At 42.3% G+C, this 57,940-nt stretch overlaps 3 protein-coding genes across 5 annotated transcripts; 2 read left to right on the top strand and 1 right to left on the bottom strand.

The window, feature by feature from the left end:
• The first annotated feature begins 5,084 nt into the window (after positions 1–5,084).
• igf2bp3 (insulin-like growth factor 2 mRNA binding protein 3) lies at positions 5,085–26,215 on the top strand. 2 transcript variants are annotated; one of them, XM_040122773.1, is made up of 15 exons: positions 5,085–5,888; positions 6,868–6,928; positions 12,800–12,848; positions 17,748–17,799; positions 18,089–18,152; positions 18,964–19,242; positions 19,361–19,495; positions 19,931–20,053; positions 20,211–20,346; positions 21,473–21,604; positions 22,962–23,081; positions 24,652–24,726; positions 24,961–25,092; positions 25,218–25,331; positions 25,757–26,215. In XM_040122773.1, exons 1-15 carry the CDS (start codon positions 5,714–5,716, stop codon positions 25,856–25,858), a joined length of 1,749 nt encoding a protein of 582 aa, XP_039978707.1. In that variant the 5' UTR covers positions 5,085–5,713; the 3' UTR covers positions 25,859–26,215. The 2 variants fall into 2 exon arrangements, with proteins under 2 accessions (XP_039978707.1, XP_039978706.1); XM_040122772.1 differs by having other exon boundaries at positions 5,086–5,888; positions 22,959–23,081.
• Positions 26,216–30,705: 4,490 nt separating this feature from the next.
• On the bottom strand, positions 30,706–38,495 carry gpnmb (glycoprotein (transmembrane) nmb). Of its 2 annotated transcripts, none has more exons than XM_040122024.1 (11): positions 38,411–38,495; positions 36,660–36,815; positions 36,415–36,576; positions 35,403–35,576; positions 35,143–35,304; positions 34,699–35,022; positions 33,088–33,297; positions 32,382–32,487; positions 31,509–31,729; positions 31,265–31,355; positions 30,706–30,990 (listed from the first exon to the last, which is right to left on the bottom strand). In XM_040122024.1, exons 1-11 carry the CDS (start codon positions 38,478–38,480, stop codon positions 30,837–30,839), a joined length of 1,830 nt encoding a protein of 609 aa, XP_039977958.1. In that variant the 5' UTR covers positions 38,481–38,495; the 3' UTR covers positions 30,706–30,836. The 2 variants fall into 2 exon arrangements, with proteins under 2 accessions (XP_039977958.1, XP_039977959.1); XM_040122025.1 differs by having other exon boundaries at positions 36,436–36,576.
• Positions 38,496–43,129: 4,634 nt separating this feature from the next.
• On the top strand, positions 43,130–48,475 carry LOC120786539 (polypeptide N-acetylgalactosaminyltransferase 15-like). Its single transcript, XM_040122018.1, has 10 exons — positions 43,130–43,884; positions 44,035–44,201; positions 44,292–44,496; positions 45,397–45,564; positions 45,845–45,962; positions 46,489–46,683; positions 46,775–46,906; positions 47,052–47,153; positions 47,243–47,386; positions 47,490–48,475. Exons 1-10 carry the CDS (start codon positions 43,355–43,357, stop codon positions 47,706–47,708), a joined length of 1,980 nt encoding a protein of 659 aa, XP_039977952.1. The 5' UTR covers positions 43,130–43,354; the 3' UTR covers positions 47,709–48,475.
• The last annotated feature ends 9,465 nt before the right edge of the window (positions 48,476–57,940 follow it).

Below are 57,940 nucleotides of genomic sequence, written 5' to 3'. Positions count from 1 at the left end.
ACGAAAATCATCCAGTTGACAGATAATTACGCCCAACACCTCAAGTCAATATTCACATACAATAAATAACTGCTAGATTTATAACAAGAATTTGCAAGAAACTTTTCCACTTGAATAAAAATACTACATATTCCATTCCCGATTCAACAAATCATGTACTTTATTTAACAATAAACATAATCTAATGCAAAATTACAAGTGTGAAAACTTGGAGCACAACAAATAATGTTTCTCTCTGCTTTTAGAAAACAAGATATTGAGGAAGCTGATTGCTTTTGAGCTGTTAAGAGAGAATTTTTCTCAGCACAAATCACAGTGTAACTAATCAATCAAGGTGCAGAAACCAGTAAACAACAGCAGCCAGAAGGGAAGTTATATTCTATAAGAGAGACAAAGCTACATGCTGAAGCGTGGCCATGCAGTATAGCTGCAATGTATGATTAAGTCTGCAAATATTCAAGGGACTCTACGTGAAAACACCCACTTGCAAGAGACCCACTACATGAACAAGTGGTGTTATTCTGATTGATCAAATGCTCCACAACAATAAAAATGCATCAATCTTAAGATCACACTAAAAACCCCCCAAATCAACACAGGTTTATTGCAAAAAAACAAAAAACAAAACTATATTTATGTTGAATTAATGAAAAATAAAATCAAATGAGAATTTCAAGCTATTTCTTTTACTCTCAAGTAAACAAATATTTCATTAAAAACGTAGGCACAGTTGCTGTCACTTGTGGAACAAAACAGTAGTATGACGGTGGCTGGGCTTGACTGCTATTAACAGCTTTTTTAAAAAGCTGTTTTCAACTAAAGAAGGGACTAATTGTTTCCTTAAAAATGTCTTCACATTTAAATAATCGTTTCTAATGCTACTGAACCACATTGAGTAAACCTATGGAAACTAATTTCCAGGATTTAAGTTTGGTTGGGAAAAAAAGTGCAAGTGACGGCAAAACAAGAAAAACAAGAGTTGCTTTATCAGTATTATTCTTTTAAAAATAACATAGAAATACATTTGCCTTTTCCATATTTTGCAAGCAAGCATTTAATCATTATTTGCTGTAAAAAAGAAATGTTCCTTGGCATGTGTTTTGAAGGGGGCACAAACCGCCATTTTCTAATGAGATGAAGGGTGTCATCCCATAGGAGAGTGTGTGGAGAAAAAAAAAAACATCCTAATTTTTGCTTTAGAGCCTACATGAGAGCACTTGGTGTAAATACAAAACATATGTCTGGACCAAAAAAAAAAACCAAAAAAAACAACAACAAGAATGAAAAAAAAAGACTTGCATTAGCAACGATAAGGAAACTGTTTCCATCAGTTAATGTTACAGTAAGTCTCCAGATTCTCCTCAACATGGCGTACGCCACAGTGTTCCCTGCCTCTGTCCGAAACGGTCAGCCAGTGGATTTAATGGTTACCACTCAAGTGGAAAGAAAACACCGTTAAAGATTTGAATCGCCTAACAATAAATTTAAAAAAAAAAAAGAAAAAAAAAAAAAGAAGCAATCTCACCGGAAAACAGAATCCCTTGATTCAGTGTAGCCTAAAGGGCTTTTGTGAAAGAGCCCTGCGCTTGGCGACGTAGACTATCTATATCTTGGAGTGAGACCAGCAGCTCAAAGTTGGGCTATAAGCTGCGTTTTACCTAAACAATCCACCTCCCCTCTCCTCTCTCTTTCTCTTTCCCTCTAGAAATATCCTGGACTATGTTTAACAGGATCGATTTTGTGAGTTCTTTCCCTACACTGACATTAACCGCAGAAACCTTCCCACATAGGATGCAGTCTAGTCTGAAACTTTATGTCAGTTTGCCCCTATGGAATTTGTCCATAGCGAGGAGTCCTGAAACTGGGGGCGGGGAGGCTTTCTGTACATTCCTCAGCGATACATTCACTACTCCTCCTGCAGACCCTTCAGCCACGCACACACACACACACACACACACACACACACACACACACACACATACACACACACACACACACACACACACACACACACACACACACACACACACACTCTCCCTCTCTCTCTCACACACACACACGGGCAGGCTGCAGCCATGCATCAGTTCATTTAAACCGACAGAGCCAGGCGAGCACTCACATGACTGCTGTCTCTATACGTTCACCCCACGAATCTACCGCCTATAAGGCACCATCCAGCAGGGCACAGCACGTTTGCGCCGAGCTCCCGCGTGTGCGTTTTCGTTATTTCGTTTGCGGCGGAAATCGTTGCAACCAAGTAAGCCGGGTTATAAAAAAATTGTATGAACCGAAATAGGCCAGCGGAAAGCGCCCATGTTTAATAAATTCCGCATATAGGTCCACACAGAGGGAATGTGTGAATCTATCCACTGAGTAAAAAGTTATTAAGAAACTCATCGGGAGTGGAAACTTAAAACAAATTATACGGCGATTAAAACTTGGTATAGGCGCACTAAAAGTGAAATGTAAACGCTCTCTTTTATTCCCTTTTCATTTAACCTATTTATGTGAGTGGCCCATGAAAGCAAATGCAACCTAACACTTCCTGAGAAGTTGAGGACAGGTATAAAAAAGGTGCCGCGGATTCGGCCACTGGCTTGGGTTTCGTTACATCTTTATGGCTCGTGACAAAGCCCAGCAGAGGAAACGTGGGGAGAAATGCATAATTGGCGCGCTGATTCATATAGAATAGTCGGGCCGAGGAGCCAATGAATGAGCGCGTTGAGGCCGAGCCAGCAGCAGTAGTACGGAGCGGGTCTGCGGCCCTCCGATTGGACAGCCTTCCCGGCCAATCAGAAGGCCGCGTGTGTTTGTTCAGCAGCAGAGGAGTAAACCCACTGAGACAGCCATGGCCCCGGTCGGACTTGGTGGCTGAAGGGCCCACTAAACCAACACTCCCTTTGTAACCTGCTTTGCACGAGCACGCACACCTAGGCCCCGTTCACCAGCAAACACCGCAGGGACACACGGTGCTATCGTTTCAGGTCAAAGCAGGGCTCTCTGCACTAGCAATTGCAGGGCTGCAGAGGGGGTTACACCCACCTAAAGTCACTTTTACAACACTTTTTCTTCGCGAGATACAGTTTAACTAACTTTTCAAAATGACATAGTAAATGGGCTAATACAAGGCTGCGTCGCTTACCATGACAAGCATACTTTTACAGGAAAATGAAATTACAATCAATGCCATTATGTGACTTTTTTATATAGTTGACATTGTTACTTTCTGGCCTCGTGTAATACTTGATTTTTAATTGGCCCCTAATGGCTCCTATAGGACAACTTCATGTAACATAATTGTGGGAATTAAACGACGCCCTTATGTGTGCCCACACATGATCCAGAAAAACCTGTCTGACACACAGGAATACAGTAGCACGCGTATCTCAAATTATGCTGTCACACGTCCTCGGTGTTGAGCACATGTAAACCCTTTTTGCGGCCTAAACTCTCAGTCTGAAGGTATCGGGATAGAGCTGAATTCTGAACTCTGAGGTTATGAATATGCTAAATGTAGATGCGTGCGCTCGATTGCCAGTTTATTGGGACCACAAATCTAAATCTGGTGCAGTCCAATACAGCAGTTCTGTAATAAATTCTACCTTCGTGAAGTTTATAGCGTTCAGATTTTTTTTTGGAAACAGTTTGAAAGAGGTAGTGATTCAACTTTATGTGGACATTTTAGCAGCCACAGTTATAATGCTGTTGAATTATGCCGCGTTATATCTGGGCCGTGTTTCCAATATTTTGTCCACCCCATTTATATCAGTTAGGGTCGAGTAAATATTAGAAACCCCACTCAGTATAACACGGTACTGTTCAGCAGCCAAAACTGCTTCAACAAAAACCTTCATGAAGGTAGAATTTACTGCAGGATTGTGGTATTGGACTGCATTAGTTTTATATTTCTGTACCTAATAAACTGGTAAGTGAGTGTATGTATCTACTGTATATTTAGCACAACTACTAAGTATGAATTGTAGCCAGTAAGTAACCGTGTAAACTATAAAATGTTACATAGCATAGCATGAACTATAATTTCATTTCCCTGTAAATGTATGTAGATAGACAGACAGATAGATAGAGGTCTGGTCTTCAAAACCGTGTTTCTATGTTTGACTATCCTTTTTTACAAATCCATTGTCAGGTGGGATCCGACGATAACCACGACCGTGTGTGTGCAAATTTTAATGTTAGGGTCTTTGGTGGCGAAAACCTTGAACAAGTTCTCCTCTGACAGTATATCGACCTTTATCCCATCAACAGGTGAGGATTCCGCCGCCCATTAGTCCCGTAAGCGAGGCCACGCTCTGCAGGGTGACCTACGCCAAACTATCGGCCTTCGCCTATGATTTACGAAAGGAGCTTATTGACAGCCCTGCAATATTTTAGTATTCCACACGTGATCCAATTGAGCTGCGCCTCTACATAGGACAGTAAGGGCACTTCTGGTGTGTGGAGACCCCTCCCTCTCCCAGTAGATGCAAATCCATACCGGAGGTGGGCTATAGCGGTGAGGCTTCGCCATGTGCATTCGGTCCACATGGCCAACGCTTCCTCGTTATAGCAAACGGCCTGAAAGCTGGAAAAAAGCAAGTGGCGTGGCAACACTCGTCTCTCCCAAAGACAACCCCCTCAATATTATTTTGTGTAATAATGGGCAAATCGGGCCTGCCGTTGGACTCTGAGCTGTGGCTCGGGAAGGGCATGGCTCCACTCTAGTTGGAGAAGATGGATGCCGTCATGTGGATAGTAGTACGTGTCATTCTCATATTGCGCGGGGGCCCAAGGAGCGGTACAGGGCCCTCCCTATTCCAGATTCTTGAAATTAAATGTGTCCAGTATGCAATTTAACAATACAGTGCAACATCATTTATGAATGGCCCCACCCCCTTTTCCTCCTACTGTGTCATCAGTACAGCGCACTTAACACTGCCGTGCGCACAAACCCCCGCAATATCAGCGTCTCCCTGCTATGGGCGTGCGTGAGCGCACTGCCGGTTTACTATCCCTCAGCCGACCAATGAGAGTCGAGGGTTTGCAGAGAAAGGCACACGAATGTGATTCTAGTAAAGATACACTGGGTTCTCACGGAATCCCTTTACGCACATAGCTCGCCAGGTTTTTTCCCAACACCAATCCACTCTTCCCCTCTTTTTTTTCTCCACTCCCCTCTGCTGTCCCCACCCCAGATTCCCGTGCAATTTTCCCCAATCCCAAACACTTAATTGAGCAATTGGGATTCCTCACGTGTGGGCTGATTTGTAGTTTGAACACGTGGCTCATTCAAAAAAGCCGGAATAGCAGAGGATTTTTTTTTCTCCCCCTTCTTCTTCTTCTTATTCTAGGCTCTAGACTTAGAGGCGGGCGCCAGCCTTACCGTGTGTGACATTCTCTGTCTCTTTGCCAAGGGGTTTGGAGGAAGACACAAAGTAGTTTCTCCTCCTTTTCACCCAGCCCGCCATCGTTTGGAGACACGAGATTAATAATTGAGCATTTATTTATTGCGCGATAGAGACAGAGGGGCGAGGGAGCGCAAACGCACTGTGAGGCTGCCAGTTTAAATCTATCTGTGGCTTGAACGACCGGGAAGCACGCCACAGCCACTCCGTAGTAGTAAAGGCGATTTAGGCTACTCCAAACACTGCACATCCGTGAGAGCAAATAACTATCTCTCCCTCAGCGTAAAGATTGTCCCTTTTCGGCGCAGAACATGAATAAGCTATACATTGGCAACGTGAGCGCAGAAGCGAGCGAGGAGGACTTCGAAACTATCTTTGAGCAGTGGAAGATTCCGCACAGTGGTCCATTTCTTGTCAAAACTGGCTATGCGTTTGTGGACTGCCCGGACGAGAAGGCTGCAATGAAGGCCATCGATGTTCTGTCAGGTGAGAGATTTTGGGCAAAAAAAGTGGTATTTTTTTCTAAAGCCTCTCGTACTGCTGCAATTGTGTGAAGACTGCCTTTACTTCAGGGCCCTTATGAGAAATGCATGTAGTCCTGTAGGGTGGGGGTGTATCCAAGCATTTCTTTTCTCTCACACAACCTTTACTTGGCCTTTTGACACTGTGGGCTCAGAGAAATGGCTGGCCGGGGTTTGAGTGAAATTCTGCTTTTGTAATTTCAGAGTGTAGCGTGATAAAATGGTCGAGTAGACACAATCATGAGGATGAGAATACCAAGGCTTTCCTACTGCAGGTTATGTGCCGTTCAGGGCAGTGGGACGCATAGGCAGCGGGGCTGTGGACGCCGTGAAGTGAGCCTTATTGTGGGCTCTATCACACAGTCCACTTTGGCACGAATAGGAGCACAGGCCGTAGTGGGTTGCTGCTTTTTACCAGCTCCAATTTGAACTTTCACTCCTCTCCCAGTTTCAAAGTATAGGCCTTCTCCAGTGGCCACAGCTCGCTACATTGTGAAGCCATTTCGCCCATGCTGACACACCAGGTGGTTTAATTGTGTTGGTCAAATGTAGGCCAACTAACTGAGCCCCACGACCATTTGCTTTTGTATAGTCTTCACTTCGTCTCCTGGTTTGTTGTTAAAGTGAAGCCTGTCCACACAGCACACGTAACAATTTAGCTAAACTCGTATATTTTTACGAATTGAGCTAATATCTGGTTCATTTGTTCCCCTCGTGCTATGAGTGGCTCGCACGTTCAGCAAATTGTGTTGCTAATATCACACTATGCTGAAAACATCCAGGACGCTGCCATGTCTACATATGACCGTTTAGGTTTTTAGCACACGCCATAAAATGAGTAGTAAACACTAACCCCTGAAAAACGCTCCCAAAGGCAAGAGAGGAGGCCTGTCTGGGAGGTCACAGGATTAATGAAATTAAAACAGTTGTATTTTGTGTTCTAGGTAAAGTTGAACTTCATGGGAAACTTCTCGAAGTGGAGCACTCGGTTCCTAAACGTCAAAGGTAGGTCGAGGTTATTATATAGTGCTTGGTTTAACTCGTAGGAGTTTCTCCCCCCCCCTTTCCTCTAGCCATTTTCTACAAGAAGCCTCATATTTGTTTATTCAAGATATGGTGCTGGAAATGTGCATGTGTTTTTCTTAATTCACTTGGTTTACGTATTTTCATTTTGATTAAATTGGGTGTCTTTTTTTTCTTTCTTTTTTTTATTCCCCCCCTGAAATCTCTGGGGTCAAATGAAAGGGGCGTATGGTGCTGGTGTACTCCCTCCTCTTCGCCATGACTGTGGGGTGCTCCTAAAACCGTCGTGCATTTGGGTTTAACTAGCACATGCCTGTATTTTTTTTTTTTTTTTTTTTTTTTTGTCGCTCGCCCATCCACCAGCATTTTTTGTGTGTACGTACAGTACTTGATATTATGTGAGCTCCAACCTCAGGGCGACTACTAAAGCCTGTGTGTGCTGGCTGAAACGTGTGCAGAGGGAGTGCAGGCTGCATTTGAGGCGTACAGGCCTTGTGGAGTCGTCCATTTGAGAAGGATCTGCCCGTCATTCTCCCTGCCTGCCCTGCGCTTCCGCCCTCCTCTGCACATTGTGCTGCTGTTGCATGAGATGGACTCCCAAACGCGAGTGGAATGGGCGGTTTGGGGCCCAAGTCACGGAAAACCCTAGTTTCAGATCCAGACCCCTGTAGCCACACTGGGCTGTTGTGTTTCAGGGAAAGATTTCGGTAAAGCGTACTGTAAATATTTTTTGTGGGGTCTACCTAATCTGTGTTGAGGACGTAAAATACTGGGGCTTTTTTGGCATTGAATGCGTATTTTCTGGTGGTGACGCAATTTGGTCATAATTAATGCTGTTCCTGAGTTAAATGAAAATGGCTCCTGCTTGCTAATTGGTGTAATTATTTCCAAGAGGCATTATACGTAATGTGCCTGGTTTGGTTTTTCTTTAAAGTTTAATTGAATGAACTGCTGATTCTTCGCAAAGCAACGAGCCACGTTTGAAATCAGAGTCGAGGTGAAACGTGTAGGCTTTTAAACTATTTTACGTGGCTTAATTTAATTTAGGAAAGTGCCTAGAAATGAAAACGGAGCAGTCAGTTGTTTTTTTTTGTTGTTTTTTTTTTTTGACACCTTAACGTGAATTGTATTTTCCACCTGGAGCTCATAGAAGCGGCTGGTAGACTGCTGGTCTAATATGTAGCTTTGGATAAATAAACCAGGTGAGCTACGTGGGGCTTTTGCGTCTAATCCTGAGACCTTCCTCCAAATTTTCCTGATCACGGAAAAGTGGTGACGTTTCTGTCTTTTTAGTGCAGTCTGCTGTGTTGGCTATGGCAGCAACAGAGTCGAGTTTCAGCCACACTTCAAAAAAGTAAAACGTGCCCTCCCTTTACAACACGGAACATAGCAGCAGTCAACAGGACCAGTATTCTGAGTATAGGCTACACATACACACTTGTACACTGGGGCCCCTCTTTGCATTCCAGCCTGCAAATATCAGCTGGGGGCTTGGCCAATCACCATGGCTTAACCTTTGAACCTCTCAGGAAGGGGAAGTGCTACAGCAGACAGGGATCAAGGTGGGGTGGCTGCAGTTTGAGGTTCATAAAGATAGGGCTGCGTAGGGTGACCTGCTATGGACTGTGGCCTTTCACACTGGCCAAATTACATCATGGTAATTAAAGATGTCGATGTACATTCCTCTGAATTTGTCATGGTTTTGGCAAAAAGCCACTAAAATGATCTCCACTGCATTAGCTAAACATCTGCTGCATTCAATAGTGACTCCTGAAAATATACTGTGTGCATTAACAGCATAAAACAACAAATTTCAGTTAATTGAAAACATATTGTCCATAGATAGGTTTTATAACTATGAAAAAACGTTTCAGTCACATTCTGGACTTTTATTTTTTACTTTGCCCGACTTCCGAAAACGTTTTGTGCTTGGGGTTTTTTGTTTTTTTTTTTTTAAATCTGACATTTAAAGATGACACCCACACGTTCTTGACAATATCTTGTGCTTTTATATATTTTATTCATATTCTGAGAAAGCAAGTAATTTTTTCAATATATCAAGTATTAAAATGAGTCTAAGGTGTATTCACCATTAAGTTAAAACAGCTATATTTTCCACAATTGACATAACATTTTAAAATGGCAATTATATTTTAACGTTTGACCTAGCTTTTTACAAATGTATATGGAATTTCTGTGTTAACGCAACTTAGGCCACACAATGTATTTTTGCCAGCAGTTACTAATTGAGCAGTTTTTTTTCTTTTTAAATTTCACTACAAATATTTAATCCTTTTTTATATAATATAAAAACTGAGTTGTGTTAATGTCATTGTGTACACGCTGACTGAACTTCTGGGGTCAGATTATGCTCCCTTTGTTGAAAAAATTCGACAAAATATAAAAACGTTGCATGCATATACCCCCTAGGTCACGTGTACAGGAAGAAAATGGCATGGATATAGGAGGGGTGGCCTCGGTGTGTGTGTGTGTGTGTGTGTGTGTGTGAGAGAGAGAGAGAGAGGCAAGGGGAGGTTAAACATACTTTGTTCAAATTTGTACAACTTTGATTTTTTTTTCTTTTTTTTTTTTTAAAACAGTATATATAGTGTGTCACTGAGTGGTGGTGTAAAGTTTCTGCTCTTTTTCCTTGTTCTTGTTGTTTTTTTTTTCTAAAACCAAGAACTTAAAAAAAAAACAAAACACATCTATAAATTGAGACAGTAGTGTAGGTCATATCAGCGTTGTTTGTAGAAATGGCTCTTGGCTCTTTATTACAAGAATTCTGGGTCATGGGGTCGCTGTGGGGCCCCACCTGCAAAAACGGGGATTTGGGAGGGAGACTTGGGGTGCCAGCAAATTATGAATGTGGCCCCTTGTTTTACCCGGACTACAGGCAAAGGTTCCTTAACTCTCCCTCCTCCTAGAGTCAAATCAAAAAGACATTGTATTTTTGATATCTTAAATATATGTAAAATTTTATTTTGAGTGTGTTTGTGGTGGACAGGTAAAGATGCAAATGTGTAATAGTCCTTTGCCAAAGTTGAGTAATTTCTAACTGTTACTACTCAACTCACTGGAATTCTCTGAGGGAATTCCAAACCAATCTATCCAAACGCAAATGTTGAACGTAGTTTATTGGGTGTACAGTGTGCATATAAGGCCTGTGAGAAGGCAACGGAAACCAGACACTGTGGAGTTCAGTCATTCAGAACCTCTGCATACTGAATAGTCAATGGCTGTGGATGGGCGTTGAGCACAGATCACGTGTGTACCACACGGTAGTGTGGTATTGTTGACGTAGAGCCCTTATGTGTAGGGGTGGACGATTAGAAATAGAGATGAATACAGGTGTGGTTCAGTGTCATGGTACTTGACCTGTGAATCCTTACTTTTTTATTTTTGGTTTTTTAAATGGATGCATGTGAATGCTTGCGTACGTGTTTATACACCCACTCCACAGTGCGGGCCCATAGGTCTCAGCTGGGTGGGGAATGAAGGGAGTCAACATGTAGAGTGTTGGTCCATTTTAAAAGTAAATAAGGAGCCTGGCCTCCTCTTGGCCATCACATGACGAACCAACCCCAGTCACTCCTGGCCCTCCCCTCCTTCCCTCCCCCTCCCACTTTTAACCCCGCTCTACATGTTCCTGTCAGTGGACTTGTCCGTGTCCATGGCAACAGGGCCCCACCCCCACAGGGCAGAGAGGGCCCTTGTTACCCTTGCCTGAAACAGGGCTAGTACCCCCCCCCACACACACACTACTACCAACACCCCCCCCCCCCAAATTCAAAGGCTGGGACCAGGGAATGTATACCTCCCCCACCCCACCCCATACCCCGGCTGACTTCTTCTGTGTGCTGTGTAGAGCTATAGGTTAATCCGACTGGAAGTGCTTGGTGCATTTGCACATTTCGCATGGCGTTCCCACCGCAATGCAGAGCATACAGAATGTGCGGGGAGAGGGGGCCGGATCAGCTAGGAATGGCACACTGTGCCGGAAAGGGCTGGAATTCCTCTTGGAAGTTATTTGGGAATTTTCTTTACAATTTACCCCTTTTTTTTAGAATTAAGTAGTTTCCTAATGTCTCAAATTAAATGTTGTTGAACTGCATTTAGCTGGATTATGGTTGAAGTGGCTAAACTGAGGAAATTCAACTACTGCGGCCCTTGTTGCACATGGGAAGTACCTTTTACTCCCTACATAAGCTTGTGTGTAATTTTAAAAAAAATTAAATTTCTATTACATATCCCGTTTTCTTAAATTTGTGTTCATGGTGTAAAGAGTGAATTTATTAATGCTGCAGGTTGTAAAGTGCTATCATCTACACAGCAGATTACAAAACTGTTAGAAGTGAAGCTGTTTGTACAAGTAGATGAGCTGCATTTAAAGATGATTTAACAGCTCAGTCAAGGTTGAGGGACAGAGCAAGATGTGTGTCATGTAACTTTTACATTAAAATTTTTACACGCACGATGGAAAAGGGTGTCCACACACAGTATAACTTGAATTAGCTGCACATGTATCAGGTATGTGCAGAAAGAGCATAAGGCTGGTGAGGAAATAACTTTGGGGTCAGGGTTTGTGATTCCACATTCTGTGTACGTATGTTTTCATGCTTCAGCTCCCAGCCAAATGTACGATTTGGGTTCTTTAGGTTTGTGCGTGTCAACAGGCAGTGGACTCTGAAGTGGCCTGCCCTTTTTTTAAATTTTTAAAAATTATTTTTTAAATTGTATATTTTTGTACAACATCCACTTGCAGGTGGACACTTTTGAAACTCTGATTGATCCACAAGGTCCATTGTCTGCATGACCTCCACACATCGCCACTAATGCTGCTGTACACAAAATTTAACTAAAATTGGGAAACTTCATTCTAAAAGGATTTGGGAGTTTCTGTCCTGGGTGTTTCTTGTGACAGGGCCCACAGCAGCACCATTGTAGCTGCTAGTCCCCACTTGCTTCTGCTATATGCGCACACTCTGGAAAAAGCACACAATTTTAAATCTTCCTGTTTAGTGTGACATGGCAAGTAGAGATTCCCTTTGGTGTCTGACGCCCGCACCCCCCCCTTTTTTTTTTTTTTTTTTTAATTTTTTTAAAATTTATTTATTTATTTTTTTTGATGACAGCTGGATGCTCCTGGATAAGTGTCTATTTTGGTTGAAAAGAGTGGGCTTGAGCCTAGCGGTGGATGAAACCTCATGATGCAATTCTACAGGGCACATGCTTGACTTGAAGTGTATAGACAACACATTTTGACAGTTATATTTGCATTTTAAATACCCCCCCCCCCTCTCATTGATGCTTCTCACTACTCCTTTCTCCCGCTTCACCGTCCTGTTTCTCTTCCTTATCTCATTCTTCACACTGACACAATTGGTGATTTGGGGGAGAGGGCGTGGTACGTTTTTAGCTTAATTTTTATTTTGAACACCCTCAACTCAATTTAGGCCACCCAGTGCTGATTCTAAATCGCCCCTCTGCCCACTTTTTCTCCTTCACCTCCTTCCACTATTTACCAAGGTTCTCAGTGCACCTGCTGCCTGCTGAGTTCGGAATGGAATTAAAGTAGAAGTCATATCTGTAGCTTCTCCACCCTAGTCTGTCTTTTTATATGGCGGAGAGAATGAGGACCTGCGATGGATTTTTTTTTTTTTTTTTTTTTTTTTTTTTTTTTTAAATGAAATACCTTCTGTCATTTGTATTATTCTGTCCTTGTTTTCTGCTGCTAACTGTCTTTCTTCCCTCTTCTTTCCCATCACTCTTCCCATCAATTTCTTTTCTCTTCCTCCTCCTTTATCCACCCCCCCCCCCCCCCACCCTCTTACTCCCTTGTTCTCTCTCCAGGAGCTGTAAACTGCAGATCAGGAACATCCCGCCTCATATGCAGTGGGAGGTGAGTGCTAACAGGCTGGTAACTTCTTCCAGGGCGGGGCACCATGGGGCAGCCCAACTGGGCTCTTGCTTAGTGGCCTCTGGAGTCACCTTGCCTCCCTTTGGGTTTCAATTGAGCATGCACTTGATGACTCGTTTGAAGAAGGTTACAGCTCAGACCTGTGGGTAGAAATGATTGTTAATGTCAGTGGGAATTTGACATTGAAGAGTGCAAGGTTGAGTTTTTACAATTTATCTACACTGGAGCTTGGGAAAGGCAGGAGAGGTGGTGAGGTTTTACTGAACACAGATGGTGGAAAAATGTTAAAGGATTATTTGGGTGTCTTGATGATTTAGCTGGCTCACACTTATGAGGAAACTTTGAGCAAATCACATGTTTGTAGAATTATAGTCCTACATGTGTTGGTTAACTACTAGGCATGATCTTAAAGCATCTCTGATAAAGCTGGTTGTTGATTTGACTTGATTTCTTTTTTTTTGGGGGGGGGGGGGGGGGGCTCTTTTGACCTGTCACTGTCTTTCAACACTGATGTGCCAGTTTGAAAGCTTTTTTTTTTTTTTTCTTAATATAAACACCATGTTTTCTTGCAAAAAAAAACCCAATTCTGATCTTGAGATGAAGTAAATCAATAAACCAGGGGTATTGTCTGAGGGCTTGTGAAACATTCATGCGATGAGGGCTTTGACCTGGCCAGCCCAAGTGTGCAGGTCCTTATATGGTTTATGGGAAATTTCTATTTTTTTTTTTTTTTTTTTTTAAATAGAAACTCAATTTAATTATTTACTACTTTTGTGTACTGTAGTTTTCTTGGTGTTTGTGTACAGTGAGTCTAAAAATTACATGATCTGAATTATTTAAGATGCACATATCAGTGTTCTCTTGACACCTAGAGGGTGGACAAAATAAAATCAGCACTTTGGGATCTATTAATTCCCCTGAAATAAATGCAGCTTATGATATTTTAAAGCTCATGATATCAGGGTTTTAAGTCTTTGTCAGAGTGGTGTTGACTCAACCGTATTGAAATTTCAGGACATAGTTGGACTTAAGTGTTGGAGAATGCAATATAAAGCTTTTCTATTGTTAATTTGCAACTAGATGTCACTTAGTAAAATTACACAAACCATAAATGCCATCATAAATTCCTTCTTATATTATCATAGTCACATGAATACTCTTGACACTATCACCATAATACAGCAGTGTAAAGTAAGGAAAATTGGTTGTTTTTTAGGGTTAATGTGCTGAATCATATCAAATTGTACAAGTGTTGATTTTATGTCCATTATATTGTCCTACATTAAGAAAAAATCTAAAATAAAAATTCATGAATCGCTGTTAATAACCTCAAGAATGACAGTTCTACACACAACTGTTCTAACTCGGGTAACTTTTTTTCAACTGCATTAATTATTTGACTTGATCTCGGATTAAGCCTGGAAGTGAACCTTGGTATTTCAAGCAAAAATACACCCACAAATTTTCCTTGACAAAATCTTCAGAAAACTGCGTTTGAATTGATTATGTAAAACTGTCCTCAGTTGCATAAGTAGTAGTTCACTGGATGTTCTTGAAGCAGGTTTCTACTGTGGTTTTAAACAGAGTTGAAGCAGTAAAATTGACACCCAAGCTCAGTGTTAAATCTCAAATGCAGTCCATTTGCTTTCTATTCCTTAAAGGGTTAACAGGCAAAAATCTGTCATGCAAAAATGAATAATATCAGTAGAAATGGTGAGCTGTAACATGGTCAGATTTCAAGGCCACTGCCTGATTAGTGAAAAACGAATGTCAGTGTTGAGCAACAGTTTGTGTGTGTGTGTGTGTGTGTGCGTGTGTGTGTGTGTGTGTGTGTGAGAGAGTATGTGTCCGTGCATTGCATGTCTTTCTTTCTCTGCATATTTATAAGCGTTTAATTTAAAAATCCTTGGTATTCACTGACTATTCTGCTGGGCATACGTAAATTTTATTTATTTATTTTTTTTTTTTTTTTTTTTTTTTAAATAGAAACTCAATTTAATTATTTACTACTTTTTGTGTACTGTAGTTTTCTTGGTGTTTGTGTACAGTGAGTCTAAAAATTACATGATCTGAATTATTTAAGATGCACATATCAGTGTTCTCTTGACACCTAGAGGGTGGACAAAATAAAATCAGCACTTTGGGATCTATTAATTCCCCTGAAATAAATGCAGCTTATGATATTTTAAAGCTCATGATATCAGGGTTTTAAGTCTTTGTCAGAGTGGTGTTGACTCAACCGTATTGAAATTTCAGGACATAGTTGGACTTAAGTGTTGGAGAATGCAATATAAAGCTTTTCTATTGTTAATTTGCAACTAGATGTCACTTAGTAAAATTACACAAACCATAAATGCCATCATAAATTCCTTCTTATATTATCATAGTCACATGAATACTCTTGACACTATCACCATAATACAGCAGTGTAAAGTAAGGAAAATTGGTTGTTTTTTAGGGTTAATGTGCTGAATCATATCAAATTGTACAAGTGTTGATTTTATGTCCATTATATTGTCCTACATTAAGAAAAAATCTAAAATAAAAATTCATGAATCGCTGTTAATCCCCTCCAGAATGACAGTTCTACACACAACTGTTCTAACTCGGGTAACTTTTTTTCAACTGCATTAATTATTTGACTTGATCTCGGATTAAGCCTGGAAGTGAACCTTGGTATTTCAAGCAAAAATACACCCACAAATTTTCCTTGACAAAATCTTCAGAAAACTGCGTTTGAATTGATTATGTAAAACTGTCCTCAGTTGCATAAGTAGTAGTTCACTGGATGTTCTTGAAGCAGGTTTCTACTGTGGTTTTAAACAGAGTTGAAGCAGTAAAATTGACACCCAAGCTCAGTGTTAAATCTCAAATGCAGTCCATTTGCTTTCTATTCCTTAAAGGGTTAACAGGCAAAAATCTGTCATGCAAAAATGAATAATATCAGTAGAAATGGTGAGCTGTAACATGGTCAGATTTCAAGGCCACTGCCTGATTAGTGAAAAACGAATGTCAGTGTTGAGCAACAGTTTGTGTGTGTGTGTGTGTGTGTGCGTGTGTGTGTGTGTGTGTGTGTGTGAGAGAGTATGTGTCCGTGCATTGCATGTCTTTCTTTCTCTGCATATTTATAAGCGTTTAATTTAAAAATCCTTGGTATTCACTGACTATTCTGCTGGGCATACGTAAATTTTATTTATTTATTTTTTTTTTTGTGGGACTAAAATTTGTCAGACAACTTTTTAAAAGGGTGTAATTAGACTAAAGGTTCTTTTTTTTTTTTTTTTTTTTAAATTTTGAAATCATGTGTTTAGAAGTAAGATCCCACTGTTAACTTGCATGTGGAATCTTTGTGTCAGTAAGACGTCCTTACCTGAATTTTTTTTTTTTTTTTTTTTTCTTCTCGGTCCCTCTGCAGAGGTTTAGCAGTGATTGTATGTACTGGTAGTGTTTAATTTTCTTAGTGAACTGCACCATTGTTCAGTATTACTCTACATTGTAAGTTTAATACATGGCTTTAGATCTCAGCCTGATTCACTCACTGTGATCAAATGGCTACGGACAGGCTCAGAGTTTTGTAATGGTGGGCTCGCTTTGCCTTCGCATGTCCAACTGCAGCTCTAGATCCACCCATGTTTCTAGTATGTAGCGAGCGAGCTGTCTCAAAAGGTGACATGGAGGTTTTTTCTTCTTTTTTTTTCCTCCCCCTCCAGAGGGGGAGGGGATAGAAGAATAGAGGAACAGATGAGAATGGGATCTTTTGATGCAAAGGCCTTGTATGTATCTTATCAGGTAGATAAGACAATGGGTCATGGTGTGTATAGCCTTACAGCGAAAGAATAGTGGTTAAAGTAGTGGCGTGTTCACAAGCTGTAGTGGGTGGGTGGGCCTGGACTGTTTTCCCCTTCCCTTCCATGTGCGCCGATTCACAGAATGTGTAGCATGAACTCGTACCCCTCCCCCAGCCACTGCTTCCTGCTGGAATGTACCCCACCCTTTCCTGAATGGCCTGGATTCCCATTGGCCATGCTCGGCAGATGGACAGGCAAAGCAGCCATCCAGCAGCCAGCAACTCTTGGCTTCAGGGAACTCATATGGGTGCTGGAACAGCCAATGATGTGGAGTGGAGATGGCAGGGAGGCGGGAGGTTGCTTGGTTGGTGGGTTGGTGGAGTGGGGGGGCGGGCGGGAGGAAGGGGGTGGGAGTGGGGGGGGGGGGCAGGGACATAGTCTTGTTGGCTAGAAAGTGGGGTTGAGCTCTTGGGGGGGGTGTGGCCTTAGGTTCCACTGAGCATGGTCAGAGGTCTTAGCTTAGCTTAGAACCCTCGCTCCCCCTCTCGCCCACATTTTATCACATCTATGAATTGAAATCCTTTGGGCCGGTGGCCAGCTTGGTGTGGTTTTCTCTTGGCTGTATTGTATATTTTTTGCTGTTTGCCTTTTTTATACGTATGATTTCAGCATGCAGGGGTGGGTTTTTTTTTTTTGTTTTTTTTTTTTTGTTTGTGTTTAAATTATCTTGTTAGATGCATTAGTCTGTTTGTAAACCTAAGATTATTTTTTTAATAGAAATTATTTTTTGCATGGGTATTTTTTTTTTTTTTTTTAAACTAGACTTTAAAATTTTATAAAACTCGCTTACCACCTGGAGCTCCATGCAAGTTCCCTAAGGGGAGAGTCATAATTTGAGGTAGACGGGCTTTTACAAGAAGGCAGCAAATTTATCCACGTAACTCAGCACTGAACTCTGGGGTTCAGAATTAATGGAGTGTGTCCTGGTAGTAAGCTGGGCTGGTTCCCATAGATGAGCTTCTGCTCACTAACGGGTTCTGGTCAAAGCCTTCAAAGTCTCTGAGTAATCATGGCTTTTCTTTCTTTCTCTTAGGTTTTGGATAGTATGCTTGCTCAGTATGGTGCCGTAGAGAGCTGTGAACAAGGTAAATACAGACTCTCATTTAAGCTTTGTGTTGCAGGACTGCTTAAAATATAATTCCTCCACCTTGCCTCGACACACACCTTTTTTACTAGTTTCAGAATTTGTGTGCCATGTTTTATTTAGCTGTACAATCTTGTTAGGTCTGGTTTATTAAAAATAAAAAATATCATTGTAGAATTTCAAATGTAGTTAATTTGTAATTGTTTGTGTACATAAAAGAAGCCCATGGTGGTAAATCATGTGTTATTGAATGTGTGTGTGAATTGACTTTGCTTTGTGTGCTCCCACAGTTAACACTGACACAGAGACTGCAGTAGTCAATGTTCGATATGCAGCCAAGGACCAAGCCAGGCTGTGAGTACATACACGTGCACGCGCACACGCGCAGCATATTCAAATCACTGACCTACAACTCATCTGTCTTGGTCTTTGACGTGGATCTGCTCAAGTTTTTCAAATTACCCAGCATTCTCTATTGTAAATTACATCAACTTCCTCTGTCTACTATTCATACAGTGCACCTGATTTCCTCCTTCCTAAAACCAGTCTAGTTTAATTTGACATGCAATGATGATGGGGAGGAGGGGGGAGTGCATGTTTGTTTGGAGAGGGAGGGGGTTAAATTAGCAATCTGGTGCCCCCTGGTGTACATGAATCATACTACAATGTTCCCCTTCGCAGGAGTCGTTGAAGTCGTCTCCAGGCATAATTGATTGTTTCACCACAAGTCCAAATCCTTGAGGCTAACAAGGTAGACATATATTCAGAGTGAAGGCTGTCTTGAGGTTAGAATGGATTTCCTTTAGCTCAAGAAAAGTGGTGTTTGGTCACTGCTCCACAGTTCGTTGGACTTGTAAGGAGCTCTAGCTTCCTCGCTGTTGCTTGTGCCCATCACCTGAGAAACTGTTACAATTAGGCCTGGGGCCTTGTGAATTTGTTTTTAATATTCCCAATCCTTGAATTTTGCCATTGATTAGGTGACCGGAAAGAAATCTGAAGTTTTATGTTGAGAACCTGAACAGAAAATTGTTTGACAGCTAAGCCTGTCAGAGCTTTTTCACTCCATGACTGTTGTCTAAAAGCCTTACTGTGTGGTTAAATCATACCCCACTCACTGGGAATTAAGAGTTTTATGCAGAGACTGACATCTCTTTATGCTCCCCAGAGCAATGGAGAAGCTGAATGGATCTATGATGGAGAACTATGCCTTGAAAGTGTCCTATATCCCAGATGAGACGGCTGCAGCAGAGGGTCCTTCAGCAGGGGGCAGGAGAGGCTTTAATGCTCGTGGACCCCCTCGTTCCAGCTCTCCAGGTCTGGGCGCCCGGCCAAAAGTGCAGTCAGACATCCCGCTGCGCATGCTGGTTCCAACGCAGTTTGTAGGTGCTATTATAGGCAAAGAAGGCGCCACTATCCGCAACATCACCAAACAGACCCACTCAAAGTATGTACACAGAGGTCAGGAATTACACTGAGCATTGCTAGTGAGCTATTTCCTTTTGCTTGTACTGTTCATGTCTAGCATTTTAAAGAATTTTTAAATCATCATTCCTTTCTTTCAGGATTGACATCCATAGGAAAGAAAATGCAGGCGCAGCAGAGAAGCCCATCACAATTCACTCCACCCCTGAAGGTTGTTCGAACGCTTGCAGAACCATCATGGAAATCATGCAGAAGGAAGCGCTTGACACAAAGTTGTACGTTTTTGCCAAAACAAATTGAGAGAGACAGAATATGTGCCTTAGTTCTACTTAATTTGTGTCACCTATAAACTTGTGAAAGTCCAGAGGCACAGTATTTTTTTTTTTTTTTTTTTTTGAAACAAACCCTTGACCTAATTAGATCTCTGGTGATGTAATGGTCTTAGTTATATCAATAATTGTTTCACTTGTTACAGTCCAGTCAAAGTGAGGGTAATGTATTCAAGTTGTGCTGCAGAGGTTTGTGGTTGGGAGATAAATGGTAATTTCTTATTGGTCAAGCCTGTTTTTCGAGGGGGTTTGTACTGTGAACTAACTGGCTTGATGGTGCATAACATGCAGACAAATGGAAATATTGGTAGGAGAGGTTTCATCTGAATGTTTTGTTACTGTAGGGGGAGCTTTTAACTTGACATCATCTGTCTTGTGCAGCACTGAGGAGATCCCACTGAAGATCCTTGCACACAACAACTTTGTAGGAAGACTAATTGGGAAGGAAGGACGCAACCTCAAGAAAATCGAGCAGGACACAGGGACCAAGATTACAATCTCGCCGTAAGAGTGTTTGACATACTCTAAGGTCACTGATGGCTCTTTTAATGAACACTATTTTTAGTCCTTGGAGCCCATTCATAAAAGTGCCACTGACCATGCCATGCATTTTTAATGCTGTAGTATTTGCTGTGGTCCCCCCTTGCATTGCTTTGTCCAGTCTCCAGGACCTGACCCTGTACAACCCAGAGCGGACCATCACAGTGAAGGGCTCCATTGAGGCGTGCTCACGAGCTGAAGAGGAGGTGATGAAGAAGATCAGGGAATCGTATGAGAGCGACATGGCTGCTATGAACGTAAGCCTTTTTAGCACGTATTCAACAAGGATATGGATGATTCCATCAAATGGGAAGTGTAAATTAATTCTCTTCTGATTGTCCATTCTAGAGGAATGTTTTCATTGACTTAAATGCTTCAGAAGTAACAGCTGCAACAGATGTTTACTGTGACTAAGTTTAGGTTTAAACATGAAATGAGAACTGAATTTTTTTTTTTTTTTTTTTTTTTTTTTTTTAATAAGGAAGGAAATCAGATAATGGTGTTTACATTCACAGCAGTGATCTGGAAACACTGCTGCCATAGCAACACTTTCATATCCTGAATTGTTGTCATATAAATACACGTACTCAAAAAAAAAAACTGACAATGGTTTTCCATCGGGATATTGAGTTAACCAGGTTTCTTCTCATGCCATAATCTAAAAGATTTTCATTTTTCAAGAATATTCAGATTAAAAACCAGGAATATTCAGGTTACTTAAATTCAATGTCAGCGACAACAGATCCATCTCAGCGTTTGGTATTGAGTTTACAGTGGCTGCTTTGAACTCAGAAGATGTGAGAACTGTTCCTGGAAAATGAAACCCATTACACAGTGAGCATGTTGTTTACAAGGTGCACATAATAAAGGAATCACTGAAGATTTTATGCAGAAAATGTATCACAAAAAGATGCATCAAGAATCTTGATAGGCTCACAGTTTGATATATTTTGCCTGTCTGGGGTTTACAAACATCCCTACTAAAATCAAGCTGATGTTCTGAGATTGCTAGTGATTGTAATCATTACTTCTGTCCGCAGTTGCCACTTAGGTATTAAACAAATTCAATATCAATCTTCTGGGGTGTTTTCCCAACCTTGGCTGCTTAAATTGCCAGCTATGTGAATAAGGTTAGTTACCAGAAGAGATTCTCAGAATGTGTAATAAACCAGCGCCTTCTTTACAATAGTTTACTTTATTTCCGAGAGTCCCCTGTTCAAAATCTTAGGTGGTTATTACATGCTGTTCCTTGAACCCTCAACGCCATAAGTCTTCAGCGGATGTGCGACTCTTTGTAAATACAATTGATTAGCAGTGTGAATGAACAAGCTTACAACTTGAGCTGTGTATTGGGTTAATAGAGTTGTTCTCATTTCTCTGCAGCTCCAGTCCAACCTGATTCCAGGCTTGAATCTGAACGCTTTGGGTTTGTTTCCCAGTGGAGCACCAGGCATGGGTCCCTCCATGTCCAGTGTCCCACCTCCTGGAGCCCATGGTGGATGCTCATCCTTTGGAGTAAGTGACAGTGTCCATGTCGCATACTATAACAGTGGGTTGCCCCTTACACACCACCATAACAAACCCGGGACTGGCTGTGTTTTTAATCTTAAACTCATTGTCCTTCAGCTCTTGGATCAGGATAGTGACATCTAAATTTTATTAAAACAGCAGCAGACATTTAGTCTTCAGCGACTCAGTGCCATATTTCTTTTTTCCTTTAGAGCAGTCCTTATGGGGGTGAGGGGCCATTTTGGGCTTCTATGCCGTCGGCGAGCAGCCTGCCCCTTTCTGTAAGTCACCTGTCCCAGTGCTTTGCACGGCTTGTGGCTGCTCGCTGCGGGATTAGGGTCAGAGTTTGCTACGTCAAAGTTCTTCTCCAGCTGCCCACTGATCTTTGACCTTTAGGCAGGCCCTAGTCTATCTGCAGTTAACTTGGTGGATGGGGAGACACGAGTCCTGGAGGGCAACAGTAGCTTGGCTAGTAGATAGATAGATAATTTTTTTTATCTGCTACAACAGATGTTTTACAGTGTTATTTATGCCAAATTTGAAGCATTTGCTGTTGTTTTGGGAAAGTGCACGTTTTTGAAATGGCGAGTAAAACATGCTCAGCACTGAAAGCCCTTCTCCAGAATTTGGAAGCAGCCAGAACAAGTTGTTGGTGTGGCCACAGCTGACAAATTGACTGGAATATTGGGCTCCACCCAAAATCAACAGTGCTACTTGTTGTTCCTTTTTGACGAGGCAGCCACCTCCCCTTACAGAGCTCAAGTCAATTACACACCCTGCTAACACAAGTGACGTGCTGTTGCAGTTTAAGATAAGGCATCTGTAAATAATCATCTGTAGTTGAACTTTTTTCTGTTATTGAGTAGAATGGCAAAAGCATTAGCTTCACATCAAGAGGCCACTGTTGATTTGTCTTTCAGATGAAATTACTAAACTGATGCATGTGGCAAACTCAGATTGTGGATTTTAAATGGAGTGGACTGAAAGTGGCCATTTGCTAAATATTTTAAAAAGCTGCCAAACAGTGTGTGAGTTGAGCAGTGTAAAACAAACTAAAAACTCAGTTGTTTTGGGAACAAAAAGTGTTCTCTTTTCATTAGTGATGAGTAAGTACCTGGTGGTGGTATGAAGTCCCATTGGATATGACAGTAGCATCTACATTTCTATTACTGCAGGACAGATATGCCACTTCTGGTAATTTCAAGTGGATGGCATGAGCTCCAATGCAGCTTAAAGCGTTTATACAGCTTTTGCTAGATCCACTGTCTGTGTTTGTTCATTGGTGACTGGAGTAGGGCAAGTGGCCTGCAGTTGGTCTCTGTGTGATCCTCTCGTGTACTACTCGTGTTTATACACCCAGCAGGGACACCCAGAGTCGGAGACGGTTCACCTGTTCATCCCTGCACTTGCAGTAGGAGCCATCATCGGTAAACAGGGTCAACACATCAAACAGCTGTCACACTTTGCTGGAGCCTCAATCAAAGTGAGTGACGGACAAGTGGTGAAGTTCTGAATCTCAATGCAAACATGTCGATGCTAGCTGTCTTCCCGTTGTCTCTTGACTAATATGAATTGGAAGTATGTGAATAATTTTTTTTCTTTTTTCCTTTAGAGCAGTCCTTATGGGGGTGAGGGGCCATTTTGGGCTTCTATGCCGTCGGCGAGCAGCCTGCCCCTTTCTGTAAGTCACCTGTCCCAGTGCTTTGCACGGCTTGTGGCTGCTCGCTGCGGGATTAGGGTCAGAGTTTGCTACGTCAAAGTTCTTCTCCAGCTGCCCACTGATCTTTGACCTTTAGGCAGGCCCTAGTCTATCTGCAGTTAACTTGGTGGATGGGGAGACACGAGTCCTGGAGGGCAACAGTAGCTTGGCTAGTAGATAGATAATTTTTTTTATCTGCTACAACAGATGTTTTACAGTGTTATTTATGCCAAATTTGAAGCATTTGCTGTTGTTTTGGGAAAGTGCACGTTTTTGAAATGGCGAGTAAAACATGCTCAGCACTGAAAGCCCTTCTCCAGAATTTGGAAGCAGCCAGAACAAGTTGTTGGTGTGGCCACAGCTGACAAATTGACTGGAATATTGGGCTCCACCCAAAATCAACAGTGCTACTTGTTGTTCCTTTTTGACGAGGCAGCCACCTCCCCTTACAGAGCTCAAGTCAATTACACACCCTGCTAACACAAGTGACGTGCTGTTGCAGTTTAAGATAAGGCATCTGTAAATAATCATCTGTAGTTGAACTTTTTTCTGTTATTGAGTAGAATGGCAAAAGCATTAGCTTCACATCAAGAGGCCACTGTTGATTTGTCTTTCAGATGAAATTACTAAACTGATGCATGTGGCAAACTCAGATTGTGGATTTTAAATGGAGTGGACTGAAAGTGGCCATTTGCTAAATATTTTAAATAACTGCCAAACAGTGTGTGAGTTGAGCAGTGTAAAACAAACTAAAAACTCAGTTGTTTTGGGAACAAAAAGTGTGCTCTTTTCATTAGTGATGAGTAAGTACCTGGTGGTGGTATGAAGTCCCATTGGATATGACAGTAGCATCTACATTTCTATTACTGCAGGACAGATATGCCACTTCTGGTAATTTCAAGTGGATGGCATGAGCTCCAATGCAGCTTAAAGCGTTTATACAGCTTTTGCTAGATCCACTGTCTGTGTTTGTTCATTGGTGACTGGAGTAGGGCAAGTGGCCTGCAGTTGGTCTCTGTGTGATCCTCTCGTGTACTACTCGTGTTTATACACCCAGCAGGGACACCCAGAGTCGGAGACGGTTCACCTGTTCATCCCTGCACTTGCAGTAGGAGCCATCATCGGTAAACAGGGTCAACACATCAAACAGCTGTCACACTTTGCTGGAGCCTCAATCAAAGTGAGTGACGGACAAGTGGTGAAGTTCTGAATCTCAATGCAAACATGTCGATGCTAGCTGTCTTCCCGTTGTCTCTTGACTAATATGAATTGGAAGTATGTGAATAATTTTTTTTTTTTTTTTTTTTTTTGTGTGCCCCCCTCCCCCAAATGCTGGCTGTCTGCCCTACTTCAGATTGCCCCTGCAGAAGGAATGGATGCCAAACAGAGGATGGTCATCATCGTTGGACCGCCAGAGGCTCAGTTTAAGGTGCTGTACCTTCACAGCTGTATATCACATAAAACACTGTTGGCAGACATAAAAGAATGGAGCCACATAGTTAAATTTGATGGTAGCAGCTGTTGGGTAGGTCTGTTAGTGGCTCTTTACTGCCAGCGTAGAAATAAGTTTTTCTAAGGCTTTTTTTTTTTTTTTTTCTGGAAAAAATGTCCCATTTCCTAAGTGCAGCATGAGTAATCTGTACTCAAACCTGTCTGGCTGCAGGCTCAGTGTCGCATTTTTGGCAAGCTGAAGGAAGAGAATTTCTTTGGACCTAAGGAGGAGGTGAAGCTGGAGGCACACATCAAGGTTCCCTCCTTTGCTGCTGGACGAGTCATCGGGAAGGGTGGAAAAACTGTAAACAAGGACATTGTTAAATTAATCGCTTCAGTAGTTGAACAAAGTATTGCTTTTAAGTATTAGTGGTCTTGCCCAACTATTCACTCTTAAGAGGTTTGTTTCGATCTCTGTTGTGGCTGCAGGTGAATGAACTGCAGAACCTGACGTGTGCAGAAGTGGTGGTGCCCAGGGACCAGACTCCTGACGAGAATGACCAAGTCATAGTCAAGATTAGTGGACACTTCTTTGCATGCCAGGTGGGTCTTTTTTTTTTTTTTTTTTTTTTTAAATCTAAAGAAATCATAGAAGTACCTCTGGAATGCAAAATCCCAGATATACATGTTTAGGAAACTCTTTGTTTTAATTAAATAAAGGTCATCACAGTAAGATACTTTTTGAATAAACACAGAACTGGGTGTTTCATCGCAACCGTGCAACCACTCATTAGCCATTTTAACAGCATGAGCAAGTACGGTTATGTAGACTGAGTAATAATGAACTGATCTTACAAAAAGCCATCTTAGTCAGATATTGAGTTTAATTCAACAAGGTCTTGCATATGGCGAGAGTAGTTGTCCAGTACATGCAGTGAAGAGCATGGACTTAGTGTAAGGCATCGCTTGTGGATGTCACGGGACCCTTGTTGTGTTGTGCTGTGATCTGGATATTTTCTGTCCTCTAGCTGGCCCAGAGGAAGATTCAGGAGATTCTGGCCCAGGTGAGGAGGCAGCAGCAGCCCAAGCCCACATCTGGAGCCCAACCTCCACTGCCCCGCCGGAAGTAAAGGTCCAGCGGACCTGGAGGAATGGTGACTGAATCTGCCAGAAGACTCGACAGATGGACAGATGCAGCAGAGTCCAGGGGGAGATGAAGACAAGGGGTAGTCATGCTTATCTCAGGGGTCAGAAGTTATCACCAACCAAACATCCACCCCTCCTTGTCTTACTTGATGAACTTTCAAGTGTGGCTAATAAGAGACCCTGTGCCTCTTAACCTCCACCCACCTCACCTCTCTGCATCTCTGTGAGAATGTACTTCTGAGGGCTCCCAACAGCGTCACCTGCCCTCACATGTACGCACCCCTCGACCGCTCTCCTCCTCCCCCCCACGGGTGTGTTTATATATATAATATATATATATATATATAAATATATATTAAAAAAAAGTCCTTTTTTCCCTTTTTTTTCTTTTCTTTTTTTTTTTTTTTTTTTTTTTTTATACACTAGAAACACAAAGAAGAAATAAGGATCCCCCTCCTATCACCTCCTTGGTGTGGTACTTCAAACCTGACAAAATGTTTTGGTTGACTTCAGATTTAGTTGACACTTGGTTTTTTTTTTGGTTTTTTTTTTATTTTATTTTTTTGTTTTTTTTTTTGGTAGCGTTTAATTGGTTGAAGCTTTCTCATGAGTTTTCTGTGGAAAGGAAAAGGCATTGCTATCAAGGTCCTGGTCGGACCAACAGAGAGGTTTGTTTGGGGGGAGGGTTGGCTCAGATCGGGTGGGCCATGTTTAGGGGAAAGATTCTTGTTTCAGGACAGGACCCCTGAAAGGGTGGATTATATTGGGCGTCCTGCCCTTGTAATGATAGTGGCATTTTATAAATTCGGATGCATTTTATAGATAGACCTATATACATAGATGAATATATATTTAGAGGTGAGGGCAGCACCATGACTGACACTTAGGGAAATGGTGCCGAACTGCTGCTGCCCAGGAAAACCAATTTAATATGCATTTTACTTAACTACCTCAGGATCTAGTACCTCAGAAGAGAGAAAATGATTATATATATATGAAAAATGTTCCTTTCTTTTTTTATTTTGCTTTTGTGGTATTTTGTATACTTTATAAAGCTGATAGTCTTTTGAACATTTTTATTTTTTTAAGAAAATTTAAAATTTGGTCAGCTGCCAACTGACCTTGCTTTCAACTCTGGTGCTTTAGGTGGCATTGTACATGTGTGTGTGACTTAAGATGACCCTGTACATAAAGTCTATTTGTACATAGCAGCGCCGGAGCAAGAGTTGGCGCCCCCTCAGCTGGCGGCTGACAGGAGTATCGTGAAAATCGCCTCAGTTTTTCCCCTGAGGGTCCACCATCTTCTGAGAAAAGTACAAAACAGACATGCAAACAAGCCAACCGTACATAATTGCAGCGATGCCATTTAGTTTTGGGATTGACATTGTTATTGGTAATGGTACTTTAATTTGTCAAAAATAAATTCCTTTTTGCCTTCCTATGAGGGCTGTGGTCAGGACTCTACATGGTGGACTTTAATGGTCCTCTCTGTAGCTGCCCTAGAGTCAGCAGAGCGTCTGTTCTGTTCCCAGGCCATCCGCCACCTTCTTGACAGTTGTCTTAGCAACGTCCAAGCCCGACTAGGTTTATTTTCATAGAGCAAGCTTTGTCAGTTCGGAGTGGCCCTTGTAGCCAGGCCATAAAGTCAATGTTAACTTCGTTCACTACATGGTGAGGGTAGGGGGAGTCACACTGATAGACGCAATTTATTGTTTTATTTTTTTTCTTTCGCGCTTTAGGAAAATAAATGATTTAAACAAATGACATTTCTCTGTAACCCACAAATGTAACTTGACATTTCAGTTTGCTGTTCATACAGGGAAAACAAGCCGGAAAAGGCACACAAAATACTGAATGAACCCTGAATGGGGGTAAGAATAGAGGATAAGAATCCAAAACTTAAATATACAATTTATTTCATTTGTCTCTTCATGCCGAATGTAAATATGTTGATTGTGGTAAAAGTGCTTGAGTGTATCCATGCTTCCACAGTAGAACGCCGTCTACCTCAGCTGAGGGGGTGGGGGGTTGTTGTGGCACTAGGCACCCCACCCTACCCCCACTGAGCGCCAGCGCGCACCGATACCTCAGACCCCCGAACACTTCTTTTGACATGGGCGTGCCATCCTAACAACGCGCTTAACTGAGGGGCACAAGTGATACTTAAAATTATCCCCGTCACCTCCCGATTCCCCGCTTCCTTCATGCCAAGCCACCCTCCCCACCCCTTTCCCCCCTCCTCCGCAGTTTGTTTTGATCTACCTCTTTAGACACATGTTTGAAGTAGAGGCATTCTTCTATTTGTTAGAATTTAGCGCCCCCCTCCCCCCAAAACCCCCGTCTTTTACGCCTCCCCATGCTTATCCAGATATGAATGAAAACTTAAACTAAAATCATGTACTCTTTAGAATTGAAAGTGATCAAAAATATTTTCCTTTGCCAGTGTTTTATATATATATATACTCTTTTTGGCTTAATTGAAATCCTCAAATGATTATTTCTTTCTGCTTCCTATTTTTGGTGGTGTGGCTTACATGTATTTGAACTTTTGCTTGGGTTTTTTGTGAAAAAGGTCAAATCACGTGTTTGATTTTGCATTCAATAGTTAAAACGAGAAAATACAGTTTTTGTTTTGTTTTTAAAAAAAAAAAAAAAAGGGCCTGCCTTTTTGTTCCTGATTTGTAAGACTTCAAAATAGATACAAGTCCTGTCTTTTTTTTTTTTATTTTTATTTTTTCCCTTTTTTTATTTTTTCCCCTTTTGTCTTTCACAGTTGCTACATTCATTCGCTGATTTGGTAGCTATTTTCTTCTGTTAGCATTTCCTGGCTGTGTAACGTGGAACATCCTCTTGGTATGGGACAGATTTGAGGGACTGGGTCTCAGAGTTTTTTGGAAAAGTGATCTAACTTTGGCATGATATTCCCTCCTCCCCCTCTCTGCAACCATGCTTGTGCCCCTTCACCTCCCCCTCACACACAGCTCCACTTGTCAAATGCCTCTGAATAATAAAAAAAAAAAAAAAAAAAAAAATTTGTATTGTATCTTTTGTTTCTTTTAAATTTTTTTTTTTTTTTTTAAATTCTTACCGTATTTGGGTATCAGTGGGATTTTTAATGCTGCGCTCATTGCATGTCTATACAGGCAGCCTTTACGCTAATTATTGGACACATCTCCAAACTCTGTAGCAGTGTGCATCTATAAATCCTGACATTTTATAGACAAAAATACTGTACCTGACCTGCTAATATAACTGGAAAATTTACATTGTGGGCCATGTGGTCTGATATTGCTAGAAAACTACTGGTCTGAATGTTGTACAAAGGTATATTGCTTTATTGCACACACACAAAAAGACTGTGCTGGTTCTTGTTGAATGTTAGGAACCAGAAATCACACACACTGTCAGTCACTAATACTCTTGGTCAGGAACAAGTCTGGTTTAGGTAGACCTTCATCAGGTGAGATGGATCTTAGCTGCAGAAGATTCCTTCTCGCTCAAGAGTTCTGTTGGGAAGATTATTCTTGATCAAGTTTAAGGGGGGAAATGGAAAGTAATTACCCTTTTTAAAATTTGTATTAGTTGCACCAACATCCCTTTGAGTGGGTGTAAATAGGAAGTTGCTGGTTTTGAGAAATGGTACGGTGATTCTTGGTAAGGTAAAATCTTGCTCAAAGTACCTTAAGAATTAATTTTGTGGATCGGCAGTATGTTCTATAGTCATAGCTGTATCTGAAAATCCATGCTACATACTAATCGTTTACAATATACTACGTACTATCCTTTTTATAGTATGCTTTCTGTGCCGTTACTATACAGGAAATCAACATCCTTTTCTGTTTTGTACTAACAGAAAAGTATGTAGTATGTATGCAAGTCAACGGAATCAAAATTTGACTTTAAAATGGCACTGCCAGTTAAACCTCACAAAGACCACAAAATGGTTTCCAAGAATTTTTAGTAGTTATATTTTGTTTTCTGAGCTATTCCTGGAGCTGTTAGACCACAATCAAATTTTTTTTTTTTTTTTTTTTTTTTTTTTTTTTTTGAGCTTTGAGAACCTTCTCCCTTTCCTTGGTGCATTGTATTGTGAGAGAAAAGTTTACATCCACAGTACACTCAAACCTTTTTTTTTTTTTTTTTTTTTTTTTTGGGAATACTATGTTCTGAAGACCTGCTTAGAAGTGGTATGTAATATGGATTTGGGACAGTTAATGCTTTGCAATGCATCTGTGATGTGATCACAAGAATACAAACGATGATATATATCAACGTGTGGTGTGCAGGGTATAAAGTAGTCTGATCAAATGGAGCTTATCTTGCCATGGTGGATGTTGTCATTTTAATCGACTCAACCTTCATTTGAAACTACTGAAAATAATGTTTTTTAAAAAAAAAATAGTTGGTAAAATAACTTGTATTATTAAGACATGGTGACAAAGCTGAATGTCTTCAAAAGATGAGTGGTTAATTCACAATCTTTATTAGAGTTGTCATGTCAAGTTTCCACTGAATTCCCCGGTTGAGCTTTTTGAGTCCTTCTTTTAAAATTTCCATTTTAATTTTTCAACTCAGCTGAGTAAGAGGAGTATAAGTTTTACATTGGAAAACCCTCTCAAGGATTTCATATGTAACTGTAGACTATTATTACAACATAAGGCAAAATTTTTGTAAAAAGCGGTGCTTGGCACAAAATTTGCACAAAAGCGTTTCTTTTGTGCAAATTCTATCAGCGTCTTTGGTAAATCATACCTATCTCATAAGGTTGTAGGATTAGCCATTTGATGTAGCCAACACTCTTAAACAACTAATTTAAGACAAAAACAAGACGAGTAGATCTATTGCTGCTTTCTAGACTCTTAATGATCCAGCTTTTGCTTCGATTTGCACATGGCAGTCATGATTTTTCTGAAGTATTTTTGGCGTTTCGGGCAGAAGCACTGTAGTGTTGCTCTATAAAGCCTACAGGGGGTGTCTCTCAATCAGCAGGTGGCGGCTCTCCTCACTGGAGGGGAAGAGTGTCTCCCTCAGGCGGACCATGTGGCCTCTGACCCCGGCATGGCCGCAGACATCTTCTGCCGGTGTCCTACGAATTGGTCGGTACACCTTGTAACGCCTGGGAGAGAGGGAAACGTGAGATAAGAATGCTATAATGATATGGGATAAGAGGATGAGAGACGGGGATATTTGGTGGAGAAAATGAGCTGAGGAGTGGCCAAAGTGATGAAACAGCTGTATAGAAATACCAGGCAGAAATGACACAGGCACATTTTGTGTGTCTGTGGAAGCCAAAACCTTAGAACTACTCTGTTGTATATTATTAGTAATATGATAATGTCCTTATGCTACAAGACAGTCTGTATATACTCCTGCATGTTATGTCTACTCACCTGTAGACTAGATAGGCAATGAATGCAAAGAGAGCCACCAGCATAGCGCTCGATGAGAGGATCACCTCTGCAGTGTGAGGAGTATTGGGCGCTAGAGGGACAAAGAACAGCAGAGAGAAGGACAGACAGAACCGCAGACAGACATTAATCTGAATGGGTTTATAATAACAGTTTAAAATAAAAAAAAATTTTTTTTTGTGAACATGCATGGGATATAAAAACATACTGTGTATGTGTAACTAACCAGGTGTGTCCTGGGACTTGCTGATGGTGACAGTGGTGCTGGCGAGGGCCAGGCTGCTGGAGTCCTCCAGGGTGATATTGATGCAGTACGTGCCAGGTTCCAGAAACGTTCGCCGCAGATGCACCTCACACTCTGACGATGGCGGCACATCATCGCACATAATGTCACGCACCTGAGTGCAGCTGGGGTCCGACACAATGGTGCAGGCTGAAGTGGGGGTGCTGGGGATGAAAAGTTGAAGAGTTAAATAGAATTACCCAGCCTTGTCTTTATCTAAAACCTATTTTTTCTTTAAGACATTTTTTTTAATGTGTCATTGCACCCAGTAACCATATTACATCTGTGGGGATTGGAAAGTTTGCCCTCACTCTCAATTATTTTCAGCTCTTCAAAAATAGATCACAGCTCTGCAAATAAGCCACAAGTGATTCAAGATGTTTTGTGCTCAAGCCAAAAAGCAGATGACAAGATAGTAATACTATTACAGTACTTTCAATTGTGTGATGACTTGACTAGATTATCTAATAAATCTCTAATTTCCTAGTTTATCTATATTGTAAAACTTTGACAGTAACATTATTTATATCACCAAAATACTGGCGATTATAAACCTTATAAATTTCTTTTGTCCCATTTAATTGAAAGGCATCAATCTCTGCATTGTATTAATTTATTTTAATGAATGAGAAATGTAAATGAAATTGTTTAAAACATATTTTAATATATTTTACTGTCACTACAGTGGCATATGAAAAGCTGTCTTTTTGAAAAAATAATTGTGGATTTCACCCAGCAGCCGTCAGGAGAAACAGTAACATGAAGATAGCCGTGTTTAACATTCAAATAAAATAAATAAAATGATTATACACTCACCTGCCGAGACATTTCACCAGCAAGCTGACGTCAGTTTTGGTCACTCTGGCAGCCGACACGTCCACAATGCGACTGTTTGGTTGGGTGTTCAGCGTGTGCTTGGGTTCTGCGGAGAACAGATCAGTGCAGTAGGTCTGGGTAATGTGTATCATCTTCTCATAATATTAAAATGATGAAGCGCAAAGGTTTTTAGCGAAGGGTGGTGTGTGTTTGACTCCACAAAGACAGGTTTTAGCAGTAAAAAATAAACCATAACAATAAGAACTAACAATTTTGATATAAAATGTCACTTCCATCACATAAAAATGACAGATTTGCTGACATTTAACAGGTATACCATTTACAGTGTTCGCCATCTTAGTTTAGGGTGATAGCATGCTAATATTTGCTTGTTAGCAAAGTACAAAGTGGGAATGTCAGTAGTTCTGCAGGTATTTGTTCATGAAAGAATTGGACACATGATGATGATGGCACTAGTTATTGCACTTCATCCCGATTGGTTACCCAGACGTCCATACAAAGTATCATGGCAATCCATCCAGTAGTTGTTGAAATGTTTCAGATTGGACCAAATTGGTGTACCATGTGGCCGACAGACATTGGCCATCCCTGGAGCCATGCATCCATCGCCCCAAATTCATCAAAGAAGTGTTGAATTACATGTCTTTAGGTTACAGTGAAAAGGAAACTGCGGCTTCCCACCTACCAATAATGGTGATGTTACCCACGAAGGTTCCATAAGCGTAGCGGAAACACTCGTTGCTGTTGAGGCGCCTGGTGCGGAGCCAGGCCAGGGTGGTGGGGTTGTACTCTGGGGTTGCACTGGCAGCAGTAGGGGGGAGGGGCTCCGTGGTGGGCAACCCTGTTGTGGCAGGGGGAGCGGAGGAGGGGAAGGGCCGGCTGGTACTGGGTGGTACTGAGACAGGACACAAGTGGCAAGATATGGACTCGCTAGACACACATGTATGTATGTATTAAGATAGTGATTCTTTAATAAAAATGAATGAGCTTCTGTTATGATACCTTTTCTGTCTGTCTCACTCTCTTTCTCTCTCATACACGCATAAACAAAAACACACTGACAGATATTTCAAAAGCTGGGCAAATAAAAGCAATCGGCATGACTATAGACTGTTATAACCAACTATCTGCACAGGTAAGTGAGAAAATCTCTTTCGGAACGATTCTCATTTAGGGCAGCATCATTAAAGAATATCTTAACAGCAGCTGAAAATCTTTTTTTTGCAGAGCTTACAATGGTTTAACTCCTCAACTTGCTGCAGCGACGTAGAATTGTACTCTGGGGTGTGCAACTGCACCATGACGTCAGTGTCGGGTGCAAAAGGACACACTTCTGACCACACCCATCAGTGACGCAACAGCTTTGAAACTTCAAACTAGAGAGGATAGTGAAACGCTGCTTCATAGCCTGGTATTTAAGTCACTCGTAAGTTACCTTATTGTCCATATTTCTAAACCTGAACTTAACTGACCTATTCCTGGCTGTCATTTGTACTAACGTAGGTAGAGCTGTAAGTGGTCTTTTGGTCATGTCACATATGCCTGTGTGCTCCTGCCTGACTACATGAGAATCAATGAATCAGTAAGTGCCTACATAAGGACCTGTTTAAACGTAGAGGGTAATAGTTTTTGGGCAGTTTAAAGGAATACTTTGACACTTTGGCAACTACACTGATTTCTTTTTTTACCAAGAGTTAGATGAGAGGATAGATGCCACTCTCGTGTTTGTACAATAAATATAAAGCTAAAGCCGGGATATGGTTAGTTAAACTTAGCTTGGCGTAAAGACTGGGAACAGGTGGAAACAGATAGCGTAGCTCTCTCCAAAGCTCAAAAATATGCCTACTAGCACCTGTACCTGGCCAAGAAACTGTCTAGCACATAATCTCCTGTAAAACCACAACTTGTCTTTTTCACACGTTGGCTTTCGTATGGATTAAACAAACGAGATATAACATGTCAATTTATGAGCTGTAGAGACTAACTGTTTCCCTCTGCTTCCAGTCTTTATGCTGAAGTAAGATAACTGTCTGCTGCCTATAGCTTTAAATCTAGCTCACAAAACGAATAGTGGTATCGGTCTTCTCATCTAGCTCTTGGCCACTGTTGAAAATTTTGAAAGTTTCTACTTTTGCGCCCCCCCCCCATTGGCAATATTAAAATTAGATACCAAGATGAATGTGCTCAAAGCAAAACAAAATCAGAATAATCCTCTTAAAATACATGTACAGTAACTTCGCCCATCACATGTTCTACAACTTAATTTGTTTAAATCTATGTGACTGTTCATGTCCACCTGTTGGGGTTGGTGACGTGGAGCTCCTCTGAGTCGAGGTGGCGGCAGCTGGTGGACACTCCACAGGGAACGCTGCCTCCACCACCATCTTCACACTGATGCTCCCCAGCGTGCTGTAGGTGTGTGTGGTCACGTCGTGGTGTGTTACCAGCTGGTTGCCATCTCTGAAGTCCCAGTTGTAGTCAATGGCGGCGGCAGTTTTGAGGTAGCCACTGGGGTCATGAAGCTGGACTTTAAAGACCACATCCTCACCACGGAAGAAAACATTTTTAGACTGGTTGACCGCAGCCTTCTGGGAGATGTTGACTGCCACCGGGATCTTATCTAAAGGAGTAATAAATAATTAATTCTCTAGTTTTCTTCTTGTGTCTTTATCTGTCTGCTTGGTTGAAACATGTACCAAGATGAAGATGTATAAACTGAGGGTTTAGGGTGTGTCTGCACCTGTGACATAGAAGACGTTGTTGTCAGTGGTGAGGGGACTGTATTTCCTTCGCTCGCGTTTCCTGTAGACCATGACCTCCATGATGTCTGCCCCCAATGGGAAGTTGGTGGTGTTGATAGTCAAGCTGGACGATGAGCCATCGCATGTCTCATAGTATTGGCCTAAAACAAACAGAAGATACGAATGAAGAAAAAAAATTGTTTCTTATTTTGTGTCTGCGTGTGCAAGTTGTGCTGATCTGTAAACCTGTGTGTCTCACCCATTGTGTGCCACACGTAGACATAGCTTCTGCGTCTCCAGTCATTGGTCTGAGGGAAGGGCTTCCCATCAGGGAACACATTGCATTTCGTCATGTCTGTACACTTTCCAAAGCCATAGTCATCTAACCAGGAAGTCCAGTTGTACACGTAGCCAGAACGAACCTGTCCATTGGCTGCACAGAAGAGAAGATAGTAAAGTAAAAGCTTGTGTTATTTAAGAAGTAGAAACATTTAAAGCTGCACTTATTCATATTTTTATATTAAAAATCGGCCAACTGATTACATGTAATTTGAAAGCGTTTCTCCGAGTGACAAATTCCAGAGATAATTATCTCCCGACTTTGCAGTTCCCCTCGGCTCTACACAAAAATTTAGCCTCTTGCAGCTCATTGTTTTGATTTACAGGCTGCAACTTTATTGTTTCGGTTCAGTCTAACTAGCCTTGTGTCCAACAGCAGCAGGGAGTTGTTTTCATCAAAATGTGTGTGATATACCCAAAAATACACTCCCTGCCCAGCAACAGACAGCAGACAAATTTAGTGAAAAACCGGTGAAAGTAGTGGAGCATTTGGCAGTTAAAGAGCCAAATATTTCTCATGGAAATTTTGCAGACCACGAAAGAGCTAAAAAGAGAGGGAATGTCAGACTGACATTAGTCTGGTGGCCAAAAACACAACTCCAAATGAAAGCTAATGTTGCTCCTTGTCTGCTGGATGTGTAAAAAGGCAACTGTTTGCTAAAAACATGTACATAATATCAACTTTATCAGGTAATATTTGTCAGTATTGTGTTTGCAGCTTTTTTCTGCTGCCCCCAAGTGGCCAGGAAGTCAAGTAACACAACTTCAAGTGTGTTAGTATTCCCGTTTTTTTATTACCATGCTCCTGTGGTAGTGTTTTTGTGTGATGCGTGGTGTAGTATGGCTGTCTTCTGTGGTACATTGGTGTTTTGTGGTGGAGTGTGATGTGATGTGTATGGGGGGCGTGGCCTGGCCTGGCTTTCTAGCAGCACCTGAGGCCTCCAGCTCCGTACCGTCCTCACAGTGCTCATCCCAGACAAGGACCCCATTGGCATCTTCCTTCTGGCACGGAGGATACTCCAGCTTGGCAGTGAAGGAGATGCAAGAGCCATTTAGAGCTGGACTGTCACTGGTCAGACGAACTTTGGGTTTAGCTGCAGAAAGGTGGATCTTCCAGGTTAGCAACTGAAAACATGATGTTACATTTTTGAGAGGAAAAAAGAATGACCCTACTCACTTCTTCTGTGCATGAGCTCCTTTGGCTTTTGGATTAGAGGTGGGTAGAGGTAATCGTCCCATGGGTTGGTGTCAGGATCCCAGCCAGGGATTGGTGGAAATGGAAAAGGAAACTTTCCTACTACAGCATGCTTGTGAGGAAACATGTCACTGTATGCTGAGAGAGAGACCGAAACACATTTTAAGAATCCCAGGCCCCTTAAAATGTGCTGCGAGGATCACTGGAGGAAACTGAAATTTAGGATTGTCCAGGGTTCCCAAATGTATGTACTATATATTTTGGAAATTTTTTTTTTTTTTTTTTGAAAAAAAACATACATAAAAATTCTTCATTTCTTCATTATTATAATTCAAGTTAATTTTCTGCATAACTTAAGTTTACTTTCTAAACATCACGAATGATCTCAAGAGTTGCTCTAAAAAAATGTTCATTCCTTGTGTGCAAACATGCTATAAGTCTCTGCTTTGAATAATAGATTTCTCATTTTGTAATTACATTTTTTTTAAAATCCTGACACGAAACATTTCTGCTGTATCACCTGACATGCAGTGTGGAAAATAATGAAAACAACGAATCTATGAAACCCATCTGAAATTAAATCATCTGATTTGTTTTAAGTCCAAAGGCAAATAATAACAATGAGATCAGGTTTCCCATAGACAGTAGTTTTAAATGAAATATTTCAGTAAAAGCTCCACCTGCCTAAAATACTGATGGAAGGCTAAGGCACACAATGCATCCAAAACTGGAGATGAAAAGACAAACTTATAAAGAAGAAGAAAAAGTGTGGTAACTTTGGTATAACCTATTAACACCAAGGATAACTGATAATAAATTTTATACCGAACCCATAATGGTGCCAGACCTTAGGCTTATAAATATAAAATCCCGATCCTGTAAATTGACTTGTTCTCTATATCTCCATACCTTTCTTTCCGGCTTCCTGCCTAATTAAGACTTCAGCGTGAGTGACATATCTCTAACGGTCAAACACGGGTGGCAGACGAAAACAACTTGTTCTTGTCTCTGTAATTTGATTAAAGGAAAAGGGCTCCGCATATCTGTGTGGACAGCTTTGTGGAGGCAGACATCTGCGCGGATAATAAGAGACATTCTCAATTAAATAGGGCGTTGACCTTTTATTGTTTGTTTTTTTAATGAATAAAGTATAATAAAAATATGTCTTTGAACGGGCTTGTTTTATTTTTCTCCTTTGAATCAAATGTGTCGCCCGTTGGACATCACCGTAAGCGAAATTCGTTGGTCATTTGACTGCTAAGGTGTATTCTCTTTTTATTGCCGTCCAACGGTTTGCTTTGTGTAAATGTTTTTTTTTTTGTTTTTTTGTTTTTTTTTGTTTTTTTCTGAGTGAGTGTCTGCTGTTCAGTGGCAGTCTGAGCGGAGAAAGACACCCAGGGCACACGCCTTAATGAAGCTCATGGGACTCTGACTGCAGAGAGCCGATGACAGGACAGGTGGTGCGAAAACTGTAAGAAAAAAATATCCAATACCAACCGTCGGTTTTGTGCTCGATAACTGCTGCGCCGCCATATATTTTAGTCAGAACACACCACATTGATTTCACAGCGAATATTTAAATATTAGCAAAAGCATTCGAGTAAATACACGAGTCTGTGTTTATTATTTCTATATTAGACCCCCCCCCCTCCGGTTGGCTCTCTGCTCAACTCTACGATAACTGACTTCAATTATTCCAGCTGACCGTCCAACTCTAAAGCAGCACCACTTACTTTTGCGTCCATCAGCTCCATAAGCAAAGAAGGCACAAGCCAAGAGAAAAATATACGGCAAGGCGTCCATTTCCACTATTCAGCAGGGGGGAAAAAAAAAACAAGAAACAAATCACAAACCAAAACCAAAAATAAAAAAAAACAACAACAAAAAAACCCCAAAACAATACTAAATCTCCGAATAACAGCCTCCGAAACAGTGGATCTCTACACCGACAGAACGGGTCCCACTGTCTGCTTGCCCAGCTCTCCCAGGACTTCCCCTGCCTGTCGTGATGCTCGGTAATTTAATCTGGGGCCCCTGAGCTCACAAACATGTGATGTTTCCTAACAAGACGCGTCTCATCACCCATTAGTCTCCTGGACGCAGGAAACTCATGAGAGATGAGTTGACATGCTACAAAGCGCCTGCCCCCTTTCCCCCCTTTGCCCCGACTCCCCTTCCATAAGAAATCAGCAGGGCTTTTAATTCGAGAGAGCGTTTATTCATTCGATAATCCGACGTTAAGGGACTGGACGGAGGCTGAATGATCGCCTCCCGGTTTTACCTGCCTGTTCTCTCGCTCACTTATTGTTTGCCTGTTTTAAAAATGTGGTAACGGTCTAGGCCATTTGTGTTGTGCAACGATGCTGCGGCACGATGTCGACAATAAATGATCTTGGTCCTCAACGTCAGTATTTTAGTATGATTCTGAAACTTAATAAACTAATATAAATATTGTTTTATTATTGATTTAATCGTCTCATCCCAATAAACGGAGTTTCGTTGGATTTTGAAGAGGAATCTCTGCCTGAACAGAGAAAGATGTTAAACAAAAGGGACAAACATGGAACGGCCGCGTGCCTAAATAAGTCGTATTAAACATGATGAAATGAGAGAAAAATATCCAGAGATGTTGTTTGATTGTGAGTTAGGTTTTCGTTGAATCCTCCGCTGAGCGCTTGACGACCTTAAACGACCGCGTGTGACCGCGGACCACACGAGGGGAATTATCTGACAGGTCAGTCCCGTCCAGCTGTGTCATGCTGATGCGGACCCGCTCTGTGCTCCAGCTGTGGGCTCCGCGCAGCTTGCGCCACAGCATCACGGTACCCGCAAAAGCAGAAGGAAAGCGCCTGATTTTCCAGCCCGACGTGTGACCAACGCCGTTTTCCGAGCGGGTCCTCCGCCGTCACAAGGAGAGTTTGGAAAGTGCAACCAAGGGGCATCTTTCTCAAGTTTGAATTTCCGTTCGAAAGTCAGGGAGAGCCCCGTTTCCACCCCCCAAGGCACAGAGAAACCCCGGTGCGATGAGAAGACCGGCTCTTTATGTGAACTAAAGCTTCAAAACCAGCTTCAAAACAAAAGTTGATCATAAACGCTCAAACTGAAAGCTCAGCCGACGCCGAACGGCAACAGTGATTGGGGCTGCTGTTTTTCACGAGTCGAATTCAGATGAAAGACCCATCAAATGGGCTACTGAAAGAAAAATGTGTAAAATTGAAACGCTAGACACTAACTTTACATTCAGAGTCGAATGACTTCAAATCCACTGACTGACTGCTAAAGCCAAAATAGGTCAAATCATAAGTAGCCGAGGGTCTGATGGGCCTTGCGGATGGCATGTCAGCGACATTTATGTTCCGCTGAATGGCTGGTGAAGTCCGTCGGACGGCAACGAATAAACACGCCACTAAATTGTTTTCATACTGTCTCCTTCCTCTAGTTCACTCATTCTTCCCATCTGCATGGCAACTGAGCAAGCTACATCCCCTGATCAAGGCCAGCAGATTCGCCCCGAGCGCTCCGGAGTAAATATAGTAGATGGGCCCTGGGTTAAGAGTTGTTCGTCAAATAAACACGAAATGATGTAGAAAAAAAGAAAAAAAGGGGAAAAAAACATCAGTACTGCGCATTGTCCAGTGGAGGGCAGCACCACTCTGCAGCTTCTCAGCTGTGAAGCTTAAAAAGATGTCAGGGCCCCTCCATGATCTTTATTGGCATGAATTATGTTACATTACTGCCAAAACGCATTTACATATTGTTGATTGTTGATTTTTAATAATAATTAAAAAAAACAAAATAAAAAAGACAACAAATATCTTAAACAGTGCAATCCTATCGAACACATAGGCTGTGACACTAGGGCTGCGACTACCGGTCATTTTCAGTTCACCTGCTGATCACTTTCTGGATTTATTGATGTGGCCAGCACAGTTTTCCAGACCCAGAAGAGACTTCTTGAAATATCTTGTGTCCGGCCAACAGCACAAAACCCAGAGCTATTAAGTTTACTACCATAGAAGACTACAAAACCCAGTAGATATTCTCATTTGAGAGGCTGGAACCAGTTACTTATTGGCATTTTTGCCTAAAAATGAAGACTTCAATAATGCATTGATTATCAAAATTGTTGCAGATTAATATTGTGTCGATTTAGATCAACGAGGTGTTTCAGCAGAATCTATGAGTGTGTGTCTTCTTCCTCTCTTCTCTTTTTTCAGACAGAAGATTCCAGACATCGCTGGTTGTAAAAAAGAAATATGAATTAACAACAACCCAAAATGCACTCTGCAGCCAGTTGTATCTGGGTTTTGTTCTTTTACACTCTCTCTCTCTCTCTCTCTCTCTCTCTCTCTATGTGTGTGTGTGTGTGTGTGTGTGTGTGTGTGTGTGTGTGTGTGTGTGTGTGTGTGTGTGTGTATCTGTGTGCGCGCGTGTGCGTGTGTCTGAGGGGAAGATGCATGCGAAAACTTGTCGTGCCTTCTCATTTACAGCTTTGGCTCCTAGTCGGATGGTGGAATGCAGGCACATTCCCGGGAATGTGGACTGGACCCTGGACCTTCTCAGTATGTGTATGCGTGTGTGTTTGTGCGCGCGCGCGCGCGTTCTTTTAGTGTTAATGTGTGTCTGAAAATGTGCTGGCAGTGGAAACTTCAATTCAGTGTGTGTCTTGGCTGCAGGATGGAACATATGGGAGTTTTCACTCTGCAGCACTGGAAATACATGAAGACCTTCTTTCCTCTTCAGTCTTTGAGGCTTATAAACATATTCCCACAAGAACACAGAAGTCAGGAGCAGGTCATTTCTAACTCTCTCTCTCTCTCTCTCTCTCTGTCTGATCTCCCACGTCTCTTTCATTTCCACCCTCTTTACAACACCCTCATCTTGCTCTCTTTCTCGCCCTCTGATCGCTTCCTTTTTGCTCTTTCAACTTCTCCCTCTGTCTCTCCAGGTGTCCCCCTGTCTCCTCTGTGTACTGTAATCATAATCCCGAGAAGCCATTCTGCCCTGTCATCCCGTGCAGAGGCGAGGTGAGCGTCTTTGTGTGTAACGGGAGGAAGGCAGGGAGCTTCCTCTCCCACCCATTCACTCAGACACAAGGGCTGCCAGACAGCCACCGCCACCACCACAACCAGCAGCACCATCAACACCACCAGGACAGGGAACTGGTCTCTGCCTGCAGCCAAACCGGCCGTGGCATTTCACGGCTCAAGTAAATACAGAGCAGAGGTTGTGCAGCGGGCTCTCGCAGAAGGTCTTCATTTTGACTGATGTGATAAAGAAAGTCTGGGTACACGCTGACCTCCTGTTGTCCATCATCATAAAGATAATGTCACCCCGAGCTCACTTGGAAAATGTATCAGGAAATGTTTGGGCGATTTGCACAGAAATCCTTACATGACTGTTGGGTACTTTCCCTTCACGCATCCCTTCTTGTTTGCAGTCGAAGATTAGTGCCACTTGCTGGGTAGGCTGTGCTGAAATCATTTGCAGTTTGATACAACAAGTTTACGACAAGACAGAACTATGCAGTTTTCCACTTGTCAAAAAAAAAAAAAGAGAGAGAGAGAGAGAGAGAGAGAGGGAGGGAGACTCAGACTGGGACGGACCCAGGTCTCTGTCTCTATTCAGTTGAAAACAGCAGCCTCGGCTGCCAAGATCTCCTCGGAGAACCGGGGAGTTCGACGCTGCGAGCGCCCCGCTTCCCGACACCGACAGACGGTCATGGGACCACGAGGCGCGCCGCCAGCTGGCTGGAGAGAGCATCTTTGATGTGTGACACACCATGGAGACGCCCGAACCGAGCAGCCTCTCGCACACAATCTGGATGAAATATAAAAAGAGCACTGTCTCATTCCACTGCAGTCTGGGTTTATTTATAACCTACCGTTGTTGCTGGTAGAAAACATTCTTGAACTTTGCAATAGACCCGTGGCATTTCTCCATTAAAAGCAGTCGTAATAACTTTCGGGATTTTTAAAGGATTTTTCTTAGGATTTTTTACAAGCCATTGGAGGGATAATAACACCATATGACATTAAAACTACCCACTAAGTCCCACAGACTTTCCAAGTCCCTAAATAAAGATATTCTAGCAATGCAACAGAGACACCAGAACAACAACCCGGTCTCTTTACTCTTACTGATCATTTGTGCGTACCGGAGGAGTTGGAATTTTAGGTTTCTTTTCGCTTTAGGGTTTGTCTACAAAGGTGTTTTATGCCCTGTTACCATCTGAGCTAGTAAGATTGCGTTGAGGATCCCTTTTTACTTGAGCAGGTGTAGGAGCAGGTGGACGTATCAGGTGCGTCTTACAGCCGTTATTTGTGAGCTCAAATTTGCGCAGGCTTTAGGACCGCGGGATGAGCTGGATGAGAAGCGACGTCTGCGCAACTCCAGCATTTAGAAGTTGAGGGGTTTGTATTGAACCTGCGTCGTCTTCACATCGGGTCCCAGGTCTGGTGCTCCATGGACAGCCTACAGCTCTGTCCCTCAGCGGATTGGTGAATATGTGCGATTTATTTCTTTTTCCGTGTACTGGACAATCCCTGTAGACTCTCAGCAGTTTGGCGAAATGCAGTCGACTTCCAAGTGGAGGAAATGCTCAAAAATGTGGAATTCAAGACAGCACTGGGCTAACTTTTGAGCGCTGTGCCCCCCTCTCCTCCGCACTCTCCAGTATGAGGCGGTGGGGCAGAGCTACAGCTGCCCGGAGGAGGATGTTCTGCTTTTGGCTGCTGCTCCTCGGGTTCGCCCTCGTAACACTGGCGCTGTCGGACCTGTTAAACCGCGACAAAAGCCACAGTCACAGGAATCCTGGCCCTCCCCGCCGCCCCCTGCAGCGTTTCCCCATTCCACTGGACCTGGAGGTCATCGTGGACTCCCGGGACCCTGCCTTAGAGCTCGGCCTCGATCTCGCCCCGCTAAAATCTCTGCAAGAAGACCAGCTTTTATTCGTGCCATCCACGCAGGGCACCAAGAGCCCGCCGCAAAAGAAGGGGAATTACAAGGTGCTTCTGCCCGGAACAAGTAAGAATGCCACCGCTCCGGCGCCTCCGACGCGCGGCGAAATGGGCAAAGCAGTGCAGCTACACCTGGAGGGTTCGGAGAGGGAAACGGAGCTGGCTGCAGTGCTGAAGTACGGGTTCAACGAGGTAGTCAGCGAGAAGATTTCACTGCATCGCAGGCTGCCTGAGGCGCGACATCCTGGGTGAGTGCACGGCACGGTGGCCGAAACGCATGGCTGAAAAAGATAACCCACAAAGTTTTCCTGTAAGTTGACTCCATTTTGGCTTGAAAGAGTGTTCAAAGGTAACTGAGTTGCCGCTTTGACAGTGTGTCTCTGTCTTCAACCTTACAGGTGTACGGGGGGGCAGTACAGCGAGTCGCTTCCGTTGGCGACTGTTGTTATCTGTTTCCATGACGAAGCTTGGTCCACGCTCCTGCGCACCGTGCACAGCGTCCTCGACACAGCGCCCAAACAGTATCTGCAGGAGGTTCTGCTGGTGGACGACATGAGCCAGCACGGTACCTTTCGCCACCCAACACATCCGTCCACCCATCCACTTGACCTAAGCTGACAACATGTTCTCGTCTTTGTCTCGTTGGACTCCTCAGGTCACCTGAAGAGTGTCCTGAGTGAGTATGTCTCACACCTGGATAGGGTGCGTTTGATTCGCAGCACCAAGCGCCTGGGCGTCGGAGGGTGCCGTACTCTGGGTGCTGCCAGGGCTGCAGGGGAGGTGCTGGTGTTCATGGACTCCCACTGCGAATGCCAGAAAGGCTGGCTGGAACCACTGCTGGAGAGAGTGGCCCAGGACAGGTTCTATTCACTCTAATAATCTATAAGAATAATGAACAGCATTGCAAAATCCTTATTGTTCCACTGCACGATTCCTCAATAATCACACTAATTGTAAATCGCTCTGCTTGTTAAATGCCAAAAAATAAAGAACTAAGATTTAGATAAACATTTGTCTGGGGACAATCCAACCAGCAGTTGTGCCCAAACTCTGTCTGCTTGTTTCTCCATTATTTTCTGCTGTTTGGCAGAACCACTTGTGAGAAGTGAGAAGATGGAGGGCTCAGAGTTATCAGTTGTCCTTACTCATTAGTAAAGCAGGGGTACACATGTGGTGTGTGTGTATCCAACCCTCAGCTCTCATGATTTGGCTCTAGTCTTGTTGCTCAGGCTGCCTGCAGCGTGGCTCTAATTAGACTAGGTAATTAGACTGAACTCTCCAGCCTGGAATCTGCAACCACTCAACTCTCTCAGCCACATGTTTGACCCCTCTCCCATTTCTTGCTCTCTTTCTTCTCTCCTTTAATCTTTTCATTTCATTTCCTCTGAGCATCACATCACACATGGCGTCTTGGTAGAATTATTTCAAATAGCATATGTGCACCAGAACAGACCCCAACAAAGGACAGTGCATGTTTCCGAACTTGGCTTCTGTGACATAGCCTGAAACACAGGCATTTGTAATTAAAAAAAAAAAAAAACCCACACACACAAACATTAGTGACTAATAAAGACTGAGAATGTAGCCGAGGAAGGCTGGCTATGATTTCTGAATGTCCTTATTCTTCCAAATGTTTGACTGACAGCATCACACTTCTCATACATAACATCAACCTCGGCTTAAGTCACTCCACTTGTCAATAAAAAGACTGATCTGAATATGAAAATGACTGTTTAGATGAATGTGGGGTCTCTCTGCAGGACCAGAGTGGTGTCCCCCATCATGGACATGATAGACTGGCAGACCTTTCAGTACAATGCCACCCAGTGGCCAGTTAGAGGAGTGTTTGACTGGAGACTTGACTTCCACTGGGAATCAAACCTTACGCTGCAAGACAAGGACCCAGACTCAGCTGCGCATCCTTTACGGTGAGCTTCCAAGACAAGATAATCTTGGCTTGGCTTTCCGGACTTTGGTGTATACCTAAAGCAGTATACTTGGAAGTAATGCTGAGAAAACCTCTAGAGGAGGCAGCGGGTAAATATACTTTTGTCATTTTAGCCTTAAGCTTTAAAAAAGTGTGCAAATTGGATGGTCCTTTGGGCCCATGTGCTGTGTTCTTTTGTCCATGTACAGTAAATTAGGACTATAGCACTTTGAAGTTCAGATTTTTTTTCTTAAAAGTGATGGTGATTCTGACTGTGACAGGACTCCAGCATTGGGAGGTGGAGTTGTGGCCATCGACAGACATTTCTTCCAAAGTGTGGGAGCCTACGACGCTGGGATGCTGTTGTGGGGGGCGGAACAGATTGAGCTATCAATCAGGGTAAAGGAAAAGTAATTTACTACCAACTTTCCAGCTAAATCCTCCAGTTCACACACTGTCACAGGATGGAGATATGACAGTTTGTCTTTGCTGTTCATCTTAAGTCACACATGGTATTTTAGTGATGCTTACACCTGGGTGATTCACTTGCCTTCTGTTAGGGCCTCAGGAATGTTGTGCTGGGACATGATCTCTTTGCAAATGGAAATCTCAGGTTGAAGGTCTGGGAATGTCTTGGCCAGTCAGCGAATGTACAAGTGTGAGATCAAAATGTTGTGAAACCACTTAGTTGACCATTAAAACATGCAAAATTTAGATACTTGTAAAGATAGTGCGAGCTGTACTTCTCTTTCTTATAATCATAACACTTGCTCTACAAATACTTGAAGTTATTTGACTGAGAATAAAAAGTTTTATTGAAGTTATTTCCTCAGACCACTGTCACAATTTTTTTTTCAGTAAAAAGCACACAAAAATAAAAAACTACAGAGTTATAAATCTGTTTTTGTCGCTCGTGTTATCCTAGGTGTGGTCATGCGGGGGCACTATGGAGGTGGTTCCCTGCTCTCGTGTGGCCCACCTTGACCACCACCAACTGCCGTACCGCTTCCCAGACCAGGAGCTGCTTCAGAGGAACAAGATCCGCGTTGCAGACACCTGGATGGACGCATACAGGAAGATATTCTACAGGAGAGACACACTGGCTCATTTCATCAGGCAGGTGTGTGCGTTTTGGTGTGGGGATTTGCCCAAGAGAGTCGTTGGTGAGTGCACCGACAATCTAATCACATAAAATGTCTTTCTTTGTGCAGTCTGACAGCCCTAACATCACAGAGCGTCTGCGACTGAAGAAGAGTCTGGGCTGTAGAAACTTCCACTGGTACCTGACTACAGTTTATCCACAACTCTACATCCCCCAGGACAGACCTGCACTGTCAGGCGAGGTAGCACACACCACACACACACACACACACACACAAACACGCACACTAACACTCACACTAACACTCACACACACAGACACTAATAATTTATACTACTCTGTGGTGACATGACAGACTGATGAGTCATATATGTGCCTGTTTGAAGCTGTATAATGTCGGCGCTGGCAGCTGTGCAGACTACCCTCGAGGGCAGGGGCCACAAGGTGGGCCCATGAATGTAGCACCGTGCAGTGGGACGGGCAGCCAGGTAACCATGACTACAGATCTTCCAGTGGTGAAAGTAGGAAAGACACAGGTGACATGCAGTGACAAAGATGATCTCTCTTGCCATTGCAGCACTGTGATCTAAACGTGGAGGGTGAAGTGCGATGGGGTCCAATGGGAGCTTTGTGTCTGGATGCCAAGGGAGAGAGGGTGGTTCTCTCCCCCTGCCCCACCCACAAGCCAACCGCCAGCAGACTCCAGTGGAAGTTCATAAAGGCAAGACAGAGAGCTTGACTTATTTTGTTATATACCGTATCTTGAGAGATTTATATGGTCATGCAGGTTGTTTGGCTAACACAGTGTCTGTTCTCTGCTTCAGCTGAGCGGTCAACTCGTTCACCAACAGTCTCAGTTATGCCTGGAGGCTGTAAAGGAAGGAGGGCTCCCGCAGAACAGCACAAGAGAGGTCAGCAACCACGCCAGCACAAGAGAAGCCAGCAACCAGGCCAGCAGAGGAGGCCTCTTCCTACGCCCTTGCACCCATCAGCCCAGACAACAGTGGCACTTTGAGCAGCTTGTGGCGCCTAAAGATGCCTGATACAGAAAGCACAGAGGCACTGGTGGACTTGCAAGATAAGGATCCTAGGCACATATTATCATATATTTACTATGCATAGCGGCATACAGAATGCCCTTAGTGAAATGGTGTAGAAAAACATACAAAATATAATTTCTTTGCTCCACGTGGCCACTCAGCTTCTTTGTTCCTGTTTTAAGGATTGCAAATAGCATTTACCGTGTTAAATAGTAAAAAACAGATGATCTATTAGTGATATCAGTTTTAATAATATCTATTATTGTATTGTATATTTAATCAGATACAGTATGAAAAATTTGTAGAGAAAATGATCTTAAATTATCTATTACCTTTTACTTCAGTAAACGCTCTCATTAATTCATGTGTAAATGTGTTTGTGCACATTTCTAAAACATTTGATTATTTAGTAGACAGGATCACATTGAAAACCACTACATCTCTATAAATTGAGTGCTGGATAATGGTTGGGGAATTTTAATTGCTGCAGCATACAGAGACATTTTAGACAAAAGTGTGTTTCCAGCTTTGTGGCAGCAGTCTGGGGAAGGCCTTTCCTGTTTCAACGTAGTAATGCCCCTGTGCACAAAGTGAGGGCCATGATCAGCACAAAGCTTCTACCCTTACTGACTCTCGTGTGGCTGAATGCTCAGGTGTCCACACCCCTTTACAGGAGATTGAGAGAGATGTCAATCAAGCAGTCTGTACACACTCACACAGTCCTAAAAAAATAACACCTGTGTGAGTGAACCATGGTCTGACAGGATTAACTAAGCACTGATTAGTTGTTAACTATCACTACAATGTTGTACTCTAAAATGTTTTATTCTTTCTCAGTGTGTTTTGGTATCTTTGCACTCTTCTACCACGTATATTAAGTCTCTGACTAAAATAAAAAAGTATTTTCATACCCTTATCTGCTGTCAACAGCAGAGGGAGCCATCTGCTTTCATAATCTAAACCCCCAACTGACCACTTTGTTATTGTTATACATGAATACATATGAATACATATGATTGACCTACGAGAATTTCCTCGATGATGTTCGCATATAAACTTTCTGTGGTTAGAGCTAACGTAATTATGCTCTACAAGTAGCCTACCTTGTGGCTTGTGATGTCTTGATGTACATGGGACTGAGAGGAGTGGATATTGTCGATAGCAGGCAAACCTGTGATTAACGCCACCGTTATTGTGTCCAACTATCTAACTCGTAGCCCAGTGAATCATAAGTGAAGGTGTTATACCAGCCACTGATCGTAAGGTTAGGATGGTGAATGGCAGGGAGGGCCCTGAGGTCATCCTCAGTAACTCCCTCCTTGCCCCCAGGCAGTGAGTGCTAATAACTGCCTATACACTGTCAAACAGTAGTGCTCCTCTTAACCCTTGGTGCACTTAGCCCAGTCAAGTACAGAGCACCGTTTCAACAAAAAAGTGTCATATGGTATGTCTGGAGCTTCAAGGCATAGGTCAAGAGTTGGTTGATTAGCATGTTTTCTCTCAGTTACATAACTTTTGGCTACTGAGCTGTTGTAAAAGAAGAGAAAAATCTCTCTGCTGTGGGTCGTCCGAGGGTGGCAAGAGGCCATAAACTCACTACACGGCTGATTTCACCGTGAAAAGCAGTTTGTCTAGAAGGTTAAAGATGACAGGTCTAACAGTTTCACCCTAATGTTGTATTAATGTTGTTTTATCAGCTTGATACTTATGAGAACTGATTATGAGTAGGATTTTGAAAGGATGGCATGTGTGAGAAGTCCACTACAAAAATGTTGCATTTCTTACTATTTGGGATTTTATAGCACTGTAAAACATGGTTAAATACAAAGGATTCTCAGATGCTCTACATCTGTTGACAATACTTTTTAGGCAGCGCGACCAATCCCAAGTCACAAATACAGTATACAACAAAACTGAGTAGACACCTGTGCAATATAACTAAATTGTGAAATAATTCAAAACTGTGTTGTATTACAATAATTTTATTACTTTTAGATGAAGTGTATGGTATTTTTATCTTATCTATAATTACAAACAAACAGATTAAAGAGACTACATTGAAAATACAGCCCCCAAAGTACAACCTCAATGTGACAAAAGTGACTACACCTGTTATTTCCAGAGGAGGCTAATTGCATTAACAAGGTTACACCACATCTTCGTCATTTCAGGGCTGGATTGTGTCTGAAGCAGCATGGCTCCACATGGTAAGGAACTGCCTGAACAGGTAAGAAACCAGACTGTGTAAAGATGTGAGAGGGCACAAGAACATCAGTAGGCGACGGCACATAAGCTGAAACACAGTTGCAGCACTAGTTGGGAGGTATAGGAAGAACCATACTACCAATAACAGACGCATTGTCATTGATTGCACTGAAAAACAGACAGATTGATGCTTCTGACTTGGCACAAGGATTATTCTGTGGAAATTTGTGTTGCTGTGACTGATCGGACAGTGTAAAGGACATTGCGTGAAGTCAAGCTCTACAGACGGTGTCCAACAAGAAAATCATTGCTCACAGAGCTGCAAGATTAAACTTTGCCAAAGAGCATGAAAAGAGGCCTGATGAATATTGGCAGCACATTCTTTGGTCAGATGAAACCAAAATAAAATAGTTTGGATCAGATGGGGTCCAGCATGTTTGGTGTGGCCCTGGCCAGGGCCACCACAATGACTGCACAGTGCTGATTGTGAAACATGGGAGTGGGAGTGTGCTGATATGAGGCTGCATGAGTGCAAAACATGCTGGGGAGATGACATTTATAGATGCCACTATGAATGCAAATCTGTATACTCAAATACTGAATGAAAAGACGATTCCCAGTCACAAGAAGCTTGGCAGGAGAGGAATTTTCCAACATGACAATGATCCCAAATACACTACAAAAACCACACGAGTTTGTAAAGAATTAAAAGTGAAATCTCTGACCTGGCTGAGTATGTCCCCTGACTTGAATCCAAATGAACACCATTGCAATATTTTTAAAGCAGAAGGTAGAGCAACAAAGCCCTTCCAGCAAAGAGCAGCTGAAAAGAATCATCTGTGAAGGATGGCAGAAAATGTCTCCACAGATTTGTGCAAGACTGGTATCATCCATGCCCAGGAGTAATGAATCTGTCATCAAAATAAAGGCTGACATGTAAAATATATATATTTTTAAAAATCTCACTAATAAATGATGGACTGACTTTTCGTGCAGTTTAATTAGTCAAACTTTTCTGTTTTTCAAATTAATTGGCTTCATTCTTATTCAGCTTTGGCTAAAACCTGATAAAATTGTATTAAATGGAGGGGATTGTCATTACTTAACATTTTTAGTGATATTGACCAGGGCTGTACTCATTTTTGTTGTTTACTGTAAGTCTTTTGTGGATTTCTGTTATTGGAGTTTTATTACAATTTCTTTACAGGATGTAGTTAGACCTGAATGTGGTCTATGTGACTCCCAACCTAAGTAACATCATTACCATGTGCACATACATTCCTTTGTTTGTGAAAACCAAAGTAATATGTACTTGCTCATGCCCATATTAACATTTACACCACACAATCTGACTTGTTTGTTGTAATAACAGTACTTTATGGTACTTTATTTCCATAATTTCTCATCCTCATCAAACATGCATGGGACAACGCTGGTGCTGACTGCTAACCCCCAACTCCACAATGGGACGGGTTTGACACATGGTTCATTGGACTTGTCAGCTCTCTCTGTGATGAAACTTGGCGGACATGAGTGTCAGAAAGGACTTGAGATTGTAACCTACCTCTGTGCACCCCTGTTAAAAAATCCCATCACTTCCTGTTTTAAGACTTTCGCCTATAGGGTATGAGAAGATGTGTGACATGTTTCCCAGTAGAGGATATAATATGCTACATGAAGTAATCACAGTCATTCACTGGTGTCTCACACGGTGAATGACTGTTTCACCATTGTAACATATGGTACAATAAGGGGCTGTCACAAACCATACCTTATTCAGTAAGAGCCATTAAACTTCTCTGAAGGCTGGAATGAATTTACAACACAGTTTTTAGTAAATGAGTAGATTTCTTGGTTTCTTTTAAAATGGGAGAAAATTGGGGGAAATGACGCCACAGGAGAACAGAGAGACAGCAGCGTTTATAATCAGAAATAAAGAGGAGACTTCAAGAGTGTTGTCCCAGCTTTTTGACATTCTTTTAATGTATTTCTCTAAGTATCTAGTTTTTTTAATTTTCAAGAAATTTTGTGAGATAAAGTTACTCCATCTCTGTTCACTTTATAAATACATGGCCATGTTTTTCATTTTTTAAGTTTTTTCTCACTTCCCCATTTTATCGTGAACATCTCCTTTTGACTGTCTAGAATTCTCCTTCTCCTGAGACTTTTCTTCTCCTTTACGCTTTCTTGTTCTGAAAGTTTCCTCTTTCTCTGTTGCTGTTTGTGACCTTTTTCCTGCCCTTGCCTCTCTTCTGTCTCCAATCACTCGCATCTTCCATCTCTTTTCCATGCTGAGGTGAATGCGAACCACTGTATTACTGCTTTTTCTTCTTCCCTGCCACCCCCCCAATACACACATGAACACACACACATCGTGGGTGACTCAGATGGATGTCAGCTGCTGTGGTGCAAGAAGCTGTGGCCTCTTTATGAAGATCCATGGGACTATTTCACCTAGGAGAGAGGTGGCTGTACTTACCGTGAGTGCCTCAAAGAGCCTTGGGTCTTCTTTACACACACTATTGTTTCCAGCGATTCGTAATGTGCTTGTTGTGCAATTAGGTCCTTGTGGATAGGCCTCAGGAGCCGCTGCTGACATTGAGCAAAGATTAAGTGCATTAAAATGTGACAAAAACTTGGCTTGCAGCAGCAGTTAAGGTCAGACACAAAAACAGCTTTTGAATGTCTCATTTAGAAAGCTCCTGGTCACACAATCCGTTTATAAAGGCACCCTTTAAATTCTGCGTCAATGTTTCAATAACACCTTTATTTCTGTAACAAATTACATAGATTAAAACTGCTCTTTCGGGTCAAAAAACATATTAGGAATTGAAAAAATATAAGCAGTATTCATTCTCCTATCCTGCAGAACAAATAGCAGGATAGATAAATCTATAGTGTATCTTTTTGTGCATGTTCGGAGGGTTTTATCTGAGGTCAAATAAACATAATCATTAAATACAAATGCTTAAAAACAGATGGTGAAAATGTAAGTGAGTCATAAATTGTTGCCTTACATTTAGAAACATAGTTGATGAAAATATAACTGAATTAATGAAGTTGCTGTTACATTTTTAACTTGATTAAATACACATGAATGATTTTCATGTAATAAAAACAGTTACGACTCTGTCTGCCTACTGAAGTGCTGGACTCTCCAGCCTGACCTTGGATGTTACCTCCTGAACATACGCAACATGTACTCGTCCTGTGGGACGCTAGTGACGGCAACCATTTCTTTTGTGCTTGTTTGCGTACGGCAGAGTGACCATAGCAGCTGCGGGTTAACTATTTCCAAACTCAGAGCTTCATGTGACCTGCAATTCAAGCTTTGGCCTCTACAGCAGCTGCTTCTCCTGGTGGCTTGATTTTCTTGGCAAACCTTTGAAAGCACTCACTTTAATAGGGAAACTCATCACTACATACTGTGATATACGGTAATGTAAAAACTGTTTCAATTTGTACTTTGGTTTTTTTCAAATCAAGTGTGTTTAAAGTTAATTTTATACACATTTATGAAGAGTCTGGTCTGTCATTTCAAGGGCTTTGATCAATCCAATTTAGTGACCCTACATTGCCATCACATTGCTGACTGACAGGAAAGAATCAACAAACATGCACAATGGGCACAAGTTAAATTTAACATTTGGAGATTTCCCTTATATCTTCCACACAGAAAAATGTTAGAAAAAAAGGACAAAAAGTAGACAGATTCAACCGGATGTGGCTTCTCTGCCTCAAAGTGTCATAACAGTCAAAAGCACAAAAGTGGATAACATAGAGGTAAAATGCTGAGACAGAGCCCCGTTGCCTATCTTACCAGGTAGTTTAATGTTTTAGTTGGCATCTCAGGTTATGAAGTAGTCTCTGATTCTATGGCTATAAAGAAAAGCTGCATTTTGTAATGTCACTTTTTGGCTAGAAACACACCATCACACAACAGAATGGAAAGGTACATCACGCACAGCTGTCTATGAGTGTTTTAAAGACTAAGGTGCTGCCAGGTGTTAACAGGCAGAGGAGTGCCTTCTGACTGCTTCTCTAAACGTCTGAGCATTTTAGTCCTGACTTTTCAACAGGGAGCCTTACATCACTGTTACATCAACAAAATGGTAGACAATTATTTACCAAGAGCTCTACATGATGATGATCCTCCTAACTGCTGCTTAAAAATTACTTAAAGATTACTCTCTGACAGGTGAGCAACAAAAGATGTAGTTTAGCAGCCGTTCCACTCTCCTCACTGGATGAGCATAAAAAGACCTTCACCTCTAAGAGACAAAGGCACCATTAATCTCTACTTCTGACATGCGCATTGTTCTGCCCGCCCTCCCAACACTGCAACTTGTGCCATGGCACCCAGGGGACCGGCTCAGACTCATTTATCAAACCCACATTGGTGTCCTGCAAGCTTCCCCTTTTCTTCCTGCTTTACACCAATGCAAATATAACAGTTTGGATGTGCAACAGCAGCCGCTGTCTCCCACAGAGTGGAACGGATAAGTGTAAAGCCTTTGTGTGGAGAGCTTTTTCCATATTTTACATGTGGATGTGCGCTCTCATATACTGTACACAGACAGTATAGGTACAGACGCTTGGTATACGAGGACGTACACATGACCAGAGCCACGCACAAACACACAAGTCAGGCCACACACATTCAAACACAAGGACACAAATAATGTGTCTTTGTGTCAGCTCGGCCTCTTTATTTGGGGAACCAGCCTGTCAGAGCTCAGAAAGGGCTGAATGGAAAGACCACACCACAGCTGGCAAATATCAACATATCTCCATTATGTCCGCAGAGATGAAAGGATAGAAATGGATGATTTTTTTTATTACCTGAGAGAGAAGTTCTTACCTCCTGCACAGCGATGGTGTTTTTTAGTGCTGTAATCTGGGGCGAGGGACAAGTGAAGAGGCACTTTTCACAGGGATAAAGTGCTCATTTGAATGGAAGAATGAATGTGTGCGTGTGCGTGTGCGTGCGTGCGTGGTCACGCTGCATTTCTGTGTGTGTTCAGATGAAAAGAGTGGACAGGGATGAATAGTTGCTGTATTTGGGTCAGGGCCGTCATCAAACAATGTGAATCGAGTGTATAAACACATACACAGACCCACAGCGGAGAGTGAATATGAAACACAGAGTTAAGTGTATGTTAAGTATAAAAATTAATGCTCAGGTAGCAAAGTGGCCCACATCCCGCCTCTTTTAACAATCATTTTCTCCTTTTAGCATTTCTATAGAGCCTTTCCTCATTCTCTCCTTTCTTCTGAGTTGGACTAGACTTTAATCGAAAATCATAAGTGATGGGAAAGACGAAAGCACGGATGCAAAGAAGGAAGGCTAATGACAGATAAAGTGGGAGAGCAGTGAATGAAATAAAAATGATTTTGCTAGCAGGTGGATATAATGATGCATAAACAGCCAGAATTGTCTGTACACCATTAAATATGTATGGGTCTTCAAGACCTGGGGCATTTCCACAAATGTAAAGGAGGCACTGCTAAATAAATAAATAATCATTCTCAAACACACCCCCACCCACCTGCAAGTACCCTCTCAGTAAAACACACAATGAACTCTGTAAGTGGGGAATATTTTGACCACACATATATTCATTTACATGCACATTGCCCCCCTCTAAGCAGTTATATATGTGTGCGTTCAAAAATGTACACACCTTGACATGGTCGCACTGTTCTCTCCATCATAAATAAGAGAAGCACTGCCACTATCTCACCTCCACCATGCTGAACCCATGTATCTAATTCAGACACATCCAGTATTCCCCTCACGCCACTTCCTAACACACAAACACACACGCACAGTGGCGCAGTACCTCCGCAGGTGAGAGCAGCTGGACCTATGACAGGTGTGTCAATGTGATCCCCAGCACGCATACTTACTCAGTTTTCATCCCCCGGCCACGTCACCAGTGGGACATGACGATTGCTGCGCTTTCACCTCAGATGAACCGTAGCGGCAGCTAACAAAAGACAGAGACATGCACACACACAAGTGTACACAAAACAAATACACACTACTATTATAAACAGAGTGTGAACAAGCAACAGTCTTGCATGACAGAGATCTGGCATTATTAACTTTGTGTGTTTGTGTGTTTTTGTGAACATAAATTTACAGTGTGTGCTGGTGCAGGAGGAGTTCAACTCAGTCACTTGACGTGTCAGTTTCACAACAATGACATGAATATAAGGTTGTCTCAGATGTTTTTCTGGACAACAGTGCGACCCGATATGTATAATCATCTCCCGCAGAACAACTGGAGATGATTGATTAATTCTTCATTTCCTCAGTCAGCAGTTATTTTTGATCGTATGAACCAAATAGCTATATTTTGGACATTTTAGACACTTGCACCAGTCTTTGATGCTTAAAGATGTCTGCTTGTGCTTTTCTGTCCTGTATAAATATTCATTAATATTCATTATGATAATGATGATGATAATGATGATGATGATGATGATGATGATGATGATGATGACGATGACGATGTGTGTTTTTTGGACCTGAATGTTTCTGTGAACACTGAACAAAAACAAAAAGTTAGTACGTAACAGTCATATTTGTCTTTTATTAGCATAACAGGTCTTTTTTGTATCTAATAAATATCAAAATGTTAAGGGAAAAAAGAAGTTTGATTACAGTACATTCCATTTGCAGAGAAGCAGAGTCAAACCTACAGGAATTCAAAAGTGAACAGTAGATCTGTCGGGTAGAGAGTTATGACCATTTTCCTGGTTTAGGATTTGCATTGGCAGGTAGCAGCAAACAGCACTGCCATAACCTCAGGTACCATAGCATCATTTCCTGCCAACCCACACTCTTGCATTCTTTGAGATAAAAAAATACATCTTTAGTATTGATACATTCATAGAAATATAAAAGCCTCTTTATTTCCTCATTGTGCTTTTATGTGGGAATATTGCCTTCGCTCTGAACGGCTGAGAAAATGGATCTCAAAGAGTCGGTAACCCTGGGTGACGATCAGGGAAACGGCCTACACTGTGGATCATGAACCAGTTTAGTATTGGTGGTTTGCTCCAGGCCACTTCACAGCAGGGGTGTCTACCTTGTTCCTAAAACTACCCAGTGGTTTAAACTGAGCCCACATCCAATAAATATTCGTCAGTAAATGCCAGGTTCAGCTATTAAAAGAATGAACCGGGTTTCCTTTAAATAGATAGATAAATGGCGAGCTGGATTTCCACAGGGTGACATGCAGCATGTTAATGTGTGTCTACAGGCACTACTCAAAACGCTCGGAAAGGCATGCAGAGAGAAAGAGAAAGTAGGAGGGAGAAGGAAGGAGAGAGAGAGTGGTAGGTGTATGGAGAGAAACAGTGGAAAAGAGAAACAGAGAGGGAGAAAGAGTCCCTGTGCTCAGTGTGACAGACGACAGCAGGGGCTGTGCTGCCCGGGGCATAAAATTACCCCCCCCCCACCCCACCCACCACCACCACCACTACTTCCATAACCAACCTCTTCATCCCCCCAACCCCCCTCTTCCCTGAGGGCCAGCGGTAAAGAGCACAATACGTCCCATCTCTCTCCTCATACCATCCTATGCTGCCAGTACAACCAGCCACGACCAGCCAAGCACTGGTCCAGGCAATCCAGAACATCAGGCACGGGATGAGTGAGCACGGAAAGAAGGGTTAAAAAGGAGATGAAATGCCAGAGATAGGGTTGGGGGAAGGATGATGACTTCCCCCACCCCTCCCCTCCTTGTCCCCAAAGCCCAAAACCACCATTCATGAAGCTTTCTTTTCCTCTGAACAACCCAGCCGACCTTAAACCATTTCTAGCCAGGAGCCAGAAAAGAGGGGACTGAAAGAGCTCTCTCCTCTTCCTCTTGTCCTACATTATGGCATAATCCTCTTGTTGCTCTCTGAAGGAGCCTCAAGGTGGGTGGGTTGCGGATTGGAGGTGAGCTGTACCCAGGGAGCTGCCATCATACAGCTCCACAACTGACCTAAACCTCTATATCCTGTCTAATAACACT

The sequence above is a fragment of the Xiphias gladius genome, chromosome 24 (genome assembly GCF_016859285.1).
Source record: "Xiphias gladius isolate SHS-SW01 ecotype Sanya breed wild chromosome 24, ASM1685928v1, whole genome shotgun sequence".
Lineage (NCBI taxonomy): Eukaryota > Metazoa > Chordata > Actinopteri > Istiophoriformes > Xiphiidae > Xiphias > Xiphias gladius.
This window is presented reverse-complemented; position numbering and strand designations above follow the sequence as displayed.

Excerpts from the sequence above, each read along its gene's own strand:
- LOC120786539 (XM_040122018.1), top strand. The coding sequence starts at position 43,355 with ATGAGGCGGTGGGGCAGAGCTACAGCTGCCCGGAGGAGGATGTTCTGC. Across the intron at positions 44,497-45,396 it reads GAGAGAGTGGCCCAGGACAG|GACCAGAGTGGTGTCCCCCA; the intron begins GTTCTATTCACT and ends GTCTCTCTGCAG. Across the intron at positions 46,907-47,051 it reads GACCTGCACTGTCAGGCGAG|CTGTATAATGTCGGCGCTGG; the intron begins GTAGCACACACC and ends GCCTGTTTGAAG.
- igf2bp3 (XM_040122772.1), top strand. The coding sequence starts at position 5,714 with ATGAATAAGCTATACATTGGCAACGTGAGCGCAGAAGCGAGCGAGGAG. Across the intron at positions 20,347-21,472 it reads GCGACATGGCTGCTATGAAC|CTCCAGTCCAACCTGATTCC; the intron begins GTAAGCCTTTTT and ends ATTTCTCTGCAG. Across the intron at positions 24,727-24,960 it reads CGCCAGAGGCTCAGTTTAAG|GCTCAGTGTCGCATTTTTGG; the intron begins GTGCTGTACCTT and ends GTCTGGCTGCAG.
- gpnmb (XM_040122024.1), bottom strand. The coding sequence starts at position 38,480 with ATGGACGCCTTGCCGTATATTTTTCTCTTGGCTTGTGCCTTCTTTGCT. Across the intron at positions 36,816-38,410 it reads TGGAGCTGATGGACGCAAAA|CATACAGTGACATGTTTCCT; the intron begins GTAAGTGGTGCT and ends TCTCTCTCTCAG. Across the intron at positions 33,298-34,698 it reads CACGTCACCAACCCCAACAG|TACCACCCAGTACCAGCCGG; the intron begins GTGGACATGAAC and ends GTCCTGTCTCAG.